Source organism: Leucopleurus acutus (assembly GCF_964270905.1).
Source record: "Leucopleurus acutus genome assembly, chromosome: 5".
Lineage (NCBI taxonomy): Eukaryota > Metazoa > Chordata > Mammalia > Artiodactyla > Delphinidae > Leucopleurus > Leucopleurus acutus.
Window position 1 is genome coordinate 1,795,802 of NC_139147.1, and position 68,199 is coordinate 1,864,000.

General features: G+C 62.0%; 3 protein-coding genes across 5 annotated transcripts in view; 1 reads left to right on the forward strand and 2 right to left on the reverse strand.

Annotated features, from left to right (window-relative positions):
- Nucleotides 1-726, forward strand: part of CFAP410 (cilia and flagella associated protein 410) — an 11,127-nt gene extending 10,401 nt beyond the window's left edge. For both annotated transcript variants that reach the window (XM_082839537.1, XM_082839538.1), the window contains exon 7: nt 290-726. In XM_082839537.1, the coding sequence (XP_082695663.1) occupies nt 290-421 (132 nt within the window). In that variant the 3' untranslated portion in view covers nt 422-726. The remainder of the gene's footprint in view (nt 1-289) is intronic.
- Nucleotides 727-6,588: 5,862 nt separating this feature from the next.
- Nucleotides 6,589-34,729, reverse strand: PFKL (phosphofructokinase, liver type). Of its 2 annotated transcripts, none has more exons than XM_082839159.1 (22): nt 34,624-34,729; nt 28,845-28,918; nt 25,152-25,229; nt 23,132-23,311; nt 22,322-22,487; nt 21,682-21,726; nt 21,318-21,426; nt 19,275-19,370; nt 18,332-18,424; nt 16,748-16,873; nt 15,643-15,707; nt 14,967-15,030; nt 13,347-13,493; nt 12,907-12,977; nt 12,347-12,434; nt 11,109-11,261; nt 9,443-9,607; nt 8,945-9,006; nt 8,678-8,789; nt 7,949-8,048; nt 7,757-7,862; nt 6,589-7,183 (listed from the first exon to the last, which is right to left on the reverse strand). In XM_082839159.1, exons 5-22 carry the CDS (start codon nt 22,393-22,395, stop codon nt 7,036-7,038), a joined length of 1,824 nt encoding a protein of 607 aa, XP_082695285.1. In that variant the 5' UTR covers nt 22,396-22,487; nt 23,132-23,311; nt 25,152-25,229; nt 28,845-28,918; nt 34,624-34,729; the 3' UTR covers nt 6,589-7,035. The 2 variants fall into 2 exon arrangements, with proteins under 2 accessions (XP_082695285.1, XP_082695284.1); XM_082839158.1 differs by having other exon boundaries at nt 23,122-23,311.
- A 9,344-nt stretch (nt 34,730-44,073) lies between these two features.
- Nucleotides 44,074-54,695, reverse strand: AIRE (autoimmune regulator; the record flags this gene model as incomplete). The annotated part of the gene is made up of 14 exons (XM_082840410.1): nt 44,074-44,154; nt 45,164-45,232; nt 46,525-46,678; nt 46,815-46,936; nt 47,558-47,740; nt 48,316-48,415; nt 49,413-49,528; nt 50,676-50,756; nt 50,927-51,072; nt 51,888-52,001; nt 52,542-52,616; nt 52,983-53,138; nt 53,843-54,017; nt 54,546-54,695. The coding sequence occupies 14 exons, from the start codon at nt 54,693-54,695 to the stop codon at nt 44,074-44,076; spliced, it is 1,722 nt and encodes a 573-aa protein (XP_082696536.1).
- Nucleotides 54,696-68,199: the final 13,504 nt, after the last annotated feature.

A 68,199-nucleotide genomic window follows, 5' to 3' on the forward strand; every position in this document is an offset into this window, starting at 1 on the left:
GCATTTGAGTGCGTGTTGCCCCTGCTGCAGGCCTCTTCTGCATTGCCGCCCAGCCTCTCTGGGCCTCAGGGCTGTGAACAGGAGGTAAGTCAGTTCGTAGGAAGTCCCCGCCGGCGGTGAGTGCCACACCCGTGCCACGACTGTGGCTTCCGTCCGCCGGAGTCTCCACCTGTTGCCTGTAGGGCCGCCCTCCTGCAGGCTATGCTCCCGCGATGTGCGCATGTGTCGCGGTGTGGGCGGCCCAGCGTCGCAGGCGTAATGCTCACCCAGTGACTCTCTGTGCCCCCAGAACAACGTCCTGACCGCCGTCCTCCTGCTGCTGCGGGAACTAGACAGCGAGGGGCTGGAGGCCGTCCACCAGCGCGTGGTCAGCCGGCTCCAGGCCCTGCAGAAGCAGGAGCTGCAGGAGGCCATGGAGTGACTGTCAGCGGGGACCCCGAGCTGAAGTCCGGCGTCTTCCCGAACACCTGGGAGGGTGGGGGTCACAGCTGCGGCCTCTGCTCGACCCCAGGCTGAGCCTCGGCGCACAGGGCTGCGTCCTTAGGAAGCCTCGCCCACCCAGGAAAGCCGAGCTTTCGCTGTGGATGGGCACCACCCAGGGCAGGAGGGGCTGGCTGGGCAGACCTGCCCCTGTGCCCTCTGCTGTGAGGGGCCGTAGCCAGATGCCCTCCTGTATGGCAGGGCCACCTCGACTTGCCTCTTCCTGAAGGTGGGCTTTGCAGCCGTCCTCCCTAATAAATATTTTTCCAAAGTCTGACCTGGAAGCAGGTGTTTCCTGAATGACAGGCACGGCCTTGACATTCTTGTTAAAGGTAAGGGCAGTCGCTCGCGCATGTTTTCTCAGCCAGTTGTCTGACGCTGTCATGGGATGGATTTCTGTTGACCATAGAAGACTTCCAGAACGGTGGCAACCTTAGGGGTGGGCTGCCTGCCGCCTCCAGGGACGTTTTGTCTGCAGGGCACTGTGTCCCTTCTTGAGAGCCCCGCACGACACACAGGGTCTGTGCTGCCCGAGTGTGAAGACCTGGACAACAGGCCTGCCGCTTCTGTCCGGGGACCTGAAGCAGCCGCGTGGGAACGGACAGCCTTCTGGGAACGGCGTCTTATGTTCTCTTCCTTTGGGAAGAGTTGCAGGCCTTGCTGCGGTGACCAGGATGCGGGCGGTGACTCCGCAGCCCTGGGGTCCTTCCTGGTGCCCCCAGTGCAAGGGGAGGAGGGTGCTCTCCGAGCTGTTAGGGGAGGTCCCTTCTTGCTGGGCTTGAAATGACAGGGACTGGTGTCCTGTTGGGACAGGAACGTCCACGTCCCTGTGGGAGCCGAGGGTGTGTCAGGTTGCATGAGTGCCGCACAGACCCAAGGGGGACTGACCACAGCGTGTGCAAGACACCAGCCCAAAAGACCACCGGCTCCGGGAAGATGAAGCCGCACTCGTGGTGCAACCGTCTCACGCTGGCCTCATGGGGGGCCGCGGGGAAGGCGGTGGTTCACCTTGGGGCCCCCCTGTACTCCTCAGGGCAGGGGGTGAGGTCTGGCCGCGGGAAGCGAGGACTCGCCACGCGGGGCCGTCTAGGACGGGTGGCCGTGGCCTGTGCATGCCTTCTCTCGTGTTACGGGACGTTGGATGTCTTCAATAAAGCCCCGTCCTGGTTAGAACAAGCTGTGTGCGCTCATGTTGCATTAACACCCTCCCTCTCCTCACCCACGAGGCACGGCTCACAGCCACTTCCCCTGCCCCACGATCTGGTTCGCCTAAGTCAGGGACCCTCGACTCAGACCCCGGTCGGGGTGAGCTGCCAGCCTCAGCCCCTTGACTCTTCAGCTCCCCCCGCATCCCACCTTCGCCACCCCCTAGTCAGAGCCTCCTGTCAGCTCACCGGCTCCCACTCCCGGCCACCTGCTCCCTCGGTGCCCGTCTGAAGCCCTCGATCTGGACCGAGGACGAAGCGCGTCCACCCCTGGCCTGGATCCCAGGCCGCCGGTCTTTTTGGGCACGTCATAGTCCCAGCTCTGAACTTCGCCCCAGGTAACCCTGAAGGTGGGGTTTCGGAGCAAAGCAGGTGCTGGCATTACGGCCTGTGTGTTTGTCCTGTTGGCCCCCGTTTAAGGAGGAAAGGGCTGAGACCCAAGAGGACACATCGCTCGTCTGAAACGCTGGTCAGTGCAGCCAGAGGTGGGCCAGACGCACTGTGTGCTCCCCACGGAGCTGCTGCCCAGGAACGAGGGCGGTCACTCTGCATCTCGGACCCCACCACTGGGTCACCTGCGCCAGCAGCCCCTGTGCTGCACGCAGCGTCCAACACTCGTGGCAGGACAGGCCGAGATCTGGGTCCTGACCTGACGTGGGGCGCTGGGCCAGGCTGCAGCGCAGCCAGAGCCTCCCACGTGGAGGCAACACCCCGTCTCCCGGCCGCCGGGTGGGTGGGGACCCCGAGCGCCCCCCAGTTTGCTGAGCTGCAGACCCTCCTCCCTCAGCCCGCTCCCCCCACCCCGCAGTGGGTCAGGAGGTGAGCCCCGAGTTCTGGGGAGGACACAGTGGGGGCGCCGTCTGATCGTGCTGACTGGGGGCAGGTTTCCGGAGGAGCGGGAGTGGAGGGGAGCCTGGCAGGGGCCACTTACCCGCCCTGTCCTCGAGCCCAGGGCTGCCCTGTTTGCAGGAGGACACTGGGGCTTCCCTCTGTTGGTCATGTCCTCCGGGAAGGTTCGTGGGGCCTCTGGGATGCTCACGGGGCCCCCGTCAAACCAGTTGGGAAATTAGACAAGAAACAAGGGGTCCTGGCTGCCAGCATCCCGAGGACAGTGGCTCTCCAGGGCGCTGTGAATGGACACGGGCTCCGTTGTCTTCCCGGGGAGCCTGCGGTCCTGAGACGCCCCGCCAGGGTGTGGGAGCACCTGGGGACGCCGAGCGGGATGCCACCGTGGCGAGCATCGGATCTTCTCGGGCCGAGGAAGAGCGCTGGCCCGGCTAGGAGTGGATGCGAACGGTGGCCTGGCTGAGTGAGGCCAGCAGCGCCGCCAGTACGAGCTGTGCCTGCCCTGCGCTCCTGCGGCCGCTCAGCCAGCCAGGACGGCGTGGGCACGCAGGAGCCCGAGCTTGGTCTGTGTCCTGCTGTCGCCGACCTGAGTGTCTTCATCCCTGTTCAACACGGGGCCTCGTCCCTGGGAAGTCGGCGTCTTTCTCCTCTTGCAGGGCTGTCACTTTTTGCTATTTCTACGTAAAGGGCACAGCTGCCCGTCACAGCCTCACATGAGGGAGGTGGGTGGCCACAGCTCGCCTGAGGGGCCCGACACGTGCCCTGCCCCCTCTGCAGGGACTGGTGGGCAGGGCAGGGCTGGACGAGACAAACCTATGAACCTTAGCCAGGCCAGGGGTGTAGCACCTGCGTAAACCCTTCCTCAGGATGACGACAAGTAGGCAAGCCAGTACGGTGTCACTGTACCGTCCCCACGTGCCCAATGGGCGGAACTGCTGACAGGTGAGCACCTCAACAGGTGAGCACTCTGACAGGTGAGCAGCCCTGACAGGTGAGCGGCCCGACTCAACCATCAGACTGAGACAAACACATTGCACGTTGCCTTGATGTCCCCTGGCCGGACTGTCCAGGGTCTGGGACAGTGTCCGAGGGCCTCCCCCACCCCCCTGCATTTAGGTCCTCAGGGGAGGCCCCTCCCACAGTCCTGTCGTGAGTGCACCTGCGCAGGAGCCTCTGGGGTGGTCTTCGATGCTCTCCAGCACCTGCCGAGCCCTGCCACCGGCAGAATTACGGAGAAGGGCTCTAGTTGAACCTGCTGCACAAGCGTCTACTTTGGTGGACGCTCTCAAAGTTCCATCACCTCCGCAAGGCTGACTCATGGGCTGTGTTCCCCGGGAAGCTCGCAGGAATTGCAGAGTTTGCCAGGGCCTAAAATTATAGTCTCCGCCTAGTGAGACAGAATGCAAGAACGCTGAGACAGAAAAACTATGCGTTTGTGGTCACCTGTGTCCCAGAGCCTGCCTGGCATCCTCCCCGGTGGGCACCAGGCTCAGGGAGGGGGCCATGGCCTCGGGGGAGCTGCCCTCCAGGACCGTCCTGGGCCTCGGGGGTGCTGCTAGGGTTGAGAGGGGCTCAGGGTTCAAGCCCTCCCCAGCCTGCTCAGTCGGGTGGCCCTAGACCAGTGGGGCTGAGGGGGGGTTGCAGGAATCGTGGGGATCCGGCTGCTTCCCAAGGCAGGGGGGTCATCACCCCTGCTCTCCAGACCACACCCCAGTGCGCAGCGGACCCCACCCGGCCCCTCCCAGAGCCCTGTCCTGGTCTCAGGGAGCTCGAGAGTGATGCCCGGTCCCTGGCTCACCCCGTTCCTGGGCCTGCAGCACCTTCCTTCCCCAGCCATGTCCCCTGAAACGCGCCCTTGGCCTCACACCCCACCCCCATCCCATTCTGAGAAACTGTTGCACACATGCTTTCCTGCAGTTGAGGCCCAGTCTTGTTGTCTGTGGCGGGAGGCAGGATTCTGAGGTGGCCCCAGGTCCCAGCCCCCTGGCGTGTACACCCTACCAGATCCTCACCCCCAAATGGGGGGCCAGTCGTGAACGTGATGGATATATGGCCAAGGTGAAGGGGCTGCACAGCTGCAGTTAAGGCCCCTAATCAGGTGACTCTGAGTTAACAGAAGGCAGTGTCCTGGTGGGCCTGCCCTAACCCGGTGACCTCGGCGCCCCACCTCACCCCGCTCCAGGCATCCCCGGATCAGGGATAAGGAGGCCGTGGGCCTTCCCTCCCTGAGCTCAGAGACTAGGGGCAGCGGACACCCTCCTGCTGCCGCTGGGATTCTACCAACAGGCAGCTCAGAAGGGCCGAGGTCCGGCTGAGACCAAACCCGGCCGAACGGGGAGCCCCCTCTTGCTTGGGGAGCCCAGGCGCCGGCTGCGAGGAGGAAGGGGGGCGACAGGGAGGGAGAAGCAGGGCAGGGACTGGGCCCGGACACCTTGGCCCTTCTGCAGCTGCCGCAGCCTCTGCCTGGGCCTCCCAGCTGCTGGACAGGCGGCCGGTGGCGCCGCGGACGTCCTTCCAGCCTGGCAGGCAGCCTCCTGTGTGCCCCGCGCGGATCGCCCTGGGGAGGGCTGAGCGCCCGGAAGGCAGGCGGCAGGCCTGGAGGGCGCGTCGGAGGCCAGCACGGGGCCAGGTCCTTCACGGCTGCTGAGGCATCCGCAAACAATGCACATTTCAGCCAAACCAACCCGGAAACCCTGGAAAAGTAGCCTTCCAGCGCTCCCCCGCCTTCCCCAGGCTGGGCATTGGGCACCCTGGGAGGGCCTGGCCCCAGCACCACAGGGCTCAAGCGGAGCCAGGCGAGGGCGAGGCTGGCACTGGGCAGTGCCTGGGTCAGCGTGGCATCCTGGCTGGGGCTGGCGTGTGGTGAGGACAGAGGGGACACGGCTGCCACCAGCCAGGGTCACCCCCAAGGGAGACGCCACCCCTGAGCTCCAGCCTCCCGCTCGTGTATAGGCGTGTGTGCACACGTACATGTAGGCACATAGGTGTGCACGTGCACACACACACACACACACAGGCACGCTCACATATGCACACACGCACACACGCACACATGCACACTCAGGTTTCTGGGCCCTGGAAACTTGCCCCTGGTCTTTTGAGACAGAGGCTCAGACCGCTAGGGGACTGTCCCCCCTTGGCCTGCCCCAGGGCTGGCAAAGCAGACCGGAGGGGCCCCAGCTCCAGAAATGGGCACCCAGGAGCCCCCAGGCTCTCGGCAACACAGTGAGGCTGGCGTGGGCCCCCAGCACAGGTCAGCCCAGCCAGGCCTGCGGTGCCCAGGAGTCACCGAGGCTCCCTGCCGGGGTCTGTGGGCACACAAAGGCAGCCTGAGACGCTGGGCCCCAGCCTGGGCCCGACAGGGAGACCCCCGCCCACCCGGGGACCCCCAACTTGGCCTGTGGGCCTCCCCACAAAACCTCCTGGGTCCCAGAACCTCGTCCTGACCTCTAAGGGTGCCAAGGGCAGGAGTGCAGGCAGAGCAGCCCTGGATGAAGGGCCCAGGTGACTGCAGTGGGAACACACGTGGATGGGCAACCTGCGCAGGGGTGACGGGGACCTGCAAAGCACAGACCACGAGGTCGACATCCAGTTCGTGCTCCCGAGGACCCTGGTGCCGGCGCCACTGCGGAGCGAGGGCCGCCTGCCCTCAGCCACCTGCCCCAGGATCCTCGGCTGTGCTGCTGAGACCCCAGGCTGAGTCGGGGGGAACGTTCCGGGTCAGACTTGGGGCCCAAGAACCAGGCTCAGAAGTCCTCTCAAGAAGGGGGGGGAAGCCAGGCCTGTCACCCCTCAGGACGCGGTTGGGGGGCCCAGGTCACCCCGCAGGATGGAGGGGCTCAGCTCATCACATGGACAGGGGCTGCTGGTCCTGGGATGAGGGTGCGGCCCCAGAGGGCCCGTGTCCCTGAGACCGGGCTCAGCCCAGAGCCCAGAGGAGGCCCCCAGACCCATGTGTGCAGGTGGGGGGTTACCAACCACCAGCCCACCCACCCTCCTTAGAAGGTTCCAGAAGCCCTGCTTTCCAGAGACTGACAGCACCCCACAGTCGGGGTGATTTTATTTCTAAAAAAGGTGACAAGCGCTACTCAGCCCCGGCGGCCAGTGCACACAGGAGAGGGGCACAGTGAGGCGCGCCGGGGCACTTCCCCACCCTCCGGCACGGAGACCCAGGCTGCTGCGCCCCCAGGGCTGGTGAGGGTGCAGGGCCGGCTCGGGCAGAGGCTCCGGGCCACATGGGTACCGAGGCAGAGGGGCGGCGGTGTCCAAGCGCGGACGCCCCCACATACCCCTAGGATGGAAAGTGGGTGCCCAGGGTGCTGTGTCCTGGGGAAGAGCCGAGCGGACAGCAGGCTGGAACTGGGGCCGTGAGAGTCCCGGAGCCAGGGTGCACCCCCCACCCGCCTGCCCGCAGGCTCCAGGTGGCAGCAGCCCAGGCTCCAAAGTGGGGGCGGGGGGGGCGGGGGGAGGTGGGCGCAGGCGGGGGCGGGGCAGGGACGCGGCTTCAGAAGCCTGTTTCGATGCTGAGGGTGCGGCGGGTGACGTGCTCCAGCTCCCCGGACACGTAGTCGGCCATGCTGATGCGGTAGTGCGCCAGCATCTTCAGCATGAGTCGCAGGTTCAGCCACCACTGCTCCAGGGGCATGCGGTGCCTGCGGCGGGGCCGGACACGGTCAGGGGCGGGGGCGGGGTCAGGGTCAGGGTCAGGGCCAGGGGGCGGGGCAGGCGGGGCCTGCGGCGGTGCCGGCGCCTGCGGCGGGGCGGGGTCAGGGCCAGGGGGCGGTGCCGGCGCCTGCGGCGGGGCGGGGTCAGGGCCAGGGGGCGGGGCAGGCGGTGCCAGCGGCGGGGCCGGGACACGGTCAGGGGCGGGGGCGGGGGCGGGGCCTGCGGCGCCTGCGGCGGGGCGGGGCAGCTCCCGGGCCGCCGCCCCAACCTGGGCCCCGCACGCCCCCTCGGGACACCTGGACCTCGGGACCCGGGACATGTGGAGGCTAGCTCCGGCCCCTGCGCTTCAGAGGTGCCGGGGCCCGCCCCCAGGAGGGGTCGGCAGACCGCGAGCGCCCGCAGACCCGACCGTGGCTGACCCCACCCTCAACTCTCTGCCCCGTCGGGAGGAACAGGGACCCGGGGTCAGCCCTGGGCGTGGGGACCGGGCGGCGCTGTGGGATCAGGGGTCCAGGCAGGTCTGGGCCCGGCGGTCCACCCCTCTCTTCGGAGGGACTCACTCAAAGTCGGTGTCCTTCTTGAGCTCGGTGACGGGGCTGAAGGCCACCGCCTTCTTCTGCAGGCCGATCACGCAAGCTGAGTCGGGGGCGTTGGCGAAGACCCGCCCTGTGGACACAGGCACGTGCCGGCAGCCCCACACCCAGGGCCCTCGGCGGGGACAGGTCGCGCTAGCCACCACCTCCCTCACGCACCCTTGCGGTAGACTGCCCGCAGCTTCTCCGACATCCAGAGTATAGCCTTCACCCCCAGCTTGGTGCCGTAGTTCCGGTCGAAGGGGGTGGGAGCCCCGCCCTGGAAACACAGTGGGTGAGGCCCGGTGTTGGCCCTCAGGGAGGAGCTGGGCCTCAGGCAGCCGAGCCCTGGCCCGAGCCCAGCAACCAGGCCCTGCCGTGACCTCAGGTGAGCCCTGCCGGGCTGACACCTCGTCCCCTCGACCTGCAGCACTCCGGCCCCTTTCTCCGTCCCACCTCTAAAAACCCCTAAAAGCCACCTCCAGAGGCCGGGCAGCGGGCTGCCTACTCATTGACTGGGGGGCCTCCGTGGGCCCCTGCATCCGGCAGGCAGGTCCCACCACCAGTGAGCAAAGGCCCCCGGGAGAGGGGAGCCCTAGGGGTGCACACGGCCCTCAGTCTGCTTGGAACCCACAGCACGGGCTTCCTGCAGGGCCTCCAGGGGGCCAGAAGGGGAGGAGCTTGTCAGGGTGGAAGTGGCTCCCGGCCCCGCCCCTTCCTCAGGCTGCGGCGTGGGCAGGACGCGAGCCTTGCTCAGGGGTGTGAGGACGAAGGGGCACCTACAGCCAGGTGCCCCATGAGGAGAGGCACAGAGAGGGGTCCTCATCCTGCCACGGCCTCCTGGGACCCGTCGGCCCGGGCACAGCTGGGGGCCGGGGGCCAGGGAGCAGCCGTCCACGGAACCCGTACCTGCTGCAGGTGGCCCAGGACGTTCGTCCTGCAGTCGAAAATGCCCTTCCCCTCGGAGGAGTACAGGTTGTACAGAAACTCCGTGGTGTAGTGTTCGTGGCACTTCTCGTTTCTGGGAAGAAGGGGGTGGGGGTGGCCGGGGAGGCCTCCGGCTCGGCCACAGGCTCTCAGGAAAGCCCGACCCCACCCACTCCTTCCTAAGCCCCCCAGCCTTGCCCCACCCAGCTGCCGCCCTGCTGGACCCTGCGGGCTCGCCGGCAGCCTCACCGGAGCACCAGGCCCCTCTGGATGTCCGTCTTCATCTTCTCGGTCATGTGCTCCACGTTGGCCTGTGGGGTGAAGACCTGGGTTGAGCGGAGTCGGGGGCAGCAGCCTGCACTGCACACCCCTTCCCGCAGCCTGAGGCTGTCTGGGAGGGCCTATTCCGGACTAGCCAACAGGTGGGGCTGAGAAGACCCAGATCAGCCTGGGGGCGGGGCGCGGGGACCAGGCTGCGGTTGCTGGAGGGCTGTGTCGGTGGTGCAGGTGTGGGCCTGTGGCTGGACCGTGAAGCCCCGGGGGGAGGGCCGGGGCCAGCCACGGAGGCCACAGGGAGGCAGGAGCACTGCCCGGTCGGGGAAGGGGTGCAGAGGGTCACGGGCTGTGTCCCCTCGAAGGCAGCGAGGCCCCAGCCTGCCGGGCCCGCCTCCTCTGCAGGCCTGCTCCACTGCGTCTCGGGAGGGGCCCCTTCAGCCTGGCCAGGAGAAGGGTACGGGCTCGGCTCACCTTTAAGTCCTGGATGTTGAAGGGGTCCTCGAAGACGTAGGCGGCGTCGGCCCCCACAGCGATGCCGGTCACGGTGGCCAGGTAGCCACAGTAGCCCCCCATGGTCTCCACGATGAACACACGGCGCTTGGTCCCCGAGGCCGACTGCTTGATGCGGTCGCAGCTCTGAGGGCCAGGGTGCGGGTCAGAGCCCTCCCCTCAGACCGCGGGGACCCACGACGCTGCGGACACCCGGGTCTCTCTCCCAATGCGGCTGGGACAGCCCTTGCCCCACGTGCCCAGGGCACTGGCAGCCCTCAGCACACGCCCTCCACGCGGCCACACGGAACTGGGTCCTCAGCCCAGGCGTTGGTGCCCCCAGGACAAGGTGGGCGTCACCAGCATCTAGTGGGTAGGGGCCAGGGACACTCTAGGAGGCTCTCCCTGACCTTGGACCAGGGACACATTGGCCTTAATCGGCTCATGTGCCAATGGGTGAAGACAGTCTACCACGGCAGGGTCTTCGTAAACAGGGGCCCTGACGACGTGAAGTGAGTGCTCTGCAGACGCTAATGATAACACGACAAGTGATGACAATCCTAACCGAACAGTTCAACGAAGTTCAAGCATTAAATAAAGAACTGAGGAAAGAAATAAAACAGATATGTAGGTTACTGGTGTCTGAACTATGAGGATAGACCCCAGATAACAGATGAAGAGCAAAGTGGAGGAAACGGCTGCAATGTTTGGCAAAGCGTCTATAGCCTACATATGTAAACAACGTTTACAAATAAAAAAGAAAACGTGCCCAGAGAAAAATAGGCAAATGGTGGAGAAAGATACTTTCAAAAACCCCTGACAATTGGGCAATAAACATATAGAAAAATATTCAACCAGAAGTCAGAGCTGCAAATGAAAACCGAACCCTGTCCTCCCTCATCTGGTGAGGGGCAGGGGCACCAGAAGGTTCAGAGGGGCCGTGGGCGGCCCACAGCCAGTTCAGACGGGAGGTAAATTCAAAGAAAGCCCCTGAGGATCATGGGACTCTGGGTCAGGAGATGGGGGTGGGGTGGGATCTCCTTTAGCCTCTTGTTTCACTTGTATTTTCTCCTCCATCTAAAAACACGCAGCACTTGATTGAGCAACACGCCCCCTTCCAGCTTCAGATCCCCCCAAAACGGAGATAATGAACCCCTGGGGAAGCTAGGCTCATGTGGGGTTAGAGTCGAAGGTGGGAAGGTCTAGAGAGTGGGGACAGCGGTGGGGATGCCCCCAGAGAGCCCCTGGTGGCGCCAGCCTGCTGGGACCCCTCCAGGAACTGGGCTCCCAGCTCCCACCCTCCCATGTCCCAGCCGGAGCCCTGGGTTTCCCCTAGAGCCACGTGTGGCTGCTTCACCGGACAGAACCGTGGCCCGACATCCACACCAGTACAGTAGCTCAGTTAGGTCAGTGGCAGCCTTGACCACCGTCATCATCACACCCTGGTGACCCCAGAGTCACAACCTCTCTGCCATCCTTGAGACCTTGGGGGCAGCCATGTCCTGCCCACTCCCCATGCAGGCCGCCAGCCTCGGTGGGGGCCCCGCACCCCATCCCACCCCTCGGCAGACCCTCTGGGCGCTCTCCCCCCCAGGCGCCCCGTCCGCCCACTGCCGGCCTAAGTGGGGGCAGCGGCCCCACGCCCCACCTCCATGGCGGCGTTGACGGCGGTGTCCGAGCCCAGGCTGAAGTCGGTGCCCGGCACGTTGTTGCTGATGGTGGCGGGGATGACACACATGACGATGCACAGCTCCTCGTAGCGCTCGCGGGCCTCCACCAGCTGCAGCACCCCCTCGTAGGCCTGAAGGAATCGGGAGGGGCCGGGCTGCCGGACAAGGCACGAGGAGGGGCCCCTGGGTCCTGCTCCCGGCTGTGTGCCTAGCGATGGGCGCCTGGGCCCACCTGCCACAACCCAGGACCGAGACCAGGCGGGCCCCATCCTGGAGCTCTGCAGCCGCCTTCACTGGGGAAACTGGACTCCAAGGAGGACAGGAAGGAGGCCCGCCCACCCTGCCTTGACCCCAGCCCACTCCATGCAGTCTGCGGGGGCTTGGGCTCCTTCAGGAAAGGGCAAGAGTGGGTATCTGTCATTTACGGGGGCTGACCAAGCCCCAGCATCACACCGACGTGCCCCCCACCACCCAGAACTCCGCCGAGAGACACTCTGGACCACCGCCTCAGCAGCGGGAGGCTGAGGCCACGCGACCCTCCTGCCTGGGCCGTCTCACCCACACTGTCCCTGCCCTGCGGTCAGAGCTGCCCCTGCCTCTCCCCTTCCTTCTCCTCCCCCTCCCCCTCCTCCTCCTCCCCCTCCCCCTCCTCCCCCTCCCCCTCCTCCCCCTCCCCCTCCTCCCCCTCCCCCTCCTCCTCCCCCTCCTCCCCCTCCCCCTCCCCCTCCTCCCCCTCCCCTCCCTCTCCTCCCCTTCCCCCTCCCCCTCCTCCCCCTCCCCCTCCCCCTCCTCCCCCTCCCCTCCCTCTCCTCCCCCTCCCCTCCCTCTCCTCCCCCTCCCCTCCCTCTCCTCCCCCTCCCCCTCCCTCTCCTCCCCCTCCCCCTCCCTCTCCTCCCCCTCCCCTCCCTCTCCTCCCCCTCCCCCTCCTTCTCCTCCCCCTCCCCCTCCTTCTCCTCCCCCTCCCCCTCCTCCTCCTCCCCCTCCCTCTCCTCCCCCTCCCCTCCCTCTCCTCCCCTTCCCCTCCCACCCCTCCCCCTCCCCCTCCCGCCCCCCTCCCCCTCCTCACCAGCCCTGCCACACTCACCCTGGTGGCCCCATCAGTCCAGCTGGCTCAAGGTAACCTCCCGCACATGGGGCTTCCGGAAGGGCCACCTCGGCGGCCCACACCCTGGGGCCTCCTCCACCCCCGCCTGCTCCCCGGCAGCTGCCCCCTCACCTCGAAGCCCCCGATGACCAGCAGGGCGTGGATGTTGTGAATGCGGACGTTTTCCACAATTTTCTCCATGTAGCCCTTGGGCAGTGTCCTGCAGTGGGAGATAAATCAGATGGACGTGCTGCATCTGTACAGAACGCCAGGCTGGAAGGACCCACGTCTGCACCGTGCCCGACCTTGGGAGAAGGCAGGCCTGGGGCGTGGCGGTGGGATTCCCGATTAGAGGTGGACGCAAAGGTGAGGCACCCGGGGGCGGCAGGGCCCACCAGCGGCCTGGCGCCTATTCAACGCCCTTGCTGGGCACTGGCCACTGCCCTCCCGACAGCCTGGCTGTGAGCCTCACTTCCTGCCCGAGGAGGTCCCTTCTGTAGGTGCGGAGCCGCCCGAGCAGCCTTCCTCTACACAGGTGACTTCAAGTGAGCTCTTGGCCAGGAAGCCCCAGGCAGGAGGGTCTGTGTCCCGCTCTGGACAGGCCACCCGCCAGAGGAGACCTAGCCCGGGGCCACGGGGCTGGTTTCGCCTGCATCCCACCCCCCTGCTGCCCTCGGCAGCCAGGTGCTCACCTCTTGGTCCCCAGCATGGAGCCACCGCGCCCCAGCCAGCCAGCCACGTCATGCCAGCCCACTTCTTGCACCTGCAGGGCGAGGCGCGGCTTCAGGGGGGGCAGGCCAGGGGTGCTGGCCCACCCCTCCTCAGGTGATGGACCTGTCCTCGGGGAGCGCACGTCCTCGGGGGAGGGGGGACAGAGGCCGTGCCCGGCACTGACCGTCCTACCACAGGTCAGAGCGGGGTCTCGGGGCCTGGGCGGGCTAAAGTGGACCCAGGTGCTCCCCCTCCACCCCAAGGAGAGGACCTGGCCTGGCCCTTATACCCACATGGCGAGCCCCTTGGTCCTTGTTTGCTCGTAAGCAAGCTGGGGACACGTCCTAAACTGACCAAAGACACACGGGCCCACCCCCGCAGGCCCCGCCCCCCGCCTGGCCTCAGGCACGGCTACACCTACCTGCCCCTTGGCCAGGCCTTCAAAGCCGTCGTGCACGACGTACACCGTGTGGCCCTGGGAGATGCCGGTACGCACCGCTGAGCGCACGGCCGCGTTCATGCCAGCCGCTGGGGCCCCCACGTTCAGGACGGCCAGGGAGAAGCTGGTCTTCAGAGAAGGTGGGGAGACAAGAGCATGAGCCCCAGCGCGGGGCGGGGGACCGCCGACCCGGACAGAAGTCAGCAGAGAGCCGCTTCCGGAGAAGAGGCCCCAGGCCCCGTTGCAGCCTGGACACGGCCCAGAGATGGGACTCCCCCGGGCACGACAAAGGCCTGTCCTCCCCCCAGTCCCCGTGGCAGCCTGGACACGGCCCAGAGATGGGACCCCCCCTGGGCACGACAAAGGCCTGTCCTCCCCCCGGTCCCCGTGGCAGCCTGCACACGGCCCAGAGATGGGACTCCCCCGGGCACAACAAAGGCCTGTCCTCCCCCCAGTCCCCGTGGCAGCCTGGACACGGCCCAGAGATGGGACTCCCCCCTGGGCACGACAAAGGCCTGTCCTCCTGACACCGCAAGGCTGTGCCCGAGACCACATGAGCCGCGGTGCAGGCCCCGCTCGCTACCGCAAAGTCCTCGGCCAAAGGTAGGAGCGGGACTCGGGCCGCTGTCGGCCAAGCGCGGCTCACGGGGCAGCAGTGGCTCAGGCCAGAGTCAGCGCCTGCCTGGAGGCCCTGGGCAACCACCCCACGCTCAGGGCTCAGGGCAGCAGCACCCCAGAAAGTCCCTGGCGAGCAACACGGGTGCGTGGAGGGAAGGGGGCCACCGCAGCCACGGTAAGAAAGTGCAAAGAAGCAGGCGATGCTCTTTCAATCCTAGGGTTACTGGAACCTGATAGAACCAACACGTCATCACTTCAACCCGGAATCAATGTAAGACATTTTGCTATCGGGTGCTTCCACAGCCGTTTCCCTCGCTGCTGCCCAGAACCTGCGCCCGCGTGGCATGCAGGGACCCCTCACTAGGACAGCCATGTTGCCAGCACTCCGCAGCCGCGAGTGGCCACTGGCTCTGCTGGGCAGCCTGGCTCTAGTGGGTCCTGGTAATACCAGCCTGACGTGCCCGAGGTGGTCATGCCCCAGGCGGTTCTGGAAGGGGATATGGGGACCACCCTGCCTTGCCGGAAGCCAATGCCCAGCCCTGACCAGCTCCTGGGATGAATGGGGGGCCAGGACCCCACCGTCCAAGACTGTCTCGGTGGGACCCTTTCCTTGCCCTTGTGGTTTCAGAAACGAAGCCTGCTGTCATCTTTATTTTGAAGAGAGTCCATTTCCTGAGGGTTTTACCTATTTTGGAATGTGTCATAACACTGTATCCCTCGTCTCCTGAGTTAAACTTCCTCTCCTGACTTAAATTCCTCCAGCTGTTTGATAAGCAACAGGCCAGCGTAATCCCCAGGCCTGTCTGGGACCTGCTGGTCAAGCAGAGGCCAGGTCTGGTCCTCTCAGCTCACAGCTCAGACCCCAGACGGGAGGGCGGGTCCTGGCTCAGAGGCGCCAGCTCCCCGCTCCCTGGCGGGGTGGCAGGGCAGGCGGGAGGAAGCCGAGGGCGCAGCCAGGTGTGGGCTCTGCGGCTCGCCCCTCACCTTCTCCTTGGAGATCTTCTGGTGCGCAAGCAGCTTGTAAATGTTCCAGTTGTTCTCAAAGCTCCTGGAAAGAAAGCGGGACAGCTCAGCACAGCACGGCGCCGGCAGCACAGCCTCAGAGGAGCTGGACACGGGTGCAGCCCACCTCCCCACTCTTGTCGCCACGGACCCTGGCTGGGCGCCGTCGCCGGGCGGCAGAGGCCCCCATGGACACGCGATCCCAACAGCCCCCTCCGCAAAGCGAGCGCCCGCTTTCAGCCTGTGTGGTCTCGGCAGCTCCGCAGTGGGGCAGGAAGCGTGGCCACGGGAACCACAGGAAGCAGACCTGCAGGGCCAGTTGACCTGGCCACCCCGGGCCTGCCTCGCTGCTGCCTTCTGTAGTTCCCCCCTCCCCCTTCCCAGGTACCCTCCGTGTGCTGTGTCCCCCCATCCCCCCAGCGCCCTGCAGGCCCCGCCAGCCCCGCGGGGCGCATGCACACAGCCTGCCTACTTCTCCGACACTGTCGGGCCCTGTCCCTCCTACACGATGCACGCCCCAGGAGGAAGGTCTCAGAGCGCCACCTCTGCAAGTGGGCACGTCCCCGTGTCGGGGGGTGGCCGTGTGCGAGCCACTCGGAGTCTGCTGTGGCCCCACTGAGCAGACAGCTGCCCAACACCAGGCCCTCCAGGCCCTCACCTGCCTCGGAGCTGGATGGCCTCTTCAAACCTCTTCTCATCCATGGCCTTCTGCACCTCCTTGGTCTTAAAGAAAACAAGACGCACAGGCTGGAGGCGGAGGCCTGGCACATGCGTCTGAGCCCAACGCGGGGGCCTGACCCAGACCCGCCGGGCAGCTGTCGGAATCGAGAGGGCTGAGGGGCAAGGGGACCCCACCTGGCCTGCCAGGTCCTCCCCTCCCTGGAAGGGGCACCCGGGCCTCGCTCCCCCTCAGCCCTGGGAAGGGGGTGGGGGGCAGCTGGGGTCTAGGAACGAAGGGTGAGGCTGCTCTGGTCCCCAGACCCACCACCCACTGGCGACCAGCCTGCCCGAACGCGGGGCCCAGGGGAGGTCGCCGCAGGAGGATCTTCCAGGAGGAGCGCCAGGGAGGCCCCTCTCCCGCGCCAGCCCACCTCCCCTGGGCAGGCCCTGCTCTGCCCCCAGCTGCAGGGCCCCCCAAACCTACCGAGCCCCGTGCCCCAGGGTCCCCACAGCCAGCCTCTCTCTGCTCCCCACTCCCCGCTCCCGTGGTCCCTGCTCCAACCACATGAGACATCCCGGGGGCTCTGGCCACCCACTCCCCCTCCCCCTCCCATCCTAGCCCCAGGGCCCCACCCTGCCCAGTTTGCAAAGCCAGTCTGTCCCACTGGCTCTGGGAAGCTAAGTGTCCTGGGCTCCCCCCAGCTACCCCCACAGGCCCCCCACGGGCTCCCCAGCTCCCTGCAGCTCCCACACCTGTCTCGGGCTTGTCTTACCTTGGGGGCACCTTGGGGATGTGCTCACACCTCCCTCCCCCACCTGGAGGACTGCAGGCCTCGGATACCCTGAGGCCCGCTGGGGGGCGCAGCAACACACTCGGAAGGGGGGCCACAACAGAAGGCGCGATGCACCTGCCGCTCGCTCCGTGTAACACGCGCGGAGCAGCAGCCGGGCGCCCAGGGGGACGGGGCGGGGGGCTTGCAGCCGGCCTGCTGGCTGGGCCCTGAGGGGCCTGGAAGGACAGGCAGCGCCGGGGCTGTGGCGGGGAGGGGGCACGAGAGCCCCAGGCACCTCCCTGGGAAGCCCCCGTGCCGGCGGGTACTCACCATCTGCACGCACTCCATGAGGGGCAGCCGCACGGACTGGTTCCCGGAGAGACTGACCACGCAGGCCGGTGTGTCGGGCGTGGCCTCCAGCAGGGCCATCACCGCCTCCATGCCCATCTTGCTGCTCTGAGCGGAGAGAGGGGTGGGCGGGGCTCAGGCAGGCGCAGCCGGCACGGAGCCGGCCCCACGCCACGCACACGCCCTTGGCTCTCAGAGCCACACGCACACGGACACGCACACGCATGCGCACGCACACACTAGAAGCTTCTGGAGTAAGCGATGCTGTTTATTCTAGAAACGGTGACTTAGCACGACCACGTTTCACAGCAGCCCCCCGGCACCATTTCACCGGGTCTCAGCCGGCCCTGCTAGGAGGGCGTGGCCCCTGCACCCCGGGGTTGCAGTGGCAGGGCCAGGGCTGGACTGGGGTTTCCAGAGTTCTCTCCACTATGACGAGGTTTCTCACTTGGGGCTCCTTTGTCACAGCTGTCCCGGTGTGTGCGCAAACTTGGGCATGGGCTGGTGGGCTGGACCAGCTACAACTGGTCAGGTAAGGACCACCCTCCATGGAGACAAATCACAAACAGGGGTCCTGCCACGGCCAACGGGAACAGACAGGCGCGCCAGAGACCAAGGCCCGCGGCTCAGCTCGGCGAGACACTGGCGCCCCCAGACCACGCCCCTGGCCTCCCACACTGGCCAGGTGGGTGTCGGGAGCAGCCCTGGAGAATGCTCCTGTGTCCCTCGGGAACCGTGTGACGGCCGCTCTCCTGTAACCCACTGTGTGCAGGGCCTGGGCTGCAGGGCCTGGGCTCGGGGACCAGCGGTAAGCTGGGCCTCTGGAGCCCCTTTGCCGCCGACCCAGGCCTCCGGTGTCTCCACCATCTGCAAAAGCAGCAGGTGAGCCCATTCTCCTGCCACCGGGTGAGACCCCGGGCCCATGCTGGCACTCGACAGCCCCTTCTGTGCGCCAGGCCTGGTGGAGGGCCAGTGCTTGACCCCCCGTCCCGAGTGCACGCCTGGGGCCAGACCCCCTCTGAGGCCAGTGTCCCCACTGCTCTGTGTGGGATGGGGACGCACTGAGGCCTCCTGGGAGAGGTTCGGTCCAGCGGCTCCCCCAGGCCCACGCTGGCCACCCGGCCTCACCCAGCACGGTGGCCCAGGCACAGCTCCGGCCAGCCCTGCAGTCTCCAGCCCCCAGCCCCGGTGACCAGCGCCTCACAGGCGGGCGCTTCACCACCTCGGGGCCTCCCTGGCCCTGGGCCCTGGCCCTGTGGGGCTGCAGCATGACTCCCACCCTGCAGAGGGTGGGGTGGGACCAGCGGTAATCAGGATTCGGCACCCAGACCCCGGAGCTGGGCACCCAGGCCCTGGGCCAGACTCAGAACAACCAGACGTCGACCTGCCACTCACCCGGCCCTCCTTTCCCAAGGTCCTGCCAAAGCCGTCGCCAGGAGGGTGTGGCCTAGGCTGCCAGGCCGTGGTCTCACCCACAAGCACCAGCAGCAGTGAAGAAATGCTCGCGCACACCCACGCATGCACACCCACCACGCCACCCGTGCACCAGGGTGACGCCCCACCTACCAGGATGCGGTCGAACGCCGAGGGGGTCCCTCCCCTCTGCACGTGGCCCAGCACGGTCACACGTGTGTCAAAGCCCAGCCTCTGGACCACTAGCTGCTTGTGGGGACAGAGAGGGGGTTCCTGAGTTTGCCACTCTACCCCCCTGTCCCACCACCCCGTGGCCCCCAGCCCTCTCCCCTCCCCCTCCCACCCTGCCTCAGGGATTTCAGGGTGTCAGCTCCCCAGGGGCCCCACAGAGCCAGCCCAGGGTTCACGCCTACAGCCTGAGCGTGTGCACGTGTGCTCCTGTGTGTGTGGGTTTCCATGTGAGTGTGTGGGCGTGTGCTCCCACACGTGCCGGCTGCAGGAGCTCATCATGGTCTCCAGCCCCTGTGGGTCAGGCCTTGCCAGGAACTGTGGCAGGAAGCAGAGCGCACAGGGTCGGCGGAGAGGCCAGCTCCTGGCAGCACTTGGCTGGGACTCAAGGACAGGGTGGGCGGCCAAAGTGAGGAGCGTGGAGGCTCCCAGGGGCTGTGGCCCACTGGGGGACAGGGGCCCAGGGCCCTGGGCAGAACCCGGCAGGTGGGTGCCGCGCACAGGGACGAAGGATTCCCCCCAAAGTTGTTCTGTTATGAATCTGGCACTGGATAGGCAGTGGGCTCCCCTGTCAGTGGGGGGCTGGACAGGGCCCCTAGGATGGGGGATGGTCTGAATGAAGACTGGAAACCAGAGGGCTGGGGGTTCCCAGCAGGCGGGAGCCACACCTCAGCTTCAGAGGGGCCAGGGCTTCTCAGGGGTCCCGGCTACACCCACCCCACATCTGGCAATCGTTAGGGACAAGAAAGCTCCCTCCAGGAGCTGGGGGTGGGGCCCCAGCAAGAGCACTCGGGGACTGGAGATAAAGGGGAGCCCCCTCCCCAGGGCCCCGCCCACCCCACGTGACCCCAGGGCCCCGCCCACTCACGTCCTTCACGTAGCGGGACGAGATGGGCTTCCCGTTGCGGTCGATGGCGCCCTCGGCGATGATGATGATGTTCAGTCGGGACCCTCGGCTCCGAGTCTGGGTCAGAGACGCGGCAGCGCTCAGCCACCAGCCCGCAGGCCCCGCCCCAGACACGGCCGCGACTGCAAGCCCTCCCCGGGTCCACGCCGCGGGGCTCACGGGGCGATGGGTGGACTGAGGCGGGTGAACCAGGACCCCGCTGCCCCTCCTGGGGGTAGAGACTGGGCGACTGGAGGACTCCTCCTCCCCCTCCCCCTCCCCGGACTGCGGGAAGATTCCCTCCATCAGCTGGTGATGAACGAATGAGCGTCACTTAACTGTCGCAAAGGCAAAGCTCTTTGGGGATTTGAAAGTACTTTTTGTTTATGTATTTCCTCAGCAAACGTTTGTGGGATTCACTCTGATCCACCAACCTCAGAAGTTTGCCCCACAGCACCCGGAGAGACTTAGAGAGAAAGATAGGGTCACAGCAGCTCCTGCAAGACGCGGGTACAGAGGGGCGGGGGAGCCAGGAGCAGAGGGCTGCCTGGAGCAGGTGGGGGCGGTGCAGTGAAGGGAGACAGCCAGAAGAGCCCACACCTCCCTCAGCCTCACTCGCTGCAGCCCAGGAGGTGGGCAGGGCAGAGGGTGACACCTGCACGTAACAGGTGGGGAAACTGAAGCTCAGGGAACCCCGGGGCGGGGTGGGGCGAGGGCCTTATACAGAGCAGCAAAGAACCAGAATGTGAGGCCAGGCCTGAGTCCGGGCCACTTCCAGGAAGACCCAGCCCCAAGTTCTCAGCGAGTAGGCCAAGGCCGAGGTCAGCCAGAGACCGTCACCACCAGAGGCCCCCTCTACCCAGGCGAGGCCACAAGGCCACCCTGGGGTGCAAGGACTTCCCCCAAGGAGAGGACAGAGACCTCTGGCCAGCTTCGCTGCCAGGCTCAGCTCGGCCTTACCCTTGTCTTCACTGGGGAAGGTTCCAGAAGCCAGTCATGGCCCTCGGCCCCTCCCACGGCCCTGGGCAGGGGTACAAAACCCTGGGGTGCGAGTGGGAGGTGCGGAGAGCAGCCTCCGGCAGCGGACGGGAGTGATGCCACCACCTCGGTCGCATGGGGACACGACGCTCCAGAGCCAGCCCTGAGCCGCCGCCTCTCCCTCAGGAAACGGCCTGGCACTGACCTCCCAGGACAACAGAGCAAACAAAAGGCCCGGCCCCGGGCAGCCTCCACACTCGTCCTGCCCTTGGGCCAGGATGCAGAGGACTTTGGGGGATAGACACCGCCCGTTAGGGCCCCAGGCTGGGCCCGAGTGTGAACTGGGGTGCAGTCTCGGGGGCTCCCCTGCCTTGAATCCAGACCGCAGCCCTCGAGTGCCCCCGACCCCTGATCTGAAGGCGCCTCCCCCCGTCACAGCCCTCCAGTCCACCACTGGCCTAGCCGAGGGGCCAGCCTATCCTAGCTGGGGGGCCTCGGGGATGCCCAGGGCAGAGTATCTGCCTGTCCTGTGCCAGAGCCCCCCAACTCCACCTTGAAGGGCCTGGACAGCCGCGTTCCAGGCCCCCCGTCTCAGGCACCCCTGCTCATCTCTCCTGGATGAGGCCTCAGACCCCCATCTGCTCCTGCCTCCACAGCCTCTTCTGCTGCAGCCACTGCCCCAGGTTCCCGTCCACCCATCTTCACAAAGCCACCTCCCCTTGCCCAGGCTCAGTGGTCGGGGCCCGAGGGAGCCAGCTTGACCATGTCCCTGCTCCCACCCCTCGCCCATGTCAGCACTGACCACGCAGAGCCCAGCCTGGGGCAGTGGTGAGTGTGCCCCTCAGGCCCCTCTGCGCTCCGGGGCAGCCCCTGGGTGTGTCCATGGGCGTTGGCGCCCCCGGGGGGGATACATGCAGATGCTTGCTGAACCAGAGAGAAGTGAATCGGCCAAAGCTGGCCACGTGACCCCAGGGACACTCTCGTGGGGGACACAGGCCACGCAGCTCACGGCAGGGACCCTGGGAGAGAAGACCCCCTGGCCCTCACCTCACCCAGCCGCTCACACATGAAGTTCTCCCAGCCATCCTCGGGTGGCGCCTCAGGGATGAACAGCCAGTCGGCCCCGGAGGCCAGGGCGGACACCAGGGCCAGGTATCTGGAGGGGCAGGAGGGGGAGGGGCTGCAGTAGGTGGGCCCCGACCCGACACCACGGCCCCGGTTCCTGGGTCACAGGGGAGGTACAGCTCTGAGCGGCACCCAGCCCCACAGTCAGGACTCCCCACACCCCGGCTCTCACACCCACAGTGTCAAGTGAGCACCTGCCACGTGCCAGGAGCCCTGGAGGCGCTGCACCCTGCTCCCACTGCCCCGAAGCCCCGGGCCCCCCAGCTGACCCGGGCAGCCCTCTTACCCGCAGTGCCGCCCCATCACCTCCAGCACGAAGGTCCTCTGGTGGCTGTGGACGTGGAAAGGGCAGATGGCATCAGTGCAAAGTCCCCCTGAGCGGAGCTGAGCCACGAAGCCTGGCCTCTCGTACCACACCACCCATGGCCCCAGCTCCGCCAAGGGCGTGCCCAGGAGAGACAGAGGATGTGGGAGCAACAGACAGCCTTGTCATTCCCAGGGCGGCCACGGCCCTGGGCAAAGGGCCACCTCTGTCTCGGGCTCACGGCCAGCTTCACGCTGGTTTTCACCGATCTTTGCTCCTGAGGCTGAAGGCCATTCACCCTGCTGGGGCCTGGCCGTCACCAGCCAGCAGCCTGAGGACCCCCTGTGGGGTGCACCATTGCCCCAGGGCCGGAGACCTGTCAGAGCCCCTGCCCACCTAGGGCAGGGTGGGGACCAGACCCCCAAGCCCCTCTGCTCACCCCGCTGTAAGTCTCCCCCGACACGGGGGCTGGGGGCAGCCAGTACCGGCTCCTAGGGGTGGAATTATGCTGACAAGCCATTGGCCCTGCAGAAGGGCAGCCTCAGCCCCTCGTCGGGAGACGGGATCCCAAGCTTTCTTGCCTGGTGGCCTGGCTGGGCGGGGGGCTGCAGGCCTCACTCACCTCTGGGCGGTGGTGGTGATGGCGTCGATGACCTCCATGATGCGGTGCAGGGCCGAGTCCGTGCCGATGGTCATGTCGGTGCCGCAGAAGTCGTTGTCAATGGAACCCACCAGCCCGGCGATGCTCAGGTGCGAGTAGGTCTGAGCCGTGCTCTGTGAGATCTTGCCTGGGAAGGAGGAGGCCAGCCCAGCTGCAGCCGCAGCAGCCCCACCCGGCCCCCTTGGCCACAACACGGGGCCCGGACCCCGATCCCCACCCCCTCCCCCAGCCCACCCGGCAGTGCAGCCTGGTCAGGTCCCCAGGGCCCGCAGCAGGGGTCCTGGGGCCGGGCGGCCGTGGCCGAACCGCTGATTACGGACTTGTCACCCTCTGGGAGACGTCCAGGGGAGCCCTGGAGAGTGCACCCCTCACTTCCAGGTCCCCCACGAGCAGCACAGAACCAACGACGCTCCAACAGGTCACTTTCCGACTGGCAACCCCCCAGGACTCTGTGTCTTACGTTACCAAATTTTAACTATCACACTTCTGCAACCTGTGACAAGTCCGTAACCCACGTTGGGGAATGAATCACTCACAGCACAGGTGAGTCAGCCTGGGAACTGCCATCCAGCACCAGGAGGACAGCACTGCCTGGGGGTCCCTGACGTTGGGTCCCCACAGGCCTCACTACTGGCCAAACCCGGGCCCGTGGCTCCTGGAGCCACCGAGGGTCCGCCTGATCTCGGGCCAGGCCCCCACCCCCGGCCAGCAGCCTCTGGTCCTGCCTGTTCCCGGCCCCAGCTGCTCCGCCGCCGACCCACCTTCGCTCACCAGCTCCTCCAGCAGGCTGCCCCACTCGCTGCGGAAGATGTTGGCGCCCGTGAGGCTGCCGTCCCCACCGATGACGCACAGGTTGGTGATGCCACGCTGGACCAGGTTGTAGGCGGCCGCCCGGCGCCCCTCCCGTGTGGTGAAGGCCTTGCAGCGGGCGCTGCCGATGACGGTGCCGCCCTGCACGGAGGAGGGGCAGCCTGGGCCAACGGGGCGCGCCAGAGGGACCCGCGTACTGGGCAGGGGCGGCCTGGGAGACCCCAAGGAACGGAGGCCCAAGTCCAGGGGCTCCTCGGAAGCCTGGGCAGGTGTGCGCCTCCCCCTGCCCCAACCCCCTGGACTTTCTCCTCACGGCTCGGGGAGCTCGACAGGTAAGGGATGAGCAGGCTCTGAGGTCTGTAAGGCGTGCACACACGCACGCACTCTGGCCCACACGGCCGGGCACCAACGCAGGGACGTGCCTGGGCAGCTCATGCCGTCGTCCGCATGCCCCCCCCTCCCCTGCCACCGGCTCAGCCTCAGCCCTGGCTCCCCAGGCCCTGCCCACAGGCAGCACTGCCGGCCCCTGCACTCGGCCAGAGGGTGGGGACAATGTGCTGCTCCCCAGGCCACCGAGAGCACCGGGCTGGGCCCTGGGCCCCAGGCTTCACGGAAAACGCACATCAGAGCTGGCCCTGGCCCAGCCCAGCCTCCCCTGCGCCCCTCCCCGCTGCCCCCATGCTCTACGTGCCCCACCCGTCTCCAAACACCAGCCCGCATCCTCACCTGCCCACCTTTCATGCAGCTTCACACCCCAGCTAACACTTGGCCCAAGGCTCCTTCCCCGGGCGGTCTCTCAGGACAGAAGCCACAGCCACCCTCAGACACAGGCTCAGAGCAGAGCGACAGCTGGATCCAGGCCTGAGGCGTGATGGCCGCCCTCCCTGGACCCCTGGGGTGGAGGACGAGGCACCCAGGCTGCAGCCCCACCCATGACGGGGTCAGGGAGCACCGCACCAGAGCAGAAGGACACGGGGTGGGGGGCTCTGATGAAGAACAGGGTTGTCTGTGCCCCACTGGACCGTTGAGGGCTCAGCAAACGGGCCACTGCCACGAGCGCCTGGAGCGCGCGGTCCCTTGGGGACGTCCACCCTGGGCAGGAGGGGTGGGTGGCATGGCAGGGTTGGCTGTGCCTGGATGACCCAGGGTCCAGGCCCGTTGCCCACTGCTCCGCTGACCCATACATAGCGTGTGACGACGACAGGCCTCTTAAATAAGCAGGTATCAGCTGGTGGTCTAGGATACACAGGTGACAGGTGCCCCACAGCGGGCCCTGCTCTGTGGGAGGACCCAGGTCTCCCTACAGAGACCTGGTTCAAAGAGCCCCGCTCCCAGGAACCCCTGGCCCCAGCGAGGCGCTCAGCGCCCCGTCCTCAGTAAGTAGGATGACGGAGGGGAAGGCGGGGGAGGCGCAGAGAGGCCCCTGAGGGCAAGCATGCCTTTTCCAGGGTGTCCTCCCCTCCCAGAGCCCGCAGCTGGAAGCTGAGACATTCTGGGGCCATCGCACCCCCACGACCTCCCACTCCCGCGTCCCCAAGGCGGTCGGACGACAGTCAGCCGGGAGCCAAGCCCCTGCGGGATGGCGTGTACGCCTGCGTGCCTGTGTGTGTCTCATGTGTGCACTTGTGTATCCCTCTGTGTGTCCCTCTGTGTGCCTGTGTGTCTCTATGTGTGTGTCCCTGTGTGTCTCTGTGTGTCTCTGTGTCCTCTGTGTGTCTCTGTGTGTCTCTGTGTGTTCTGTGTGTCTCTGTGTCCTCTGTGTGTCTCTATGTGTGTGTCTCTGTGTGTTCTGTGTGTCTCTGTGTCCTCTGTGTGTCTCTATGTGTGTGTCTCTGTGTGTCCTGTGTGTCTCTGTGTGTCCCTGTGTGTCTGTGCGTGTGGTGTGTGCACCCGCACATCCCTCCGTGCGTCCCTCCATGTGCCCGTGTGCATGTCCCCGGTGCACACGCGTGCTCATGGCAGGAAGGGCCGCGGGCCTTACCAGCTGGATGATGTTGGAGACGCTGAGCCAGTTGGCTGGCCTGATGTTCTCGCCCCCTTCCACGAGGCCCTCGTAGCCCTGAAAGTGAGGGGACAGGCGTGAGACGGGCGCCCACAGCAGCAGGACACGTGGAACCTCGGCCAAAAGCCCATCTGGCAGGAAGTGGGCCCAGGGGTCCTGAGCACAGAGGCCCCTCCACCCCCAGGGCCCTGGGGGACGAAGCCAGGGTCTGCTGGGGTCAGGGGTGTCAGGGGAGAGGCCGGGGTGCCCGGACGCCTCCCAGGCACGATCTGTGGGGCCTGCAGGGAGTGCGTTACACACAGAGCACGACTTGCTCAGCAGCGCTCCTGTCGCAGGCAGCCCTGGGACGTATGCCCACGAGCCGCAGCTGGGTCACCGCGCCCGGGTCAGAACCAGATCCAGCCCAGCGCCCGGCAGCCCCTCTGCCTTCCAGGACCCTCCCTGCCAGAGACACCCGCTGCCCTGCCTCCCAAGGGTGCCGATTAGATGCGGAAATGACAGCACGGCGTCCCCTCTGCGTCCCCCCTTCGCGCGGCCGGGCATCTGCGAGGCCCCACGAGGTCACGTGCGACTGTGTCTGCGCTCGCGGCCACGCGGGAGTCCCCTGCGCACTCCCACAGTCTATGACCTGCCCACCGCTGATGGATTCTGGAGGGATGCGGTTTGGGGCTATTGGAAATAACGCTCCGTATCTCCCGGGAAAGGACTCCCGGGTCACCGGGTGTGCAAGCAGCCACCGACAGCGCTGCCACACAGTGCCCAGAGGCGCCTGTGGCCACCCCGTCCATCAGCAACGCGGCCAGGGCCTCAGAGCGCCCCACCCCCGCACCGGGCCTTGCTGGTCTCCATCCCGGAGGCTGGATGTGGTCCCTGCAGGGCTTCTCCCCTGCGTTTCCCTGACGACACATGCTGTTTCGGGTATGACGTAAGCCACAGGCCACCTGGACAGCCTCTGCAAGGGCGACCATTCCAGCGTCTTGCCTGTTTCTGTTCTCGTGTGGCCAACCCCTTCTTATTAGCAGGAGCTCTTTATAGAGTCTGCAGAGAGGACACGTGCTTTCACAAATGGTGAGAAGACGAGGTGCCGCCGAGCTGCAATGAGCAGGGCCACCTCCTCCGTGCAGCCCTCCCAGCGCCTCCAACGAAGCAGCACGAGCCACCGCCCCTGCCTGGGTTCGGCTCTGCGACCCGCCTCCTCCGTTCCCACACTCGTCACTAGATCAGCCGGGGCCTGCAGGGGCCTGGGCAGCGGGGCCTGGGGGCGGGTGGGGCAAATGCTCCCACCCCTGGGAATAGAGGGGGAAGCAGCCGGGAGAAGGGCCTCAGGACGAGACCCCCGTCTAGGGCATCGCCAAGGTACCCTCCCCAGCTCAGGCCAGGCCCGGCCCCCCCTCGCCCCCTCTCGGTCCGGTCAGGAATTTGGCCACTAGGACACCCCCCCCCGCGCCCACCCCCTCCCCACAGAGAAGCAGGAAAGTAACCTGAGAACCCACAGCCGCTGTCCAGGGCAAGTGACAAAAGAGGCCACCCTGAGTCCGCAAATCCCCAGCCCCACGGTGCTCCCGGCTGGAGTCAAAGTCTCACAGACACAGTCCTCCTCTCCTGGCCTGGGAACCTTCCGGAATGTCTTTGCACACCTCCAGCCACTTTGTGTCACCTCTCCCCTCTCCCCTCCCCACTCCTCTGCCTTCTCCACTCCCACCTGGCTGGGCACCCGGGCAGCCTCAGAACTGGCCGCAGGCCCAGGGCACTTCCAGCAGCCGTCCTTGTGGCAGCTCTGAGCCCGCAGGTGCAGTTTGGGCTGTCACGTGAATAAGGTAGCCCCGTTCACTGAGCCCTTCTCGGCGCCAGGGGCTGTGAAAGTGCCTTAACGCTCAGTGTTGCATTAGCTTTTCGCCCTAACATCCCCACTTCACAGAAGAAACCAAGGGTCAGGGAGGTGAAGGGATGCCCCTGTCACATGTGTACAACCTCCAGGAGCCGCGCCCCGGACCCACCCCGCCCTGATTGGAGACCACTTGTTCACAAAACTAGGCGACTCCCTGAAGAATCTCACCCTGTCCTTCAGAAGGTTCTAGACCATTATCAGGGCATGGGTTCCACCTGCCCAGCTCCTGAGGCCACAGGTCCCTGAGACTCTGAGATCTGCTCCCGAAACATGACCTCAGGCTCTGCAGGGTCCTGGTCGTCCCAGCCTGGCCTGAGGGGCTGGACTCTGCAGGAGGGAGGGGTCTGCAGAACTGCCCGCCCATCTGTTCACTCAACAGCCCCATACAGGCAAGGCTGGGGAGGAAGGGCCTGACCTGGACCAGAGTGAAGGGACAGGACGTGGACACCCCCGAGGTGGGAGGAGGGAAGCTCTGGGGAGAGCAGAGCAGGTTGGGATTCGCTACACTCTAGCAAAGAGTGAAAACAAAGTAACACAGTGGGAGAGAACTCCAGGACGTGTGTGTGTGTGTGTGTGTGAGAGAGAGAGAGAGAGAGAGGAGAGAACTCCAGGACGTGTGTGTGTGTGTGTGTGTGTGAGAGAGAGAGAGGAGAGAACTCCAGGACGTGTGTGTGTGTGTGTGTGTGTGTGTGTGAGAGAGAGAGAGAGAGAGAGAGGAGAGAACTCCAGGACGTGTGTGTGTGTGTGTGTGTGTGTGAGAGAGAGAGAGGAGAGAACTCCAGGACGTGTGTGTGTGTGTGTGTGTGTGAGAGAGAGAGAGAGAGAGAGAGAGGAGAGAACTCCAGGACGTGTGTGTGTGTGTGTGTGTGTGTGTGTGTGTGTGTGAGAGAGAGAGAGAGGAGAGAACTCCAGGGCGTGTGTGTGTGTGTGTGTGTGTGTGTGAGAGAGAGAGAGGAGAGAACTCCAGGACGTGTGTGTGTGTGTGTGTGTGTGAGAGAGAGAGAGAGGAGAGAACTCCAGGACGTGTGTGTGTGTGTGTGTGTGTGTGTGTGTGTGTGTGAGAGAGAGAGAGAGGAGAGAACTCCAGGGCGTGTGTGTGTGTGTGTGTGTGTGTGTGAGAGAGAGAGAGAGAGAGAGAGAGGAGAGAACTCCAGGACGTGTGTGTGTGTGTGTGTGTGTGTGTGTGTGTGTGTGAGAGAGAGAGAGAGGAGAGAACTCCAGGACGTGTGTGTGTGTGTGTGTGTGAGAGAGAGAGAGAGAGAGAGAGAGGAGAGAACTCCAGGACGTGTGTGTGTGTGTGTGTGTGTGTGTGTGTGTGTGTGAGAGAGAGAGAGAGAGAGAGTGTGCGCGCGCGCGCGTGTGTGTGTGTGTGTGCGTGTGTGCGTGTGCGTGTGATCTGGGGGGACAGGAACGGGAGCTAAGGCGAAGGGCGCACCAGCTTTAGCCAGAGCGAAGTGGCACCATGATTCTCTGCTGCTTTGCGTAAGGAGGCCGTTTTCTGCTGTCGCTAGGGTAGCTCGAGCTCGGGTTAGGTGATGAGGGTACAGGAGGGCTGGGCGTCGGAGGACGGGTGGGGCTGAGGTCCCGGCCTCTGAGGAGAACAGCAGCTTCACACCCTCCTCTCTCTCAGGGGACGCGCCCACCCGTGAGCGCCCAGGCTGAGGGCGGACTCCCCATCCACACCCCAGAGCCTGGCAGCCCTGCCCCATCCGCCATCCTCACCCCTCTCCCCGCACTGCTCCCTGCCAGAGCGTGGGGCGACGACCGCCCTGCCCGCACCTTACCTCGTAGATGAGGAAGACTTTGGCTCCCACGTAAATGCCCATGCGCGTCACGGCTCGGACGGCAGCATTCATGCCTGCGAAGGGGTCCGGGAGACGCCGTCAGTGGAGACGCGGAGCGTGGGCGCCTTGGACCGTCCCTCCCACATCTCGGGGGGCGCCGAGCCAGGACTCCGAGTCCAGCACGGGGTGAGCCCCCCCGCATTGTATCGGCTTCGCACTCGGAAATAAGCCGCCCCAGAGTTAAACCAGGAAGGTCCCCGCCAGGGCCCGACTCCTCCTGAGCCCGGAGCACAGGCACCTGCAGACGTGCGACATCGCTTCCGGCCGCATCCCCGCCACCACGCTCACCTGCGGCCTCTGCTGCCCAGCACAGCCCCCGGCCCCGGCCCCCAGGGCCCTGGGGGAATCGCAGCAGGTCGGGCACATGGCCCCAAGATGCAGAACGGGGCAGGTGGGACGCGGGGGCAGCCGCCTCCCAAATGCGCCCGCAGCCGCTGCTAGACCCTTGGGCCACCACCCTGGGGGGCAGCTTGGGGAGCACCCTGAAGTCGGTGCCTGTGGCCCTGGGGCCATGAGCCCCCTGCCCCTTGGCCTGCAGGGTGGGCTCCACGAGACAGGAGAGGAGGACAGCACCCCCTAGGGCCAAGTTCAGGCTCCTGGGGGTCGCACGGCCCCAGTGCAGCTGAGCGGGCCGGCGCCCCTGCTCCCCAGCTGCAAACATACGCCGGGGCCACCAGGCTCAGCGGGTCACCTCTCCTCCCTGTCCCCCAGCCCTGGGACCCCCAGCCCCCGTCTATAGCAGCCACCGTGCAGTATAGGCTTCCTGGAAAGACGGACACTCATGGGGCAGGACGAGGGGGCAGGAAATGCTCAGAAGAGCCCAGAGGAACCTCAGTCCCCTTCCCTCGTGGTCAGTTCTGAGACTGAGACCCAGAGAAGGGAAAGGTGTCCCTGAGGTCCCTCCACGGGGGGCCGTCCCGCTGCGTCCCCGGGGTCTCGCACACAGGCTCACAAGGCACAACGTGAAGAAGACCCCTTGGGCAGCCCCACGAGAGACTCGAGCACCAGCAGTGGCCCACGCCGTGGCCCTGCCCTGCCTGTGGGTGGGACGCGGCCCCGCCCGGGGCTGCAGCTGCTGCGGGCCTGGACAGTGCCAGGTCAGGGGCCCTGTGCGGGCACCTGGGGCGGGCCCAGCCTCCACACTGACTGCCACCTGGCTGGGGCCCAGGGACGGGCGAGGGGCAAAGGGTTGCGGGGGCAGGAGCCTGGAATCAGTGGCTGTAGGCGATTTGCCTCAAACCTTCTTGCCGTCACAAAAGATGTCAGTGGTTCGATACAAAGGGGCAGGCAGGGCGGCCCCCACGTACTCAGAGAGGAAGACAGTTGGCCAGTCACCTGCCCTGGGCTCCAGCCTCTGACCCTGGGTCTGGAGGCTGGATCGCGGACATGACCTGCACGTGGTCTGGCCCAGGACCGCCCCTGCTCCCCCGGCTTCCTCCTGGTGGTCCTGTCCCTAAGCTGTGAAAGCCTTTCCCTGGAGGCGGCGGGGCCCCAGCCAAGGGTGGCCGAGGCCCCAGGAGCCCTGCCCCACCCCCGGGCGCTCTGAGCTGGTGGACGGGCAGTGCCCATCAGCTTGGGTGTCCTGCGAGAGTGCCGTCACCCCCAGGGTCCCTCGTAGCTTGTGTGGTCCACAGGGTGACCCTGATGTAAAGACTCTCGACCTTTACCGTACTTACACTAGTCTCACCCCGTCTCCAGCCTGGAAGGCGGGCCCAGGGGGAGCCCGTAGCTCCCAGAGGACCGTGGAGGGCTATATAGCATATGGGCACCTCAGGAAGAGCCCAGCGGGCAGAGCCTACCCCAGTGCAGGCTCACGGCACCGGGCTCCCAGGAAATCAGCCCACTGTCACTGCCCCCATTTTCCAGATGAGAAACCGAGGTCCCAGAGGGAAGGCAGGGGAGCTGCTGGAACCCCGGCAGGTGAGGGCAGTGCCAGGATGTACCCTGGACCCTCCTTGGGCTCGGCAAGCTGCCCTGTCCCCAGCCAGCAGCCGAGGCTCCTGCTCTCTGACGTCCAGAGCCAGGGACTCCCGGGGCCGAGGTGCCCAGATGTCACGGCTGGCAGAGCACAGAGGCCAGAAGGGCCCTGAGCTGGCCACACTCACAGCTGACACATCTGCCTTTAGCAAAAGAACCCCATTTCTAAAGAAATCATAAAAGTCTCACGGCCCCAAAACGAATGGAAGTGGGGTTTCGGTGACTGCAGTTAGGGGTAGGAGCCCAGAGAGTGTACCCCACCCCCACCCCCAGACAGCCGGGCTGCCCCAGGAACCGGATCCGAAGGGCTGACAGTCCTGCTGCCTGAGGTCAGGGGCCTCGAGCTGCAAGCTCCCTGCCCTGCCTGCCCTCGCTGGCGGGGGGCAGGGCAGGGGCACGGAGGGACATGAGACAGCTGCAAAGCTGCCCCCCCGGCCCCCAGCAGGCCCTGGTCCTGCAGAAGCATTCGGCCGCCTCTGGGGCCTTGGGCAGCCCAGGCTTTCCACCCTCAGGTATCTGCCTCCCCGGCTGCCCTCGCTGGGGTGAGGCCACTGTGGGCTCACTGCAGGCTCAAGTCCAAGCCCCACCCCCTGGCAACTGGAGGGAGGCCAGCAGTTCCGGATGGGGCGGTGGGAGGGGTGGGGGCAGTGGCTGGAGACCCAGGGCCTGCAAAGGGCCCCAGGCTTAGGGTAGTGTGCTCAGTCTTGTAGAAAAGAACAAATGACCATATCACAGGAAAACTCTTCAATCTTAGAGTGGAATTGTGCCAGCTACCATGGATACGGAGGCCTGAGGGCGTGGGTTTCCCTGTAAACCTCACTGTAAGCTGCCTTCCTGAAAGGGCCTTTTTTATTGCCCTTTAATCTGCTTTTCTTTCTCAAAATAAACCCAGGGTGGCAGCCACAAGCCCCACAGGGTCAGAGGAGCAGGGAGGAGAGCAGCTGCATCTCCCGCTGAAGGAGCAGCCCTGGACCCTCCACTCCACCCTCCAGCTTCCGATGGGCCAGGGACACTGCAACAGATGACTTCCTGCTGGAGGAAACCGACACCACCGCCAGACTGATGTCCGAAGGCGGATGCCTTTGTTCATAATTAGCTTCCGGGAAAACAAAATGGACAAGAAAGAGGTGATCCTGGCAGGACACGGGGCCCCGCAGATTCACACTTAGCATCAGTCGATGTGAAGACTTGGAGCCAGGCTGGGACATAACGAGAGGGGGCGGTCCTCACCCGCAAATACAGGACATCCACGTCCACACGGATCAACCCAGAAAAGGCAGGTCCTGCGCGTTACTGAGGGACAGGGTGGGGTCTGCCCCAGGGGCGAGACCGAGGCGTGGAACCAGTGGGCGGCGGGGCTGTGTTATAGTCTTCTAGTCACTTTTGCACAAAGTAACATCCGTAACGACCACCTTCCCTCAACGCACGGACACCTACTCCCTGCCAACGGGAAGGGCAGAGGACGCGACTTTCAGGCTGGCTGGAAGGAACCCGCCAGGTGGCTTGTCTTGTTTACAGAAGGGGAAACTGAGGCCCGAGGGATGTGCTCGGGTCAAGTCAGAGAGCTGGTCGAGGCCGGCCCCACAGGGACAGGGTCTGCCCGCTCCCCGCCGCCCACTGCCGCGAGGCTGGCTGGTTTCCACTCACTCCAACAAATGCAGACCTGAGCCTCGGGGAGGCAAGTGCAGGTCGGGGTGGGTGCCCGTTCTCCACGGCGGCTGTCAGCCCCGCGCCCACCCGGGGGGGCCCGCGGGGAGGGCCCGCCCGGCACCATCAGGTCCCTAGAGGTCGGCCTCTATTTGGAAGGCAGCGGGGGCCCCTGAGGGCAAACCGAGAACCCATCGCCTGGAGCCAGCTCCCCGGAGCAGTGCCGGCGAGAGGGTGCAGGCCCGGCGCGGACACCCACAGGCTGGCCTTCAGAACTTACGGCACAGAAAGGCTCCCTGCCCCCCAGAGAGCCAGCTGGCCCTGGCATCTTCCCCCAGGCATCAGCCCGAGCCCTAAACTGGGGAAGCTTGCGGAGCCCTCCTCTCTCGCAGCCCCGATCAGAAAACCACGTTACAGCCAGGGGTCTAGGGAAGCGAGCACACAGCGCGAGGTGAGGTGGCCGGCCCAGCCGGCCGTGCGCTGACGGCCACACTCCTGGGTGTCCAGGAAGCACTGCTCGTTCCACGTGGGGCATCAGGGCCGGGCTGGCCAAGGGGAGACCTACAGGTCATACAGGCTTTGCCCTCCACTGGCCCGCCGGCCCAGGCCGGCAGCCTCTTCCTCCCTGGCCCTTCAGCTGCCCCCATGATCCCTCGTCCTGTTTAGTCTGTGCCACCTACCGGCTCGGCTCCCCTGCCTCGACGTGCATTTATCTTTCCCAGCCCTCCCTCCAGTGCTGTTGTCTCCATGGTGCAGACAGGAGCCTGGGTGGAGACCCCTGTGCCTGCTCGAGCCGGGGAGCTGGGGCCTCGCAGAGGAAGGGCCTCTCTGGAGAGGCGGGCCCAGCCTCTCAGGAAGTGTCTGTCCCCCACATACCAGGCCCTTCCCGTGGTCCAATCTCACAGGGCAATGCTTCCCCAAGACCACTCTCCTCCCACCTGGCCCCGGCCCACTGGCCGTGCCCTAAGAGGGAGCCGCCGCTGCCCAGCAACAGGCAAGCGCTCTGGCCACGCGGGGCTGCGGACGTGCAGCGGAGCACACTGTCCGCCCGCCAGACCAGGTCCGGAGGGCTCAGCCCAAACCCGCACAGGCCGGGACGCAGACAGTGGCTGATGTCTCTGCCTTCCTGGGCCTGCTCCTGTGAGAGCTCCGTCTAGCTCTTCCCTGCTTCTGAGCGGGGAGCGGGGAGTCGGGGGCCTGAGGCAGGGAGAGCAATTCTGCGTCTGGACTTTCTGCTCTGGAAGGAGGCAGATCAGGCCCGCCTGTGCAGCCTGAGAGTGCCGGCTAGGCTCCTTCCAGGCCTGCTTCCTGGGCTCATTAAGGTGTCTCCTGAGGTTCAAGGTGTGTGGCCATGCGGCCAAGCCCGACAGGTGCGGCACTGGCCGTCCCAGGCCAGAGGCGCTGAGGAGAGCGGCAGTCAGGACAAGTCCGGGGCACCAGGACAGGCCCCAGGAGGGGCACTCAGCTAGCTCTGCCAGGCCCCAGCTGCAGGACCCTGGGCAGGTCAGCAGGAAGGCCACCACCTTCGGCCTGCCCTGCACAAGGGGGGTGGGAACAGCTCTGCACTAAAGAAAATGCCCCAGAGCCGCCCTGGAGGCAGTGGTTTGGGGGAAGCACGGTGCCCCCGAGTCGTGTTTCATAACGACCTGGTTGGAGCCGGGGCTCTGTGGGCCTGCGGGGACCTGCCCATCCTTCACTGGCCTCCGCTCAGCTTGGCCTCCAGGAAATGGGGCCTCTGAGACGCGCCACCGGGAAGGGGTGCGGGGAGGGCCTGGGGTCGGCAGGAGCGGCGGCCGGCGAAAGCACCCTGTCCGGCCACGGCCGGCCGCGCGGACACACCCCCGGCGGGCCGGGCGCAGAGGCCGTGGTGGGCGGCACGTACGCGGGCCCCCGGCGCGCGGGGGCGGGTCCAGGACGCGGACCGGGAAGGGGACCGGGGCTGGGAGGGGGAGGAGGCGGCGGGAGGCGCAGGCCGGGAGGAGGACCTGCTGACCGCGTGCCCCAGGTGCCGCCGAGGGAGCGGGAGCGCCCCAGGGACCCGGGGACAGCAGCACCCCCGCCCGCCGGCGACCGGCCCCCGCGTGCCCGCGCCCACCTTGCGCATCGCCGCCGCTGGTCAGCACGCCGATGGCCTTGCCGGCCCCGGACATCCGCAGCTTCTCCAGATCCACGGTGGCCATGGTGGCGCCGACTCGGCCGCACTCGCTCTCCCGCCGCGCGCCGCCGCTGTCGCTGGCCCCGCCCCGCGCCCTGCGCTCCGCCCCGCGCTGTGTGATGTCACCGCTGTCCACGCCGGGGCGGGGCCGACGTGCACCCGGCACCTGGGCGGCGGAACTGGGGCTCGACCCGGCAGCGCCGGCCTTTTTGTTCACGTTTCTAAACCTGTTCAGTCTAACAAGGGGCGCGTTTATTGAGGGGGCGGATCGCGGCCGTCTGGGTCTGTTAGTCACTCCCTGCGGCAAAGTTGGTCAAGCACGGTGACCAGACCTGAGGGAAGGCCAGCCAAGGGAGGCCAGACGAGTCCCATTGCCAATCGCTGCCTGCCCGGCTTCCCGCAGGAATTTCTTATTCCAGTCGCCGGTCTGTTTCAACTTCGTTCATTGCAGGAGCCACAGAAGCTCTACCCCGACTCGGGGCACCCCTGGTGATGGCCCTCCCACCCGGAGGGGTGCATGATTAAGATGCGAAAAGAGTTAAGAGGAAAACCAGCCAGCATCCATCCATCCATTCATGTATCCCTTACTTCAGTAAATGTTTGCTGGACCCTTGGAACACCTGCACACCAGGCATCGTGTGGGGTGGGCACCTGGGTCAGGACAGGGGGCTCTACCTTGGGTGGTCAGTGGGTCAGTCACTCGGAGCCATGAAGCCCCTCCCCGGATCCAGGTCCCCCGAAAGGTGGGACTCCAGCCCAGTCACCAAACAGACTGGACCCTTGCCCTCAGGAAGACTGGTCGCTGGTGGGAGAGTCCCCGTGAACCAAATCGGGGGCTTTGAGGAAAGGCATCCATCGTGACAGGGCCCAAGACACCCAGTGGGGTGGGGGGCTGGGGGTGGGGGTGGGTAACATTCTGTTTCTTTCTTTTAATTAATTAATTTACTTATTTATCTGGCTGTGCTGGGTCTTAGTTGCGGCACACGGGATCTTCACTGTGGTGTGCAGGGTCTTTTTTTTTTTTTAGTAACGGCATGCGGACTCTTAGTTGCGTCATGCGGGATCTATTTCTCTGACCAGGGATTGAACCCAGACCCGCTGCCTTGGGAGTGCGGAGGCCTCACTGCCGGATGGCCAGGGCAGTCCCGGTAGCATTCTGTTTCTTGAGATGAGTGGTGACACAGGTGTGTTTGCTCTATGAAGATTCAACAAGCTGATCACCTATGATTTGTCCCTTTTTCTTTATATATGTTATGTTCTAATACAAAGTTTACGTAAAAATATTCCATTGTCGGGGCGGGGGGAGGTATGAGTCAAAGGGAGAGAGTTTCAGTTCTGCAAGACGAGTGTGTCCCAGAGCTCACTGTCCAGCCTGGTGCTGGAAGTTAATCATTCTGTAGTGGACACTTAAAACGTGGCTCAGAGGGTACACGTATGTTAAGTGTTCTTATCACGGGTAACAGCAAATATTTCTTAAATTATCACAGAGGGGAACGAGGGACCTCATTAGTCACAGCTGTGCCAAGTCAGGCACGGATAAGAATCTGGGCCACTTGACTGACCTCCTGGCCTCAGGTTAAGAAGATGGAAGAATGGCAGGGTCTCACAGGCAGCCCTCAAACTCTCTGTGCCCCGAGGCCCCCCGCCCTTGTGTGGATGGTGGCCTCACCACTGGGCACACAGCTGTCGTCCTGGGGTCTCTGTCACCATCAGTTTCCCTTGTGGACTTCGTGGTCACCAGCTCCCAAATCATCCTCCTTCGTTTGGGCAGAGCGCACATCTTCCAGGAGGTTCCTGAGAAAGGGCTCAGGGCGTTTTGAGATTCTGCCTGTGTGAAATTGGCCTTTCTCGACCCTGTTACTTGATTGAAGACTTGGCTGTGTGTAGAATCTTGGGTGAGAAATCATCGTCCTACAGAACTTTGAAGGTGGCTTCCATCATTCCTTGATTCCAGTGTTGCAACTGGGAACTCAAAGCCGCCTGACTCCTCTGTGTGTGCACAGGACCCAATATTTCCTCCCTAGAAGCGTGCAAGACCTTCCTTTCCCGGGGGCTGTGAAATTCCACAGGAAATGCCTTGTGTGGGTCTGCTTCCCAGTGCGGGGCCGGGCACGTTCTGGGTCCTTCCACGGCAGCAGTGCGTGTGTTCTATCCAGGACAAGTTCCTGCACCATTTACCCGACAACTCTTTCCTCTCTGCGTTTTCCCTTTACTCTTTCTGGAACTCCTGGTATTTACATTTGATATCCTATCCTTTACTTTCCATTTGTAGAAAGTCTTAGCTTGACTTTCCTATTTTATAACTCATTCTGCTGTATGTTCAGAGAGCTTTCTTCAGCTTGCCATGCCAACCTGGTGTAAAGTTCTCCGTTTCTGCCGTCATGGTTTTGATTTCCAAGAGCTGTTCCTTTTAACAGAGTCTTGTTCTTGTTTCATGAATACAGGGCCTATCTCTCTAAGAATCTTACAGTTTCATTTGGTTTTTTTAACATTCATTCCTCCCTTCTGAGTCTCTCTTTTCATCTGTGCTGCTTTCTTTCTTTCCTTTTGTCTTGGTCTCTGCCATCCTAGGGGCTTCTCCAATGTCTGGGAATCCTTGGCTATCTGTGATTAAGAGGCAGAACCTCTGAATGTGACAGGTGACTTTTGGTTGTTGAGTCTTGCTGTAGGGTGAGCTTTCTGGGCCATTTTTTTGGGTAACCCCCAGAACTGTTGTCCCTTTAGGTTGGTCAGATTCAAGAAAAGAATCTTCCAGCCTCTTGTCTGGAGGGAAGATCGCGTCAGGAGCTGGAAGAGGGGCTGGAGCCCCTCATGCAGGCTTCTGCCTGGTGATCCGGCCACGCACTTTCCATGTGGACCCCTTGCCTCAGTTGTTTATGGCATTCCCAGGTCCAGACACTCTGCCCGACCTCCAGAGTAGAGCTCCTGACCTCTGTTGGGGAGAGGGACGGATGGGAGCTCCATTTTTCAGCCAGCCTGACCCCTTCTCTCCCACCAGGCTCATCGGCAGAAGCCTCAGGACCACTCAACGCTTGGCCGGGAGGGCCGTGTTTAAGCCCGCCGTTCTTCTGGAAGACTGTGAGGGGTAGATCGGCTTGCATACTGGGGGACCCCGACCTTGTACTGGCCCAGCCTGGTTGTTCGCACCGGCTGCAGAAGCACTTCAGATCCCAGCCCGTCAACCACAGGGACGACCCTTTCCTGGGCTCCAGCCACAAGCCTTGTCTGCCTGCTCCAGGCTCATAGTCTGTGAGCCCAGGAGACACAGGTGCTGCACATGGGGTACAAAGTTGGACAGAGACGCGGGGAGGGGACCCTGCCCAGGGAGGTGGGGGACGGGGGGACCATGAGTGCCCAGGATGGCCCCTCCGGGAGAGAGGCAGGGCAGACCTGGCTGAAAGCAGAAGAGGGGTTTTGATCATCCCCCTGCAACTCGGGAGAGCCTTGAAGGCCTGTGGTCTGGGGTTTGTTGGCTTGCTTTTCCATTTTGCCGTGGAGGATTCAAGCGTGCACGTAGGCAGAGAGAGCAGTACGATGGCCCCGTGCCCCCCTCTCCAGCCCCCCGAATGTTCCGTTCAGGACAGGGTAGGAATTTCAGGAAGACGGCTCTGAGTGGAGGATGGAGGGAGGGGTGGCGCATCTGGGGGCCGTGAGCAGTGATGGCTGTTCTGGGGCGGTGATGGTGGAGAGGGGACGGATCTGTGAGGTGTCTGAGAGGCCCAGCAGGAGGGTCGGGGCGTGCAGGTGGGGAACGAGGGAGGGGGGCTCCTGCACCCCGTGGGAGATTGGGGGGGCAGTCGGGGCTGGAGATCCTCTTCCCCCTGACACCCTGCCCTCCCGGGCGCCCCTTTAGCTCTGGAAGCACTGCTGCTGCACCTGTCCCACCCCCATCCCCAGGGCTGCCCCTGATCGCCCCGTAAAGTAACGTCCACCCCCCTTGGAATGACGGGAGCCATTTACAGAGAACAGGGTGCCGGGAGTTCAGCCTCCTTGGGATGGAGGCTGCCCTTCAACACACGGGAGGAAGACGCCCTTGGCTTTCCCACATCCGCTCGTGCAGGGATCCGTGAAGCCAGGCAGCCGGGGCTCAGGGCAGAAGGGGGGCGACTGCCCAGCCACGGAGAGCACAGCCTGGCCACCTGCTGCACCAGCCCGCCTCAGCCAGGACGCAGGGACACGGTGGCAAGCAGCTGTGCCTTTTGGAATTCATACTTTTGAAGTTATTTAAAAATCAACCAGAGTGACAGAACGGTTTACAAAGGAAACATCATCTATAATCCTTGTTTCAACACAACTGTCTTCATCTTTTCAGTGTTTTCTTCCAGTATTCCCCTCTATATACACACACACACGCATATACATACACATGTACGTATGCATGTCTACATGCGTGTACACACATATATTCATACATACGTCTGTGTACATATGCTCTCTGTTTATATATATTCTGTCTCTCTATATAAATATACACTTTCTAAATGTATATTATATACAGGGGCCCCTTGAAAACATGGGTCTGAACTGTGGGTCCATTTATATGCAGACTTTTTTCAATAAATATATTGGAAAAACTTTTGGAAATTTGTGATCATTTAAAAAAACTTGCAGACGAGCCACATAACCTAGAATTATCCAAAAAGTTAAGAAAAAGTTAAGTACGTCATGAATGCATAAAATATATATATACATACATATAACATACAAAATACACGTTAATCAACTGGTTATGTTATCGGTAAGACTTCTGGTCAACAGTAGACTATTAGTAATTAAGTTTCAAGGGGGTCAAAAGTTATGCTCAGATTTTCAACTGTACAGGGGTAACTCCTGAGTTGTTCAAGGGTCCACTGTACGTACTCTGTCATAGATGGATAGGTAGATAGAGAGGAAGAGAGATAGACACTTTCTAAGTACACACGTACACGCTCTATATAGAAAGAGATAAGGAGATGGATGGACAGAGCGTATGTACACACGTATGCACTCTGTGTGTACACATAGATTTTACATACATATAAATATAATTTAATAAGTATCTCGTTCACCCACCGGGCTTGTGTTTATCATTCTTATTGTCTGTCTGGATAACATCCCAACCTCTGGGATTATTTCTCCTTGCATACTGAACGTTTAGTTCATTTTCAGAGTCGGATTCACTAATTGTGCGGCGCTGGCCGGCCTGGGCTCTGTGCAAACCTGCCCCAGGCACGCACCGTCTGGAGGGGACGGTCAGAGAGCAAGTGACCAGGCAAAGGGGACTGTGCCCTGAAGGGATGGAGAGGAGGCCGCGGCGAGAACGAGGGGCTTCCCTGAGACTGGGGTGTGTTATGTTTGGGATGGGCGTCCTCTGGTGGGTGGTCTCTGTCGGAGGGCTGGGGGGCTTCAGCGGGGCTGCATGGAGCTCACCATTGCGGTCATCAGTTACCCGGCAGCTTAGAGCCAGGCTGCCGGAAAAGCCGCAGGTGGAGCAGAACGGCTGTCAGAGCCCCCCCGGGGGCCTGGTCCCCCCCTGAGTGCCTGTCCCCGGGACCCCTGTGAGACCCCTGCCTGCGGTGCTGCCACCAACCTCCCAGAGGGACTGCACGTCCCGAGAGAATTAACAGAGGTGAGGCGACCATCCTGGAAGCTTCAGGTTGACAGTCAGATGACCGGAGCTCGGGTGACAGGGCGAGTCCAGTTCAGACCACCCGCCAAGGGCTCAGCCCCGCTTGGTTATCTCGACTCTGACCGTGTCCAGAGCGCTGTCTGCTCCCAAGCCCACCCAGCCCCCGACACGTCCTCCTGCACCGGGCTCTTCACCGCTTGGTAGTGATGACCCCCGACCCCGTCCAGGGGTCCAGCACGATAGGGTATGAAATTCACACCCCTTGTTCACAGATTGTTAACCATTTCAGAACACTGACAGCGAAGCCTCCAACCAAGTGCGGGAAAATAAGACCTTTGCCAGCCCCGTGCAGACGAAAAGAGCGACGTTGGTGTCACGGCCAAATCCTGTCCCTGTTAAAGAAACAGGTACTCGTGACCCTTGCCAAGGTGGTAAGGAACTTTATTCTAGGGGGACCCCTGCACTGGGGTTTGCAGGAGGGGAGAGAGGTCCGGCTCAACTCTGAATACAACGTGGAAAGTGGGGATTTATGGCCAAGGAGCAAAGGTGAGGCCAGTGGATGGAAATTACAAACAGCAAACACTGAGGTTAGGGGATGCGGCTAAGCCCCTCGACGGGGCCCTTCCTGAGGGTGGGCCAGGTGACCAGCTATTGAGGGTGGGGATGAGAAATGCAGCAGATATCGAGAGACATCAGAGTCCAAGGGTGGGGATCTCCCCGAAACTGACTTGGCAAGATTCTTGCCAAAACTAAGGACCAAGGACAGAGGCCAAGTCTGAGCCAGCTCAGAGGAGCCCGGGTGGAGTCTGGTCAAGGGCAGCGTCTGTGCCCCCACCCAGCTCACATGCTGAAGCCTCAGCCTGCAGCACCTCAGAACGTGGCCGTACTTGGAAGCAGGATCTCATGGAGGTGGCCAAGATAAACGGGGTTGTTAGGATGCGCCCCGGTGTCCCCCTGAGAAGAGGAGATCAGGACACTGACCTGCACAGAGGGACAACCATATGAGGACCCAGGGAAGAGACAGTGGTCCACGCGCCCAGGAGGGGGGCTTTGCGAGGGACCAGCCCTACCGCACCCGGATGTGGGAATTCAGCCTCCAGGACTGGGAGAGAATAAGCGTCTGTCATTTGAGCCCCCCGGTCTGCGGCACTTTGTCGCAGCAGCCCAAGAAACGAGCCCGGGGACGGGCTGTACGCGTGAAACCGCTGGCTGCTGCCCCCTCACCCACTGGGCAGACACACGCTTCAGGGTATCGCGTAGCCAGCAGTCGCTCGGTGCTGGATGTGCAAACCAGCTTCCGGCCCCACAGACAGACAGACAGGAGCAGGGGCTGGACGGCCGGCCCCTGAGGGGCAAGCAAAGCGCAGGGGCTGCAGAAGGGCGGGGCTGCTCTGGACAGTCGTCGTCTCGTCCTTGTGTCCACTTTGCTTAAATGCAGGACGAACACAGCATCAGCAAACTCAGGCCGCTGACGGCAGGGAGGGATGCAGCTCACGGCCCCTGCGTGCCTCCTGCTTCCCACACTTCCTTCCATGCACACCACAGACAGACAGACAGATGGGACTGCCACGAGCCCCCCCCCGCCCCCCGTGCTCAGCTCCCAAAAGTGACATTTCCTGAACTTGTGGAAAGTGACACGGGTGCAGTGGAGGCCACCAAAGGGAGCACTGAGCCCCCGGTGGAGGGTCTCCATGGACCCATCCACAGAAGGATTCTGATGAGGCCGGGTCTCCAGAGCCTGGCGTGAGACCCAGTGGTGCCGGGGCTGCAGGGGGCTCAGAGGAGGGCCGGCCGCGGCTGTGCTCAGCAGCGGTGGGGTTCCTGGGAGGGTGTGACAACGATGGGCTGGGGGTCTGTGACACCTGTGTTCACCCTGGTCAGCTCCCCGATATACTCCTCCACCACTGCCATGGTACCCACACCACGTCGTCCCCACCGGCCTCTGCAAACTTCATCCAGCCCTGCTTTGTCCTGGGGGTGGGTGGCGGCCGGGGGCAGAGACAGCAGCTGGGCTCTGTGGGGAAGAGCAGCTCTCAGGTAAGCAGGGCCCCCCCCACCCCCGCTGCGTCGGGAAGGGCCTCCGCTCCATTTCCCCACCCCCCAGCCCGGAGGACCCTGCTCGGGGCATCCCCCCACCCCCACCAAGCCTCAACTCTGGTTTCCTCCCCGCTCTGGCCCTTCCCTTGTCCACAGATGTGATCTGGCCTCCAAGCTGGGACGCTCCACGTGCGGCCACGGCTGCTGTGTCCCTCCTGCCGTCACTGCCCGCTCCCCCTGCCCCACTGCTGCCCACCTAGCCCGGCCCGGCCTGGAACAGCTGTCTACTCATTCATATGGGGCTAGTGTCCTCACCAGTGCGTCCCTGTTTGAATAAACAGCTCGACCTTGTGGCCTGGGGCAGTTACCCCCTCCGCTGGAGGGCATCGGCCAGCCCCTCCCCAGTACTGTCCTGGGTGGGCCGACATGCCCTGTCCCACCCCCGCAGAGGCTACCTAATGTGTGCCCGGCACAGAGGGGCTCCAGAGGGTCTCAGTGAGCCACGAGATCCCCAGAAGTCCAAGGGCTGTGTGTCCTGAGCTGGGACCCCCATTCCTGCTGCTACTCCCTGCCGGCCCCCCACCTGGGGTGGGGACAAAAGCCACAGGTGCCAAATCAGCACACGTCCCACCTCTGCCCCCAGCGCACATGAGGCCTGCAGCCACCCCTCCCTCCGCAGGGCTCTGACCCCCATCAGGGCTTCTATCACGGGGGGCTCTGCAGGTGGGGCTGCGACAGCCCTGACATCTCCTTCAAGCAACACCGCCCCAGCATCTGTGCCAGGCCCTGGGGACATGGCTGAGGGCCAGACAGGGTCCCAGGTCCCACAGTGGCCTCTTTAAGGGCAGACAGACACCACTAGGAAAGGACTCAATTCTGACGGGCTGTCTCCCAGTGGTGGGTGCCACGAGCTAAATAAACACAGCGCTGTCCACGGCGGCCCATGGTGCTCCCATCAGCTGACCTCATGTCTGTCCCGGACACACCACTCTAGCTTCCAGCCCCCGACCCCGTCCTCTTTCCTGCTTCTGTGTGAGGTCACCCCCTCTTGTGAGTAGCCTGTCACCGGCATGTCCCTCTAGGACCCCTAATGCTCAGCATATAGAAGAGCCGCAGTAAAGGTTTCCCAAATAAATGACTCTGAATGAATGAACGAGGAGCTGAGCTCTCACAGGTGAGAAAACAGACATGCGGAGCACCAAGGCAGAGGAGCACCGAGCAGAGGGCGAAGCCCGTGCAAAGGCCCTGGGGTGGGGCGAGCTTGGCCCTTCCAGGAGCACAGGAGCTAGGAGCGCGTGGTGGGTGGGGCCAGGCCACGTGGGGCAGGGGCTGTGCTGGGGGCAGGGCAAGCCCCTGGGGCTCCAGCAGAGGGTGGAGCAGAGGGACTCCTGCTCCGGGCATTCTCTTCCTGTTACAGCCAGCTCAGCCTACACGACGGGTACCAGAAACACAGGGGAACAGACCCCCCCCCCCGCCCCAAAACAAGCACACTGTACTGGAGAGCGTGTCGAACCCACTGAAGTGACTTTAATTTCAGCACACACGACGGCTTTGTGCCGCCACAGGCACGGCTGCTGACAGGCTGGCTGTTGACGGCACTCGGAACGTCGCAGCGCCTGGTCCTAACCTCCCCTCGGTCCCTTTCCAAGCCAGTGGCCGTGCGTGTGAGGTCTGCTCTGTTGCTGGCAGCGTCCTCAGGTGCCTGTCTGCCTCCTCCCACGCTGCCTGACGGCGGGGGTCCTGGATCAGCAGGGGAAGGTGGGCGCCTCGGCCACCGGGCGGGACATGCTCTGGATGGCCCACTGCAGGATGCCGTCGAAGGAGTGCTGCACGACAGAGCAGAGAGCGGGGCTTGGGCCAGAACCTCGGGGCACAGGCGTGCCTGCCCGGCCCACATCCGGCCTGCCCTGGCCTCCAGGGCCACCTGAGTCATAAACATCGTGGCGGGAAGGTGCTATCCAACCCAGCCCTCCTATACAGAGATGCGGAAACAGGGGGCACGCCTCATCCCACACTCCTCCTCCGAGCTTCCCGTAAGCCCAGGCACAGCCCCCACGGCTGTTCTGTCAACTGGTGGCCTCTTCCCGGATGTCCTTCCCTCACTCTGCCCAGCTCTGCGCAGGGCCTGACGCTCCAGCGGGACTGGAGGCGCCGTGGGAGTGCCTGATATTCCAGCAGAACGGGGGTGACCTGCTCCGCAGGGGCTGGTGAATCTGCCCCACTCTGCCCACCTATGTTGGCACCTCGGGTCACCCCGGCCCTCTTGGGGCCTCTAGAGACAGCTTCAGTGTCTGGGACCTGCCCGTGCTTGGCCCACCACCCAAGGCAGGGCCCCCGTGGTCAGCTGGGATCCCCAAGGTGCCACGCCAGGCCCCTGAGGACACGTACTAGCCACCTGCGGTCTGGGGGTGGCTGGAGGACTTTAACCTTTTCTAAAAGCCACCTTTTCTTCCCAGTGATTCTAGCTGTTCATCATCGGGTGGAGGGGCCTGGGTTGAGGAGGGGGAGGGAGGGATGTGCAAGGGGGCGTAGTCCCAGAGTGCCTAGCCCCAGGGAAAGTCACGGCCTCCACATCAGGCTTCAGTGGCCCCAGCGCTGGTTCCTGCAGCCGCCAGCTCTCCAGGGTCCAGGCCCCGGGACCTCCAGGGCAGCTAGAAAGGGGAGCAGCTTGGGGCCCGCTCTGGCTCGTTTGTGCGCGGAGGGGCCAGCGCCCTCTGGGGTGACGTGGGCCTGTGGTGTCCAGCTGCTCCCGTGGCCTGAGAGCTGGCTGCTTCAGAGGCCGCGGAGGCGGAGGCGGAGGGGGGCGGGTGTGGCCCCAGCCAGGTGACGTGTTACCTCACTCAGGAGGGACTCCAGGTCATCCCTGTGCAGAACTGGCTCGTGAACAGCAGAATCGTCCCCCGCCTGGAACCCAGAAAAGGGAGGAGGTCAAGCCACCTTCCGCACCCCTGCCGGGCTCATCCCCACAGCAGCAGGACTCCCTACAGAGGCAGCAGCAGCGGTTAGAGGCGGTGTCCACGCCAGGGCAGTGGGGTGCTGCGCGCTCCTCCAGGCGGGACCCCGGGAACTGAATTCTAACATCCGGCTCCGGAGGCAGAGTGGGCGCGGGTGAGCTCGGGGCTGCCTGGCCAGGTCCCTGCCACCCCTCTGGGGCAAGGACCAGCTGGAAGGGACCCTGTCACCGATGGGAAACGTGAGGCCCAGACAGGAAAGAGCCTGGTCCCACAGCCACCCTTCAACCACCCAACAAGCCTGCGGGGCCCACCGTGCCCCTGAGGGGCGAGGGCCAGAGCTGGGGACGTGGCACACGCCCCCTGGCTCGCGGGCTAGGCGGAGCGAGGCCATGCTAAGTGGAACCACATGCAATCGCCCAGTCTGTAGCTCAGATCAGCCAAACCTCGGGACCTTCTCCAGCCCTTGACGCCACTAGCCCTGGGTGAGGGCTTGGCACACACAGTGCAGAGGGCTGGGGATCCGGAGAGAGGCTTCCAGAAGGAGCGGAATGCCAGTAGGTGTGAGCCCTCTTGTGCCCAGCGCCTGGGATGCCCTGTCACCCACCGTGCGTGCAGGGGATTACGAGGCGGGACTGGGAGGTAGGACGGACCATGGACGGGGGTAGGACATCACCACCCCGGGCCCCCAAGGATTCTTCAGGGGCAGGGATGTGGTCAGGAAGGCCCCTGCTGTGGGCGGTCGGGGCAGATGCGCCACCTTCTGCAGGCCTCTCAGCAGGAGACACACAGGACTGCCTGGCTCTGAGGGAGCCCTGGGAAGTGAAGGTCCAGTGAGGCTAGTCCCTCCTCCCCAAGGTCCCAGGGCCCAAGGCTGCTGGAGGATTGGAGGCGAGATGACACGGGTGGAGTCACACGTCTCTCCTTCCGCTCTCCCCTGCCCCGCCCCACCGCGAGGACGAGGATGGCGCTCCCTGCACAGGGCACTCCGGGGGGTGCGGAAGGGGCCAGGGCAGCTGAGGGGTTAGCGGAGCTCTGGGTCTGCAACCAACCCCAACCGGCGGCTGCATAGCCGCTGTGGCTTGGGAGGGTTGCCTTTCTCTGCAGATTTAAGTTATCAGACGGGAGTCGATTTAAACAAATATATCGTATGTACAGAATAAACACATGGTCAGGTTTGGTGCACACCCGCGAAGCTGGCGCCCGGGCCGGGGCCTCCCCTGGAGATGCGGGGTCCCCCCTCACCTGCGCCCCAGGGCCGGCGGCGGCGGCTTTGGCGATGAGCTTGGGGGTCGCGGGAGCCGGGCGGGCGGGGCTCAGGGCGGGACTCGCGGCGGGCGGCCCCTCCCCGGGGACCGGGGCGGGGTCTCCGGAGCAGGATTTGCAGCGCAGGGCGGCCCTGGCGAGCGGAGGAGAGGCTATAGGCTGCCGGGGCTGGGGCAGGGCTGGGAGTGCCCTCTGCACCCCGGAATCTTAAAGCCGTTGGGGGTCGCCGGCCCTCCCCCTCCCCCTCCCGGTCCCGGCCCCGTACTCACCCGGGCCGGGCAGCGCCGGCGGGGAAGTGGCAGCGCCAGTGGAAGGCGGCGGCGCAGTGTGAGCACCGAAGCGCGTCCGTGCCGTCCCCGCACACCCCGCACCTCGCGCCGGGCGCCGGGCCCTGCAGACGGACCACGGCGGGGTGACCGGGGGCCGGGGAGGGGCGCACGGCCCCGGGACCCCTCCGGGAGGGGCGCACGGGGTGGGGGACGAGTCCGAGGTTTCGGGATCCAGGCCTAGAGAGGTCAAGGGCGCCCCAGCACCTTTGGGCTGCAGCTTGGTGAAACTAGGTGTCCTGTCTTGGTCCCCCTTGGTGGGCCCGGACCCCCTTCAGGGCTAGTCAAGGGAACCCAGAAGGGCGTCTGTTCCAGAGGAGGCAGGAGGGCCTGGGAGACCTGGGGCTGCGAACTCTACCCACTTTATCGTCCTGCTCTTGTGAGGGGGCTTTCGAGAGTGATGAGAGAACGGTCGCGTCCTCTGGAATCCCTCCAGCAGCCCCCTTCCCTTCACCCTCCCCCGCAGAGCCCGCACCTCATTCTGGGTAATCTAGCAACCCCAAGAGCCCCTGGGCCTCCCTCCAGCCTCCTCCGCCCGCCCTCCCCGCGGCCCCCACCCCTAACCTCCATCTGAATCCTACCTCCTTACCCCCGCCTGTCACTGTCCTGTTTCAGGCTCACCGGGCTGCCCCTGTAGACCCTGAGCTCCCGGAAGACAGCCACCCTGACCCCATCACCCCGCTCACCTGCTGCCCCTCAGGGCCCACACACAAGAGGGGGTGCAGGGCCGAGGGGTCCAGCACAAGCGGGGGGGCTGCAGGAGGTGAGGCCAGCAGGTGCTTGTAGGTGACCGCAACATCCACTCCAGCGGGGCGCTCGCTGGGCGGTCCCCTGGCCTCCTCTCCCGCTGACCTCAGTGCCAGGAGGACCTGGAACCGGAGGGTCAGTTCTGAGAGGTGTTGCCGGGGACTTGCCCAGCACCACCCAGGAGTTAGTGACCGCTGGGGCCCTGGGAACCGGGGTCTGGCGTCGTGGGGAAGAGCGCCACATTGGGTGGGAAAGGCCCGGGTGCCGTTCCCGGCTCTGTGGTCCCAGCAAGTTCCCTGACCCTTTCCCCATCTAAAGGCGGGGCCCCGTGGCCCTCACGGGCTGTCGGAGTACACACTCGGCATATGCTGGGGCACGCATCGTATCCGTTGTGACTTTGCGGTAACAGAACACTTAAAACATTTTTGGAGAATGTTATCGGAGGTCGAAGTGCGTCCCCTGTGTTGGGCTGATAGAGCTGAAGGCCCCAAAGCAGAGCACTGAGAAGCGGGGCCGTTGTAAGGGCCGCTTCCCGGTGGCCTGCGCCCCCGTGGTCCCACAGGAGAAAGCAGAATTGATGGGGCCAGGCCAGGGTGGGGGGCACGTGGCTCTCTGGCTGGGGCAGGCCCGACCCACAGGAGTGGCCAGGAGGCGGGCAGCCGGCGGACAGAGGGCCTGGGAGTGGGCCTGTGTGTACCGGGGTCTCTGCAGGCGGCTCCTGGGGCCGGGGCTCCTCAGCCCGGGGCAGGTCCCGCTGGGCTCTTCCCTGGAGGCAGCTGGAGCACCTCCAGGTCCCGCTGGTCGCGTTGTCACCGGCGAGAGACATGCAGGGCGAGGCAGAGGGGACAGTGGACTCCCAAGCCCGCAACACAGGGGAGGCCTGAGGGCTTCTCCAGGTCACCCTTTCCGTTCCCCGATGGGGAAACTAAGGGGAACGGGCAGAGCCACGGGGGAAGGGCCTGCCCGGCCGGTGAGCAGGAGAGCCCGGGATGCTGGGGCAGCCCTCGCCAGCCTGGCACCTCCCCCGAGTGCTTCTCGGATGAGCCCCAAGCATTCCTGACACCCGCGAACCTGCAGCAGCCTGGCCTGTGCCTGGCTCTCACGGGCCCTGCCTTGCAGATGGGGCCTCCCTAGGCTGGCCTCCCTCGATTCCACGGGGGGACGGTGCCCAGTAGAACAGGGGCCGGTCAAGGGCAGGAAGGAAGAGAATGGAAGGCGGGCAGCATTGAGCAGAGCTGAGGGATGACCCAGCCAGAGATGTGACCTGGTCAAGGTCGTGCGGTGAGCAGGGCAGGGTCGGGGCGAGAATGCCCACCCAGCGCTCCGCCCTGCACCCAGGCCGCCCTGACCTGTGGAAGCTGCTGGTAGCGGACAGCGCTGTCCCGGGGGGCCGGGGCAGGGGGCCTTGCACTGGACCTAGCCTGGGCCCCCACCGGCCCTTGGGGGGCAGCTCTGCGGCCTCTGTGCTCCCCAGCCCGACTTGAGTCAGACCCTGCTTAGTGCCGCTGGTCGGCTGCTTGTGGCGCTCTGGGCTGGGGGAGATGGGGCGAGATGGGACGGGACGGCCGTCCCTTGCCTTGGGCCTCAGCGGCCTGCTGGCCAGGCTGGGGGGGACAGCGCGGCCACGCGGGGACGTGGGTGGGAGGATCCCGGGCCCCAGCCCCACCGCCCGGCGACCTGAGCCAAGGCCCCCTCCCAGGCTGGCCTCACTGCCCATCCCTGGAGTGGAGACACTGCTGGGCGGCCTCCCACTCAGGGCGGGCCAGTGAGGAGGCTGGGCGGGGCCAGGCCCACCTGGGGATCTGGTGGAGCGGGGGCGTCAGGCAGGCCAGGTGGAAGGCGCGGGGGCAGCCGTCGCAGCAGAGGAGCTCCCCGCCGTCCCTGCACGCCGCACACTCATCCTCGTTCTTCTGGCACAAGTGAGAGACACGCAGCGTCTGGAAGACCCGGGATGGGGCAGCGCCCTCCCCGAGAGACTCCCCTCGCCGGCTCCCTGCTGAAATCCCGCCCTGACTGCCTGCTCCCCAGGGCTCCCCAAGGCCCCCCCACCTCTGAGACTCTAGCCCCGAACACCTGCTGGCCCATCCCTCTTGGGAAGAACGGTCCTTAAGGAAGGCTGGTTCCTCGCGGGTGCCTGTGCTCCAGGCGGCCCCAAGACCACACGGCCACACCCATGGGGCAGCGGAGGGGCAGGCCCAGCGGTGTTCCCGTTGGCCCTGGTCACCCGCTGTCCCCTCCGCCTGAGGCCTGCTTGCGCCCTTGCCTGGATAGCACCCACCGTGCCCCCCTGGACGCCACTTCCTTCAGAAGCCCCCCGGGGACTACAGGGCTGGGCAGCCCCTCACAGTGATGAGCGCACTCATTGTAGCAACCCCCCCCCCCAGGCCCCAGCAGCCCAGGAGCTCCTGGGGGCAGGCATGAGTCCTTCTCATTTCCTCGTTCCCCGGGGGCCAGCACAGCGCCTGGCGGGGGTGTCGGGATCCCCGGCAGAAACGGTGCTGGGAGCCCAAGGGCGTACGTGATGCTTGGGTTCCTGGCTCCTAGCAGGGGCACAGCCATACCAAGGGCCCAACTGTGAGGCGTGGGACAGCTGGCAGCCGGACCGAACGCTGTGCTTTTAAGAGCCTGGGAGGACTCACGTGCTCTAACTTATGTGAATTTTTACAATTGCGTATTATCAGAAAAAAGTGCTATCAAAAATAAAGTGTTCGGGCTTCCCTGGTGGCGCAGTGGTTGAGAGTCCGCCTGCCGATGCAGGGGACACGGGTTCATGCCCCGGTCCGGGAGGATCCCACATGCCGTGGAGCGGCTGGGCCCGTGAGCCATGGCCGCTGGGCCTGCGCGTCCGGAGCCTGTGCTCCGCAACGGGAGAGGCCACAGCAGTGAGAGGCCCGCGTACCACAAAAAAATAAATAAATAAAAAATAAAAAAAATAAAGTGTTCCACCCTGTGAACAGAAGCTTAGACCTCTGTCCTCCGGTCCCTGGGGTGGAGGGACAAGCGGCAGATCGGCAGGAGGCCCCGCCCTCAGGATCCTGGGGGTGCTCTGAGCGTTACCTGGTGCAGCTGGGGCTCACTGGGAAGGGCAGGGGGGCCCGGGGCCCTGTCCCGCTGGCCTGCCCTCGAATCGCCTCCACCCTGCCAGGGAGAAGAGAGAGGGTCGCCAGCAGGGGAGGCATTCGGGCGGGAGGGGCAGTCCCCAGCCCCAGCAGAGCTCCCCACCGGAGGTGACATGACGCTGCTGCCCCGGGCGCTGGGGGAGGGGCCGAGGGCCAGGCCTCCCCAGGGGCGGTCCCAGCAGCGCTTACAGGGGCAGGAGCCTGGGTCCCCTTGGCTCGGACCAACGTCTTCAGGCTGCTGCCGCTTCGGGTCTTGTTCTTTGCCCCACTGGGGTCTTCAAACTTGCTGGGAGTATAAAACTCCCCCCCAACCTGGATGCACTTCTTGGAGCCACCTGGGAGGAGACGGGGGGGGGGGGGGGCGGGGGGGGGCTGGCAGGGAGGCTCTACAGCTGGCTGTTCCTCCCCCCACAAACCCCACCCCAGTCAGCTCTGGACCCAGGGTCCTGAACACAGCAGGGATTCTCTGCTGGGGGGAAGCACGTCTCCCAAATTCTCATCCACTCGGAGTCTCGGAATGCAGCCTTATTCGAAAGCAGGGTCTTTGTAGATGTTAAGATGGGCTTGCACTGGACCGAAGTCCAAGGACAGCATCCTTAGGAGAAGACGACAGGACGCAGAGAGACACAGGGAGGAGCCTCTGGCGAGGAGCTGGAGTGATGTGACTACAAGCCGGGGCCTGGGGATTGCCAAGAGCTGGAGGAAGCAGAGAAGCCTCTGCCCTAGAGCCTCGGAGGGAGGAAGCCTGGCCCCGCCCACACCTTGCTTTTGGTGTTTCTGTTGCTTTAAGCCACGCCGTTTGTGGCAACTCGTCATAACAGCCCTAGGAAACTACTGTAGAGATCCTTGGGACCATCCCTGGTGGGTGAGACTGGAGCCCGCACCAGCTCCCAGGGTCCTCGGCGTCCCCAGAGAGTGTGCAGCACAGGGAGTGGAGGAAGGAGGAGCTGCAAGGATGGGGCGGGCGGGGCTGGGCCGCAGGTTGTCCAGCTTAGAGTCCAGGAGTTCCCCAAGCCCTGCCCAGAGCATCCGCTCCAGAGATGGCAGACCCACTGCAGGGAGTAGGGGCTGCCTCGTCCATGCTCCGGAGCCCCCGGGGAGCTGAGCGGGGGCGTGGATCCCCTGGCAGCCCCTCCCCAGCGCCGTGTACCTGCCTCAAACACCTGCTGGATAAGGATCCCCTCCACGGCCCCGCGGGCTCCCGGGACGTCCCCAGATGACACGGCCATGGCTCTCTGGACCGAAGCGGACATGGTCTGAATTCCTGGGGAAAGGAGCACCAAATGGGGGGTCACCTGTTGGGACGATGGCTCCTGAGCACGGGCAGTGGGGAGTGCGGGGCGTCTGGGCAGCAGAATCCTTCCTTCTTTCCACACAGGGCAGGCCGGGGAGGCCCCTCCACAGACAGACAGCCAGCCCACATGTAAGTGCAGAGACGGGCCATGGAGTGCGTGTGTGTGTGCGTGTACACGTATGTGGTGTGGTCTGGTGTGTGGTGTACGAGCCGTCCGAACCCAGCTGGCGGGAATGAACAGAGACGCTGGGATGTGGCCCTGGGCTGGGCTGGGAGGGAGGCAGGGTCCCCAGAGCCTGCCCTCAGGCCGGCACCAGGGGCCCATGGGTGGTCTCCAGGTCCCAGGTTGCATCTGGCCAAGGGACAGGGGGTATTCTCTGGAGGAAGCAGGGTCGGAGCTGGCCCTGAAGGATGGGGCACTCAGAGGGGCATAGGTGGGGTGACCCCAGGCCAGCATGGTCCCAGCTCCCAAGACGGACCCCTGACCCCCAGACCTGGGGCCTGGCTCACCGTTGCCCAGCGGGAGGCGCTGTGGCTCTGCGTTGCTCTCTGACTTCTTGGAGGGCTTGGCCTTGACTTGGGAGCCTGTCGGGGAGCAGGGACAGCCTGGCCCTCCTCCCGCTGCTGGGCCAGGCCAGGGCGCAGGTGGGAGAGTGCCAGGTGGCGTCTCCTGGACTCTGGTGTGTCCCCTTGCTTTACCGGGCTCCGGTGTCCACATCAGGAGACAGGAAGTACACCCACCTGCCTACTCACAGGGCCCGGGGGTCAACTAGGGCTGCGGGGCTCATACAGTGTGTCCGTCCAAGTCCCCAGAGGGACCTCTGCCAGGCTGACTCTGGGCCAAGCAGGAGGGACAGATGCTCCCGGACCAGGTCAGGGAGGGGGAGTGGTCAGGGGGTGGAGGGCTCCGTGAGGGGATCTGTGAGCCCACCGGCTCCTCAAGCTGGGTACCTGGGCTGGGGGTGCCCCTCGGGGACAGAGCCGCCGGCGGGGTGGCCCTCGGTTCCTCCAGGGCCTTCCTCTTGGTGGGAGGCCTGGGCAGCAGCACGGTGGCCTTGGGGCCGGCCGGGGGCCTCCTCCCCTTCCGGGGCTGGCTGAGGTCCACATCTGCAGGCGCGCGCAGGGCCGGAGGCTGAGCTTCAAGCCCAGAACCGGCGCCCCGTTCAGGCGGGTGAGGTCTCAGCTCTTTGCTCTTAGAAGCCAAGATGGTCTAGGTGGTGTCCGGGGCTCCCTAAGCAGCCCCACGCCTCCCCTCCCACAGTCCAGCTGGGGCTCAGAGGATGACTCCTGCTGCCAGCCCCAGTGGGGGAGGCCGAGCCGGCCGGGACCCAGCCCCCGGCGCCCCCACCTCTGGGGAAGCCGTCTAGGATGGGCTGCGGCCGGGACCCAGCCCCCGGTGCCCCCACCTTTGGGGAAGCCGTCTAGGATGGGCTGCGGCCGGGACCCAGCCCCCGGCGCCCCCACCTCTGGGGAAGCCGTCTAGGATGGGCTGCGGCCGGGACCCAGCCCCCGGCGCCCCCACCTCTGGGGAAGCCGTCTAGGATGGGCTGCGGCCGGGACCCAGCCCCCGGTGCCCCCACCTCTGGGGAAGCCGTCTAGGATGGGCTGTGGCCGGGACCCAGCCCCCAGGGCCCCCACCTCTGGGGAAGCCGTCTAGGATGGGCTGTGGCCGGGACCCAGCCCCAGTGCCCCCACCTCTGGGGAAGCCGTCTAGGATGGGCTGCGGCCGGGACCCAGCCCCCGGCGCCCCCACCTCTGGGGAAGCCGTCTAGGATGGGCTGTGGCCGGGACCCAGCCCCCAGGGCCCCCACCTTTGGGGAAGCCGTCTAGGATGGGCTGCAGCCGGGGGTATCTCTCCAGGTTGTAGTCCTTGAAGAGGACCCTCCAGAAGTCCAGGATGACGGCCGCGTCCTGGGTCAGGAGCCACGAGAGGAGCGCGTGGAAGGCCTGTGGGCAGCCCTCCTTCTCCTTCAGACGCAGCGTCTCCTGAAGCAGAGCGGGAATGGGGGCCCCGCCCTTCCCGGGTACCCCCCTTCCTGCCACCTCCACTGCGGGACCAGAGGGCAAATGCTGACCCCGAGGAGGCCGCTGGAGACTTGGGCACCTGTGTCCACCCCCTTGGCTTGGGGCAGGTGTGGGGATGGCAGGGGGGTGCTGGGTGAGGTGGGGGGCCACCTGGAATTCATCTTAGGAGACTGGGCTCAACTTGGAGGGAGGCTTGGGGAGGGCTGGGAGGGGGCTTTGGGGATCTGGGGGGGCACCAGAACTTGTCTTGGAGACCGTTCGCTCCACTGGCGGGTGGGGCGTGGGGCAGGCTGCCGGTTAGCGGCAGGGACCTTACCCTGGCGCTGGGGCTTGGGGGTGCGGAGGGGCTTGGGGGCGGGAGAGTGGAGAGGGGCGAGGCTGGGGAGGGTCCCTCTGGAACGGGTCTTCCGCGACCTTGCCAGCTCCTGGGCGCGGGCGTGGGGAAGGCTGGGGCGAGTTGCTGGGTCGCTGGTCTGGATAGGGGCCCACCTGGAATTTGTCCTCGGGGACCACGTCGTGGTCGACCAGCGCGTGCAGCAGCGGGAAGGTGCTGTCCACGGCCACGGCTATCTCCGTGCGGTGCAGCCTCAGGAGGCGGCGCAGCGCCGGGTCCCCACCAGCCCGGGCCTCGCCCATCATTGCAGGGTCGGGGACACGGGACTGGGGGCCCACTCTCCCCGCCTGGGGTCCCGCGGCCTCGGGGTGCCGCTGGACTTGTGGGGTGTCTAGGCCGTGTGAGCCTCCTGGCCCTGGCGCGCCCCCTGCGCCGCCGGGCACCTGGGTGGGCACGCCTGGCCCAGGAAGAGGGAGCCCCAGGCGCTTCCTCCGGCCTCCGCGGGTCTGAGCTCACGGCCCGGGTTTCTATTATACCGGGCTCTCCTTGGAGAGAGCAGAAGCCGCTCTGCCCGAGCCAATCAGGGCCCAGGGAGCTTCCTCAGGGGCAGGAACGGAAACTTCCCTGTAACCCGAGTGCTAGATGGTCCCAGCCCCCTGCCAGCCCCCTTGTGCACCCGCCAGCAGGCTGCTGGCTTTTCTTTCCTTTTTAAAGAAGCCTCTGGACTCAATTCCCAAAATGCGGTTGCAGCCAGCATCCCACAGGGCCCTGTTCAAATGGGGAAAAGCCAGGACAGGTGTCTTCACCTCACCTGGGGCGCAGTGTCAGACACGAGCAGGGGCTATCCAGGTGCCCCAGCAGCTGGCAGAGGCAGCACGGGAAGCCTCCACGGGGCTGCGCGGGGACAGAGTCCCTGGTGGGGAGTGGGCACCGCTGCCACCGTCGCAGCAGCTGCTCAGGGTCCCAAGCCTGGGGCTGTAGGAGGAGGTACCCACCTGATGGGGTATGACGAGTGCATGTCAGTGGGTTCAGAGCTGGGCATTGCCTGGAGGCTGGTGATGCTGGGCAGGTTGCTTTCCTTCCTTGACCTTCAGTCCTCTCATTTTTTTGTCTGTTTGTTCATTTTTTTATTATTGGGCTATAGTTGTTCTGCAGTGTCGTGTTAGTTTCTACTGTACAGCGAAGTGGAGTTCCCTGTGCTATACAGCAGGTTCTCATTAGTTATCTGTTTTATACACAGTAGTATATATATGTCAATCCCAATCTCCCAATTCATCCCACCCTCCCTTTCCCCCCTTGGTGCCCATACGTTTATTCTCTACGTCTGTGTCTCTATTTCCACTTTGCAAACACAGTTTCATCTGTACCATTTTTCTAGATTCCACATATATGAGTTAATACACGATATTTGTTTTTCTCTTTCTGACCTACTTCACTCTGTAGGACAGTCTCTAGGTCCGTCCACATCTCTGCAAATGACCCAATTCCGTTCCTTTCCATGGTTGAGTAACATTCCACAGTGTATAGGCACCACGTCTCCTTTATCCATTCACCTGCCAGTGGGCATTTAGGTGGCGTCCAGTCCTCTCATTTTTAAAATGAACAGACTCCACTGGGAGTCCCCAGCTGATACCCACCTTCTGCTTCCCCCAGGTGTGTTAGAAAGTAAGGCTTCTAGCAGGCAGCTGGCCCCATGGACAGACATCCTGTGTATGGGCCATGGGAACCTCTGTCTTCGTGTGGCTCACAGCCCAGGAAGGGGCACCCCAGGAGTCTTCCTAGGTGGGGGACAGAGGCTGCGGGACAGAAGCTTCCGGGGGGAAGTAGGGAAGGCTTCCTGGAGGGTCACAGCAGGGGTCCCTAAGTCCCCGAGATGGGAACAGCATCCCACGCAGCTCGTGGGCAGGGGCAGTGGACTGGGGCGTCCAGGGATGTTGAGCTCTCGGGGGCCCAGACGGCACGGTCTGGTTAGGGGGCAGGGATACAAGACACAGTGGGAAGGACCATCCCTGTGGTCAGCCTGCAGAGTTGGGAGGACTTTTGGAGGAAGCTGTCTGGCCAGGTTGTGTTAGGGAGAGAAGCTGGGCGCCTGGGGACAGGGCTGGAGGGTAGGTGGGGGCTCCAGGAAGCCTGGGGTGAGGGCCAGCACTGGGCTGGGACCGGCCACACGGGGCAGGGGGAAGGACTGGTGACTGATGAGACGGGGCTGTCACCGAGACTTCTTGCATGCGTCGGCCCTCATGTGTTACACTGAGGTGGGAGTCCGGGGTGGGGCACTGTGAGTCCCCTCCTGACCTGGGAGCCCGGCCTTTGTGTCCCCACCTCCAGGCCCGGGCCCCTGACAGTTCAGTTCTGGGCCTCGGGCTGCTGGAGGTGGAGACGTGAGCTCCGTCAGCCTGGGACCGGCACAGGGGGCGGTGGTGAGGGCTGAGGGCACTGTCATCTCCAGGACCAGGACCTGAGCATGGAGCTCTTGGGCTAGCTCTCCTGTAGAACGTTCTGGGGACTGAGTCAGGAGCAGGGCCCTGGCACTGCCCACCTCCAGGGCGCTGAGCCCACAGGCTGCAGTGCCGTGGGTGCAGCTGTGGAGATGTGGGGCTTGGGGGCCTTTCCTGCCTGTCCTGCGTGACCCCAAATTTCACACACAGAAGCACCCGGATGCCAGGGAGCTGTGTTTGTGGCCTTGGGGTGACTGGCCCACAGCCCCGATTCTTTCAGCATCATTCTCCCCCAGCGTCACTCCGCACCCAGTGCATTTTCTCCCTGGGGGGGGGGGGTGGTCTGAGCGGTCCCTAGGGAACGCTTTAGTCACAGGCCAACTGTTCAAGGGAGATTAAAAACTGCCAAGAAGAGCAAAGTCTTCACTTCACTGTTTAAAGCCCTGATACCCTTGCAGGTGCCTCTGTCGTGAGGCTGGCCTGACTGCTTCGGGCGTCACCCAGGCTCTGGCTTGAAGATTAGCAAACAGGCTCCTGTAGAGTTTCGGACTTTCCACTACGCCGGGGGTTTCCATAGCAGCCCCTTACCTGGAGCAGCCCAGGGTGTGTGGAGGCGAGAGGGGCCCCTCGAGGGCCGGCACTGCCTTCAGCCAGGTCACTGCCTTCGGGGCTGAGCTCCTTCTCCAGACAGCGAGCAGCCCAGCAACTTGCCCACCCCTCAGTAGTGAGTCTCTGAGCCTCTGTCCTCACCTGCAAGGGAGCGAGCACAGGAGCTTCTCCTGCAGTGCAGTGACGCTACGTATGAGACACACCAGCCCCCCTGCACACTAGGCACTGTTCTGAGTAATTGCAATTGCCCTTACTTAGTCCCAGAGCCACGCTGTTCGTTCAACGTTATTATCATCCCCATTCTACAGATAGGGAGATTGAGGCACAGAGAGGTTAAGGAACTTGACCAAAGTCACACAGCTAGTAAATGGCCTTGGATGGATGGTGTCCAGGTGCATGCTCTCAGCACATAGGACACTCCTTTGCTGCCCAGGTCATGTCAGGCACTCCCAGCTTGCAAGGAGGAGGAAATGCTCCCTGAGAGATATGCCCAGATGTCGGGGAGGAGGAGGCCCCAGTGGCAGGGTGGGAACAGGAGGGGGTCCTGTCCCTCGGCTGCTGGCCTTGGCCCCTCAAGGAAGCCTGGACACTACAGTCTTCTCCTTTTGCCCCAGATGGGGGCTTCAGTCTCTGTGGCTCCCCAAAAAGGGCTGGGGTCCCAGGGGTCAGAAATCCTGAGTTAGAATGCCCTCGGGGTCCTCAGAATGCCAGCCCAGGCCTCAGCTGGAGGAGCAGAGCAGGAGAGGCCCTTGGCCTGCCCCCTGAGGACTTCCTGGGTGGTGGGCACCAGGGGAGGCTCGGTCTCCTGGTGACTCTCTGCCAGGACTTTGGCACCCTCTTGTCCTCCAGCTAGCTGTGTGACCCTCTCTGCACCTGTTTCCCCAAGAAAAGATGCTCAACGTCATTACTCGCTACGAAAATGCAAATTAAAACCAAATGAGATACCACCTCACGCCCACTAGGATGGCTATTATCAAAAAACAGACAATAACAAGTGTTAGAGAAGATGCAGAGAAATCGGAACCCTCACACGTTGATGGTGGGAATGTAAAATGGTGCAGCCTTTCTGGAAGAATGTTTGGTGTCTCCTCAATGAGTTAAACATAACATTACCGTATGACCCAGCAATTCCACTCCTAGTGTACGCCCAAAAGAATCGAAAACAGATACTCCAACAAAAGCTTGCACGCACATGTTTATAGCAGCATTACTCACAACAGCCAAAGGATGGAAACAACCCAGCTGTCCATCTACAGAAGAATGGATAAAGTGTGGTCCATCCTACAATGAAGTATCACTCAGTTACAACATGCATAAACCTTAGAAATGCTAGACTGAGTGTAATAAGTCAGACATAAGACCCCACCTATTGGGCCTCCCTGGTGGCGCAGTGCTTGGGAGTCCGCCTGCCGATGCAGGGGACACGGGTTCGTGCCCCAGTCCGGGAAGATCCCACATGCCGCGGAACGGCTGGGCCCGTGAACCATGGCCGCTGAGCCTGTGCGTCCGGAGCCTGTGCTCCGCAACGGGAGAGGCCGCAACAGTGAGAGGCCCGTGTACCGCAAAAAAAAAAAAAAAAAAAAAAAAAAAAAAGACGCCACCTATTGTGTGACTTCATGTATGTGAAATACCCAGAATAGGCAAATCGAAAACAGCAGACTTCCAGGAGGTGGGGGCGGGGGAAGGAGTCGCTGCTTAATAAGTATGGCGTTCCCGTTCGGGATGATGAAAAAGTTCTGGGAATAGACAGTGGTGATGATTAATACAACATCTTGATGTACTAATTGCTCCTGAATTTTAAACTTCCAAATGGTTAAAATGGTAACTTTTATGTTATGTATATTTTACCACAATAAAAATTAATTAATTGTTTTAGCGGTACGCGGGCCTCTCACTGCTGTGGCCTCTCCCGTTGCGGAGCACAGGCTCCGGACACGCAGGCTCAGCGGCCATGGCTCATGGGCCCAGCCGCTCCATGGCATGTGGGCTCTTCCCGGACTGGGGCACGAACCCGTGTCCCCTGCATTGGCAGGTGGACTCTCAACCACTGTGCCACCAGGGAAGCCCTCTGATCTACTTTTATGGTTATGTATGAAGTGAATTTCTTGTGCACAGCATATAGTTGGGTCATTTTTTTAAAACTACTCTGCCAAAGTCTTTTAGTTTGTGTGTTTATAACATTTACGTTTAATGTAATTATCGATATGTTGGGCTTAAATCTGCCATTTTACTTTTGTTTTCTGTTTGTTTTCTCTGATTACTTTTTCCTGCCCTGTGGGTTACCTGAACATCTTACAGAATTCTATTTTGATTTATCTGTAGTGTCTTTGAGTGTATCTCTTTGCAGAACTTACTTATTTATTTTGAAGTGTGGTTAATTTACAATGTTGTGTTAGCCTCTGCTGTACAACAAAGTGGTTCAGCTTTATATATATATATATATATATATATATATATATATATATATATATGTATGTATGTATGTATATATATTATTTTTCATAGTCTTTTCCATGATAGTTTATTGCAAGATTTTGAGTATAGTTCCCTGTGCTATACAGTAGGACCTTGTTGTTTATCTATTTTATATTCTTTGCATAAATTTTTAGTAGTTGCTCTAGGTATTACACTATCCATTCATAACTTATCACTGTCTACTGGTCAAGATTTTACCAGTTTCAGTAAAGCGTAGAAAGCTTACCTTTCTTTACATCCTTTTAGCTTCCTCATTTATAATATAATTTTCTTAAATATTTATTCTAAATACTTTTAGAACTATATCAGTGTTATAATTTTTGCTTCCACTGTCAAATATAAATGTATAAAACTCAAGAGAAGAAAGAAAATGTTTTTACTCATATTTTTAGTCTTCTCATTGTCCTTTCTTCCTTTCTGATGTTCCAGAATTCCTGCTTTATCATTTTCTTTCTGTTTAGAGACTCTTTAGCCACTCTTTTAGGGTTGGTCTGCTGGTGCCAAATTTTTTCAGTTTCCTTTATCTGAGAATGACCTGATTTCTCTTCATCCCTGAAGAAGGTTTTCACTGGATGTAGAATCCTGGTTGGGAGGGCTCTTCTTTCAGCACTTGAGTAATATTGTGCCCCTTGTTTCTGGCCTCCATAATTTCTTTCTTTTTAAAAAAAAATAAATTTATTTATTTATTTATTATTATTATTTTTGGCTGTGTTGGGTCTTTGTGGCTGCACATGGGCTTTCTCTAGTTGTGGCGAGTGGGGGCTACTCTTCGTTGTGGTGTGTGGGCTTCTAATTGCAGTGGCCTCTCTTTTTGTGGAGCATGGGCTCTGGGCACGGGGGCTTCAGTAGTTGTGGCACATGGGCTCAGTTGTTGTGGCTCACGGGCTCTAGAGTGCAGGCTCAGTAGTTGTGGCGCATGGGCTTAGTTGCTCTGTGACACGTGGGATCTTCCTGGACCAGGGCTTGAACCTGTGTCCCCTGCATTGGCAGGTGGATTCTTAACCACTGTGCCACCAGGGAAGTCCCTGGCCTCCGTAATTTCTGAAATTGGTACCAGTCAGATTTTTTTAAAATAAATCTTTATTACTTTTTATCAAATTGTTTTTTTTTTCTATTATAGGCAAGATGTCAGATCTCTCTCATTGCTTTCAAGAGTTTTCCATATTTTCAGTTTTTAGAATCTTTGCTATGATACGTCTGGGTGTGTATTTCTTTGGTTCTATCCTATATGTTCAGCTTCCCGAATGTATAGGGGTTTATGACTTTTGCCAAACTTTGGGAACTTTTCAGTCATTGTTTCTTCAAGTAGTGTGTAGCCCCATCTTCTTTCTCCTCTTCTTCTGGGACTCTAAGGACAGAAATCTTTTGTGTAGCCCTACAGGTCCCTTGGGCTCTGTTCACTCTTTTCAGTCTGTTTTCTCAGTGTTGTTTGAATTGGGTAATTTCTATTGTCCTACCTTCCAGTCCACTTACCCTTTCATCTGATCGCTCCATGGTGGTTTAAAAATTTTAGTTATTTAGTTATGTTCATTTGGCCCTTCTTTATATCACGTATATGTATATATATTCACATATATAGTTTTTTCTTTTGCTGAGACTTTCTTTTTTTTTGGCCCTGTGGCATGTGGGGTCTTAGTTCCCCGACCAGGGATCAAACCCGTGCCCCCTGCAGTGGAAGCACAGACTCTTAACTGCTGGACCATCAGGGAAGTCCCCCAGAGACGTTCTTAGCTGAGAGTTGCCAACTTTCCGTTTCTTTCTAATGTGTTTTAAATGCTCACTGGAACACTTTAAATAAGGCTTCATTAGTCAGAGTTCTCTAAAGACACAGAACCAATAGGAGATTATATAAATAATATGTATTTGTTATAAGGAATTGGCTCACATGGTTATGCAGGCTGAGAATTTCCAAGATTTGCAGTCAGCGAGCTGGAGACCCCAGAGGAGACAAGGTTTCAGCTCAAATCCAAAGGCCAGAAAAGACGTCCCAGCTCAAGGCAGGCAGGGGGCTTCCCCTCGCCTGTGGGAGGGTCAGCCTTTTTATTCTATTCGGGCCTTCGACAGATCGGATGGCTCTTTTTGGCTGTGCCTGTTGGTGTTTCTGCGTTGCTGGCATCTCCAATAGCAGGTCTGGGGTATGAAAGGCAAAAATTACAAACAGAACAAAACAGGGGACTCATCACCAAGTTTTTCTGAGGGCCCTGGCTGGTCTGCCTCCTCTCTCTGCCTTTCAGAGTTTTTTTTACTAGTTTTGTATATAATGCCCAGGGGTTTGAGTTATACTTAGCAAGAGGAATGGAGAAAACCACATCCATCATTTTCCCAGACCAACGCTGCTGCCTTCGGGCATGAGTTAAACGTGCGCGTGTCCAGCCTGGGCACAGCTGCTCAGGTGGTTTTGCCACGACAGAAGGATCTAGGGTTTCTTCACTTCCTCCTTTGAGTAAAAGGCGTCAGCGAGAGGACAGCGGGCATGCTCCCTTCCCTGGATCCCAGCTGTGCCAGGTGTGCCGGGTGTGGACAAGGGCCGAGGAGCCCCACCCAGCTCAGCCCATAGCCCGTGGCAGCGAGAGTAGGAAGGAGGCTGGTAAGTGGTGTGTCGATGTGTGACTCCATGACCCACAGGAAGCATTTACTTGGCACCTACTGCATGCCTGCCGGTGTTCCAGGAGAACGAAACAGACCAAGCTCCCTGCCCAAGAAGCCCCTACTCTAGTGGGAGGGGACTGACAGTGCACAGAACAGGTAAGAGGCCCATACGTACTAGAGGCATAAGTGCAGGTGAGGAAACAGGGCAGTGGGGAGGAGGGGAGGTGGGTGGGACGTGTGGCGTCAGGTCTTACAGCAGCGGGAGGGGAGGCAGCCTGAGAGGAGGACTCTGAACCAAGCCCTTGAAGATGTGCTCTCTGGGGAGCAGGTGTTCCAGGTGTGGGGGTGGGGGGGGCAGCAGGTGCAAAGGCCCTGTGGAGACATCTGCCTGGCAAGGAGGCCAGTGTGTCCTGAGCAGCAGTGTGGGCAGGAGGGAGCAGCGGGGAGCAGGCAGGTGATAAGAGCTGCATCCTGGCAGTCTGACCCTTCTCAGAGTGAAACCAGACAGGGAGACTCAACAGGAATCCACCCCAGTGACCAGAGCTGATGCTGGCCTGGACCAGGTGGGAGGGTGGGGCACAGTCCCACACGGGGTGTGTCTGAGGAGGGGTTTGCTTCATGTAGAAAACATTATGGGGACCATAACCTTATGGCTTAATGTAGAAAAATCTTATGGTGACCAAGGAGGGCGAGGGGGAAGGGATAAACTGGGAGGTCGAGATTGACATATACACACTACTAGATATGAAACAGATGACTAACAAGGACCTGCTGTAGACCACAGGGAACCCTGCTCAATACTCCGTAATGGCCTATATGGGAGAAGAATCTAAGGAAGGGTGGATAGATGTATCTGTGTAACTGATTCACTTTGCTGTACAGCAGAAACTAACACAACACTGTAGATAACTAGACTCCAACAAAAAATTTAAAAAATAAAATAAAATACTAAGAGAGAGAGGAAAAGAAAAGGGTGGCTGTGGGTGTGAGAAGCAGGGAGGAGCCCTGGTAACGGGAGGGATGGGGTCGTCGTCAGATGAGATGGGAAAGCCTTGGGAGGGTCAGGCTGGCAGGCGGACCACGTGACGTGGGACTGAGGGCTGGCCTGTGGACTGAGCCAGTCACAGGTCACCAATGAGCTTGCCGACCCCAGAGCCATTTGAGGAGTGGGGTGCAGCCCAGGAGAGGGGAGCAGGTGGGGGGCAGGATTGCGAGGCGCACACCCCCTGCGAAGGGCAGCGGCGTAGGGGGAAGCCCAGCGCGTGTGCACCTGGGGAGGGACCCAGCCCAGGCGGGGATCACTTGGTGCAGGTGGGAGGGAGGCCTGCAGCCACCTATGGTCTCGCGTGGCCCCCGGAACGTGTGGCCGGGAGCGCGGCCAGTTCACGGCCCGCCCCTCTGTCTGGCTTGGGCTCCACAGTGCCTGGGAGCTGGGAATGCAGAGTCCCAGGTCTGCAGAGTCGGATGCTCTGGGGCGGGTCCAGCAACCTGTGTTTCCACAAGGCCTGTGGCGTGGGTGGGGCAAGGCTGGGAGTCTCTTGTTCTGCTCTTTGACCGCTGGTTCTATAAAATCGACCTTTATTATCGGTAGAAGTTCCAGAGCACTACAGCCACGACAAGATGAATGTGCAAGCTCCTCCCCTTGCTGAGTCCCCGTTTGCCTTTACTGAGCTTTGGTTTCCCTGCCGTGCAGTGCACAGATCTGGGTGCCCGTCTGCGCCTGGCACATGGGCCCACCCGTGTAACTCACACCCCTATCGCCATACAGAGCATTTCCGTCTCTCCAGAAAGTTCCTGGGCGCCACCTCCTGGAAGGGACCTCTGATCTAATTTGGGTCACTGTGGATTCCTTTTGCCTGTTCTGGAAATTTCTATAAAGGGAACAGTCTGGTATGAAACTTTACCCATTTGACTTCTTTCACCCTGAGTACGTCTGGGTTCTTCCATGTGGCTGTGAGCACTGGTTCTTCACTCCTTCCGCTGTCCGGACCTCCCAAGCTTGTTCATCCGCTCACCTGTTGAGGACATCTGGGCTGTTGTGGACAAAACTAATGTGAACCTTCTTGTCCAAGTCCTTGTTGGACCAAGGGTTTTATTTCTCTTGGGTAAGTAGATAGCTAGGGGTGGAATTCCTGGGCCATAGGGTAGATATGAATTTAGGGAGCACAGAGTTTTCCAAAACAACTGTGCCGTTTTGCGTTCCCACCAGCACCACGTGAGGGTTCCAGCTGCTCCACATCTTCGCAGCTCCTGGTGACGTCTGATTGTGGCTGTTCTGCTGGGTATATGGTGGTGTCTTACTGTGGCTTTGATTTGCATTGCCCTGATGACTAATGTTCTTGTGCTATCGGCCACTGGTGTATCCTCCTGTGCAAAATGTCTGTTCAAGTCTTTTGCCTGTTTTAAAAAAGGCTTGTTTGTATCATTGATTTGTCAGAGTTCTTTACATATTCTAGACACAGATTTTTGTCAGATATCATGAAAATGTTTTGAGTATTTTCTCTGAGTCTGGGAGTTGCCATTTCATCTTCTTAGGTTTTGGTACCTCCTGGCCACAGCCTGCAGCCCTGTCCAGCCCCTGCCAGGCCCGTCCTCTGCAGGATCAGGACATGTTAAGTGGACAAGAGGATGAGCCCTCGCCCAGCTGGGGAGCCAGCCTGGGAAGTGCCGATGGCCTGGCGCTGGGAAGAGCATGACCTTGGAGTGACGGGACGGGGACCCAGCCAACACTGTACAGGAGCAGAAAGCGTGGAGGGAGTTTCCAGGTCAGAGAGCCTCTGGCTGGCATAGCCACAGCAGTGTCTTCAGCCTCCGCCTGTGGCCCTGAATCCCCCGTGCAGATGCTGGTCACCCACTGGCCCCACTGGGAGGCTGGCAGGCTGGGACCTGGGCCACGGTGGGCCGTGGAAATGCACACTGACACCAGTGTTCTCTGGGGACATCCCTTCCAGCAGGTCCCCGCCAGCTCCCGTCCCGCTGAGTGTGCAGGGAATGAAGCAGAAATGTGACCTGCTCCGGGGTCAAAGGGGAGTCCCCTGCAGATTACGTGTGAGGGTGAAGGAAGGGAAACCCCCGAAATGTCCCTCAGCGGAGACAGGTTAGCATCGAGGCCACGCCTCCAGACAATGGCCAAGCCAGGGGGAAGGCGGGGCGGCTGCGGGGCCCTGCACGGGGTTTACTGTGTGCTGCAAATTGCAGTGCGGTGTGGACAGGGTGACTCGATTGTTGTGAGGAAAACAAGAGAAGGAAAAATAAAACCTCTCAGTCTGGGAGGAGACAAAAGGGGTGTGAGCCCTGGGGCAGGTGGGAGATGGCGAGATGGGGCTTCACTAGTTCATCTGTACACGGAAATATGGTTTGAATTTAATAACACGCACAGATTAGTTTTTACATGAAAAGTAGGAAATAAAGTATAATGGAAACTATTCACAGCACCCAGTAAAATATAAAGCTAGGAAGAGATCTGTGCACCCGCATTTTACGTTTTATGTATTTTTATTATTTATTTATTTATTTGCTGGTATCTCTTTTTATTAAGGTATAACTAACATATACAATTTTTTAAAAAGAAGAAACAGAAAGATACACCATGCTTCTGGATTTCATTTCTTAATTGCATTTTAAAAGGCAGTTCTTCATATCTACGGAACAGAAACAGACCCACAGACATAGAGAACAGACTTGTGGTTGCCAAGGGAGCTGGGGGGTGGGGAAGGATGGAGTGGGAGTTTGGGGTCAGCAGGTGCAAACGAGTGTATATAGAATGGATAAACAGCAAGGGTCTACTGTAGAGCACAGGGAACTCTATTCGGTATTCTCCGATAAACCATAATGGAAAAGAATATGAAAAAGAATATATATATGTATAACAAATCACTTTGCTGTATAGCAGAAATTAATGCAACATTGTAAGTCAACTATACTTCAATAAAATTTTTTTAAAAAGCCAGTTCTTCCTTAATTATTCTCTAAAGCTAATGTAATTCCAATTGAATTACTAAAGGGGGTTTAGAAGTTGAGTCTCATGTTCTTTTGGAAGATGAATGAGCAAGAGACAGGACACCTTCGAAGAGGATCAAAGCTGCCCCAGATAAAGTATTAAAAAGCCACAGTGAGAGGCTTCCCTGGTGCGCAGTTGTTGAGAGTCCGCCTGCCGATGCGGACAACGCGGGTTCGTGTCCCGGTCCGGGAAGATCCCACGTGCCGCGGAGTGGCTGCGCCCGTGAGCCATGGCCGCTGAGCCTGCGCGTCCGGAGCCTGTGCTCCGCAGCGGGAGAGGCCACAACAGTGAGAGGCCCGCGTACCGAAAAAAAAAAAAGCTACAGTGAGGAGGGCAGGGGGACTGGTGCAGAGAGACACAGATTGCTGGTGTGAAATGCAAAACTTAGCCCGATATCCAAACACAACTGTGGATTGTTAGGTAATAAATGCCTTGCATAGAATATGTTGGAGGGGGGAGTAGATGGACCCGTTGACGAATCATCTTCAGACAAACTAATCAGTGCAAAAAGCATGCCAAACACCAAAAAAGGTCCTGACTAGAATAAAGATATGTTTACAAAATGAAATAAAATGCTAAAATAAAGATGAATGCTGGTATCATTTTGTGGTGGAGAGGAAATTTTTAAGTATGATAGGAGAAGCAAAAACCATGACAGAAAAGACAAATGCAAGATACTTGTGTATAAAAATATTAAAAAATTAAAATCGATATAACAAGCTGAAGAAAATATGTGTGACACGTATATGAGGATTAGGTAATATCTTTAATACAGAGAATTCTCAAATCAATAAGAAAAAGACAACCACTCAAGAGTTTAAAAAGAAAAAGAAACAGAGAAGAGAGACTTGATAGCCTAAGTTTTATTCCACAGCCCAACAGCAGCAGGGGCTGGAATCCAGCATCATTTCACCATCTACTCTGGGACTTTTTGAATATCAGTCTATAAATACGTATAGCCTGTGCACAGATAATAAAGATGGTGTTTTCCACTGAATGTTTATAAATGTACTCTAAGGGGACTCCCTTGGTGTAAGTGGGCTTGGAGGAAGGGCAGGTTAAATCCAGTAAGCTGGTGGGTCATGGCCATGTTCTCAGGGACATCAGTGCAATGACGTCATCATGAACGGGGGTCCCAGACTGCAGCCCTGCACCCAGGCTCCCCCATGGCAGCTCTGGATGGGGTGCTGTTGGGAAGGGGAGGGGCAGGGACCTGGCGCCCTGAGGCCTCTCGGCTGGCAGTTGGCAAGATGTGCAGTCGCCGTCTTAGCCAGGAGAGGGGGATGTCTGGTCACTTTTGTGGGTGGCGGAGGCCCTGGCTTTTGTGCTCAGACAGACTGGGAAGGGGTCTTGTCTTTTCCACTCCCCTCATCGCTGCACAGAGTGGCCTGTCTGAGGCTGTGCCCTGTGAGGTCGCTGGCATCCACCGGGACCACCCGGACACCTGGCTGTGAGGCCAGGCCCTTCTGAGCTGTCAGTGGTTGCTTTCTCTCTCTGCATATGTAAAGCATCATTACCGGTCAAGACAGTGGCAGGCTGGGCGGAGGGTCAGACCAGAGCCTGAGGACCAGTGGGTCACCTTGTGGTCAGGCCAACACAGAGGTGAATTCCTCTTTTACTCCCACTGCACTTTGTCTTGGGGAGAAGAATGAATGTTCGCTCATCCACCCATCCATTCCCCCAAGAGCATCACAAAAC

Bases quoted from the DNA above. Each gene is read 5' to 3' on its own strand.
- PFKL (XM_082839158.1), bottom strand. From the start codon at position 34,708: ATGGCCACCGTGGATCTGGAGAAGCTGCGGATGTCCGGGGCCGGCAAG. The intron at 18,425-19,274 runs GTGAGTGGGCGG...CCCCACAAGCAG, and splicing joins CGTCCCGCTACGTGAAGGAC to CTAGTGGTCCAGAGGCTGGG. The intron at 15,031-15,642 runs GTGAGGGCCTGG...CTTTCTTTCCAG, and splicing joins GCCATCCAGCTCCGAGGCAG to GAGCTTTGAGAACAACTGGA.